The sequence below is a fragment of the Abrus precatorius genome, unplaced genomic scaffold (genome assembly GCF_003935025.1).
Source record: "Abrus precatorius isolate BTA unplaced genomic scaffold, Abrus_2018 Scaffold8, whole genome shotgun sequence".
Taxonomy (NCBI): Eukaryota; Viridiplantae; Streptophyta; class Magnoliopsida; order Fabales; family Fabaceae; genus Abrus; species Abrus precatorius.
This window is the reverse complement of record NW_020874428.1, coordinates 34576612-34627523: the sequence shown is the minus strand read 5'-3', so window position 1 is coordinate 34627523 and position 50912 is coordinate 34576612. Positions and strand designations below refer to the sequence as shown.

The 50912-nt window shown below is 33.3% G+C and overlaps 6 protein-coding genes across 17 annotated transcripts in view; 2 read left to right on the top strand and 4 right to left on the bottom strand.

The window, feature by feature from the left end:
- LOC113846041 (putative chloride channel-like protein CLC-g) overlaps window positions 1-3503 on the bottom strand; it is a 5984-nt gene extending 2481 nt beyond the window's left edge. The window contains exons 1-5 of one of the 3 annotated variants that reach the window (XM_027473853.1): window positions 3081-3503; window positions 2766-2966; window positions 2351-2528; window positions 740-1002; window positions 89-358 (exon numbers count right to left, since the gene is read on the bottom strand). In XM_027473853.1, the coding sequence (XP_027329654.1) occupies window positions 89-358; window positions 740-1002; window positions 2351-2528; window positions 2766-2966; window positions 3081-3226 (1058 nt within the window). In that variant the 5' untranslated portion in view covers window positions 3227-3503. The remainder of the gene's footprint in view (window positions 1-88; window positions 359-739; window positions 1003-2350; window positions 2529-2765; window positions 2967-3080) is intronic. The other 2 variants (XM_027473854.1, XM_027473856.1) reach the window with 2 other exon arrangements.
- Window positions 3504-10214: 6711 nt separating this feature from the next.
- LOC113874903 (synaptotagmin-5-like) lies at window positions 10215-22723 on the top strand. 3 transcript variants are annotated; one of them, XR_003506106.1, is made up of 12 exons: window positions 10215-10528; window positions 10613-10663; window positions 10758-10878; window positions 11572-11693; window positions 12330-12431; window positions 12930-13004; window positions 18542-18621; window positions 19265-19415; window positions 19518-19748; window positions 20144-20469; window positions 20716-20829; window positions 22253-22264. XR_003506106.1 is itself a non-coding variant. In XM_027513164.1 (12 exons), exons 1-12 carry the CDS (start codon window positions 10319-10321, stop codon window positions 22397-22399), a joined length of 1701 nt encoding a protein of 566 aa, XP_027368965.1. In that variant the 5' UTR covers window positions 10215-10318; the 3' UTR covers window positions 22400-22723. The 3 variants fall into 3 exon arrangements, 2 of the variants coding, with proteins under 2 accessions (XP_027368965.1, XP_027368963.1); XM_027513164.1 differs by having other exon boundaries at window positions 10215-10533; window positions 10618-10663; window positions 20144-20440; window positions 22253-22723; XM_027513162.1 differs by having other exon boundaries at window positions 20144-20440; window positions 22253-22722.
- Window positions 22724-23440: 717 nt separating this feature from the next.
- Window positions 23441-28371, bottom strand: LOC113874902 (bifunctional purple acid phosphatase 26). Its single transcript, XM_027513161.1, has 10 exons — window positions 28315-28371; window positions 27653-27881; window positions 27056-27256; window positions 26749-26860; window positions 26345-26571; window positions 25737-25875; window positions 25057-25277; window positions 24782-24903; window positions 24405-24566; window positions 23441-23835 (listed from the first exon to the last, which is right to left on the bottom strand). Exons 2-10 carry the CDS (start codon window positions 27842-27844, stop codon window positions 23763-23765), a joined length of 1449 nt encoding a protein of 482 aa, XP_027368962.1. The 5' UTR covers window positions 27845-27881; window positions 28315-28371; the 3' UTR covers window positions 23441-23762.
- A 1945-nt stretch (window positions 28372-30316) lies between these two features.
- On the top strand, window positions 30317-33457 carry LOC113847435. 3 transcript variants are annotated; one of them, XM_027476539.1, is made up of 2 exons: window positions 30317-30321; window positions 32131-33432. In XM_027476539.1, the coding sequence occupies exon 2, from the start codon at window positions 32142-32144 to the stop codon at window positions 33234-33236; it is 1095 nt and encodes a 364-aa protein (XP_027332340.1). In that variant the 5' UTR covers window positions 30317-30321; window positions 32131-32141; the 3' UTR covers window positions 33237-33432. The 3 variants fall into 3 exon arrangements, with proteins under 3 accessions (XP_027332340.1, XP_027332339.1, XP_027332341.1); XM_027476540.1 differs by lacking the exon at window positions 30317-30321 and having other exon boundaries at window positions 32092-32756; window positions 32856-33407; XM_027476538.1 differs by lacking the exon at window positions 30317-30321 and having other exon boundaries at window positions 32083-33457.
- Window positions 33458-37242: 3785 nt separating this feature from the next.
- Window positions 37243-43166, bottom strand: LOC113846677 (translocase of chloroplast 90, chloroplastic). Of its 5 annotated transcripts, none has more exons than XM_027475200.1 (4): window positions 42835-43166; window positions 42550-42727; window positions 42194-42327; window positions 38515-41217 (listed from the first exon to the last, which is right to left on the bottom strand). In XM_027475200.1, exons 3-4 carry the CDS (start codon window positions 42318-42320, stop codon window positions 38954-38956), a joined length of 2391 nt encoding a protein of 796 aa, XP_027331001.1. In that variant the 5' UTR covers window positions 42321-42327; window positions 42550-42727; window positions 42835-43166; the 3' UTR covers window positions 38515-38953. The 5 variants fall into 5 exon arrangements, with proteins under 5 accessions (XP_027331000.1, XP_027331001.1, XP_027330998.1 ...); XM_027475197.1 differs by having other exon boundaries at window positions 42194-42324; window positions 42559-42727; XM_027475198.1 differs by having other exon boundaries at window positions 42194-42324; window positions 42668-42727.
- A 2342-nt stretch (window positions 43167-45508) lies between these two features.
- LOC113846839 (ubiquitin carboxyl-terminal hydrolase 22-like) lies at window positions 45509-49933 on the bottom strand. Of its 2 annotated transcripts, none has more exons than XM_027475526.1 (3): window positions 48877-49933; window positions 48584-48708; window positions 45509-46715 (listed from the first exon to the last, which is right to left on the bottom strand). In XM_027475526.1, the coding sequence occupies exons 1-3, from the start codon at window positions 49740-49742 to the stop codon at window positions 45955-45957; spliced, it is 1752 nt and encodes a 583-aa protein (XP_027331327.1). In that variant the 5' UTR covers window positions 49743-49933; the 3' UTR covers window positions 45509-45954. The 2 variants fall into 2 exon arrangements, with proteins under 2 accessions (XP_027331327.1, XP_027331328.1); XM_027475527.1 differs by having other exon boundaries at window positions 45711-46715; window positions 48590-48708; window positions 48877-49913.
- Window positions 49934-50912: the final 979 nt, after the last annotated feature.

Sequence of the window (50912 nt, the reverse complement as noted above, 5' to 3'; positions counted from 1 at the left end):
GTGTAAATGGTGGGAAAAATGAGCTTGGCAAAAATGTTAGGAAAAGTTTAATTTTTGTCGTATCCACTTAACCAAAAGAGAAGCTTACTCGTAGATAAAATTGTATATGCGAAGAACTTTGCTCAACATCAAATTATATAAGCTGCCAAGTATCCCCCCTATAACACCAAGAATAAAAACAGGAGGAAGATCCACCAAATGATATGAAATACTTGCTGAATAAGCATCAAACATTATCAGTCCTCCTTTACCAAATAACCCACATTTACCACTTAAGCATACATCAATCATGGCACGAAGCAAAATTGCAACTACTGCTGTTGTGAAGAAAGCTCTCCAGAGAAGGGCAGTTCTCCACCTTCAGAACAGAAATTAAATATATATAAATTTATTTGAGACATTGAAGGGGAACAAAATTTTTACTTACGGAAGAGCCAACTCTATTGAGAAATTACTGAATATCAAACAAAATGGTTCAAAATAAAATTATGTTGAGTAAAGTTCAGACACAAATGAGCAGTTGAAAATCAAGAAATAACAAATGTAAAGGCAGGATCATATTTTTAATTTTTTTATTAAAATAAACATCAAGGGGAAGAGGAATTAAACCCCTTCACAACATCATTGACAAAAAAATTCATATGTCAAAAATATGATTCCAATTCTCAAGTTAAGCATCACGAAAAATTTAGAGTTTACAAGAGAAAATTTGTAATGTTTAGTAGATAGGCAAACAAACCAAGATGCCATCTCTTCAAGAACAAACAACACACCACCAACAGGGGCACGGAAGGCAGCAGCCATTCCAGCTGCTGATCCACATACTATGAGATCCCGTCGATCTCGGTCGTTCTTAAAATGATGTAACCATTTCCATGTTAACCCGTATCTCTTTGACCCACCCTGACCCAACAATGCTGCCACACATGCACCTGTATGTACCATAGGCCCTGCCTTCCCAATATTGAGAGATGATGATACTCCTGTAATGCTTCCAATAATCTGTAGATAGAACCAAAAATGAAAGTAAGTCTCTTTGTTTAGGAAGAACATTTCCTGTCTGACTGAATCTAGTAAGGGGATCCAGAGTTCTAGTTAAGAGACAATATTGTCAATGACATATTATGAGGCTGAACTCATATGTTATTGGAGAAACAGTTAATATGGTTTACAGAATTTCTACCAAGACAAGTGCTCTGTGCATTAAAGAGGAAAAAATATAGAATTGCTCATAAGTAGGCAAGACCACAAGACCCCATTGATATCAGGACTTTCTGTCACATATTTAGCATCTTTTAGATAATATGCGGATGGAATAGGTATATTTCTGCATATAGAATATCTTCTCCAATTAGACAAGCAATATACACCCTTAAGTTGATATTATCAGAACTAACATCATTTGTGTATTTGTAAACATCATTTTCACAACACAAAATTTGGGTAAATTTTACATTGCTTTGTGGCTGCTAGCACTTTATTGAATATGTTAATAAATTCTGAAATGTCTCACTATCCTGACTTCATGCAGAAATGAAAAAAAATGTCTAAACATTAAAAAAAAAAAAAAAAAGGTTATCAACATAGAATAACAAGTTAATCAGTACCACTAAATGTGGTAAGATTTACGCCACCTGTGTGGTGTGCCAATAACAATGTCAATGAATAATGATATGAACAGGAAGTAGATTCTGTTGGTTTAAACTGAAAAATGACTTCAACAATGTATTGACAATTAACAGATCAGTATAAAATGACCAATAATGGTAATCCCTTGTTCCACCTTTCATTACCAAATAGTGTTTATGTCACTAGCATGCTACACCTAGTACCTAAAAGTTTTAATATTATATATTTTTACATTGTCATTGACCTCAATCCTAAGAACTGATTTTAATATCTAAAAGGTTTTTATTAATAAAGAAAAGATTTATTACATTATAGATGTAAAGGTGTAATAAATGTTATCTTTTCCAATAAAATCCTATTATTATTAGTTATTTAAACTCCACACCAAGTGTTGAAGTCAACAGTTTTCTATATCTTAATACAAATGCTAACAATAAATTTTCTACCACATTCCTTATAATTGGTTGAAATTTAGTAGAACTTGTTCAATTATGAGAGTGCGTTGAAAAAAATATGTTGCTAACATTCCTCGATATTTTAATTGCTTTCATGGCTTATGATCAAAAGTGCTCTTGAAACACAAATCGTAGTGTCATTACTAAAGCTAGAACACGTCAACATCAAATGAAATATTTCCATCTTATGAGCAAACTTGTATCATTGTCTGTGTAAGAAGGGAAACCCCAGCACTAAATCTGCATTGAATTAATGTACTGCATACCTTAACAAACAGAGTTCGTAGAGTAAATATTCCTGGTGCATCCACGCCATTTAGGTAAGCCTTCACCTCTGGTATACCTGAACCAGTAGCAGTAGGAGCTATCAAAGCCGTGATTATAGAGGCAAAAAGCGTGAGACCCAAATTTGAAGCAAAAAATACTAGAAAGGCCAACAGAAACCTGCATGAAATTATGATCACTTGTCAGCAACTTCACATAAAAAGAGCGAACATATAACAATGCAACATACTATCACAAAACAAAAATCTAAACTTCGAAAAGTAATCATAAAGCTTTTGAATATGCATTAGCAAATTCACAAAATTCATTTGAATCCATCACACCAGAAAAGCATAGATAAATAATAAGTCAATTTTGAAACATCATGGGAACATGAAACAAATTCCTAGTGATTACTTATTTTCGAACATCATGTTGGAAGTGACGACAAACTTGATGCCAGCGAGATTCTCAACTGCGAGATTGTTGCAAAACCCAATGACAGCAACAATCACTCCAACTAGAAAGCACAAGAGCCACTTCATAACAACATACTGCAATATCTGAGCCTTCCCTCTGCTCCTCCAATCCTGCTTGAAGAACTCATTCTCGAAAATCCTACAGACCCACATAAAAAAGGGCGACATTTAATTTAGAACCGGGTAACCGAAAAGGTTTCACCTTTGAGCAAAAGCAGAAGACCCAGATGAAAAAAGAAAGAAAAAAACGAACTCGTAGTCGAGGCTCTCAATTGGGCAGACATTGGCGCCAATAATAGCAACCTGGGACGTGGAGTTGACAATGGATCTCTGCGAAGACAGCAAAGGTTGCCGAAGGAGGGACTCGGAGTCTCCATTAATTGAGTGGTTTGTGGACATGGCAGGTAGAGTGAGAACGGTGAAAAGATTCGAGCATGTGGGTTCTGACCTCGCCCAAGAAGAGCCAGTGAGTGAGAGGAGAGAGAATATGCCCCCAAATATTGTTGGGGGGAACCGAAGAGTAGTGTCTGGTTTTATTGTTTTTTTGTGCAATCGAGGTCAAATAAGGAAATTTACAATGACAACGTGGTACTCTGCCACCAAGTGTGGGGGTGGGACAACTTGCGGGCTGTGGCTTGGGGGGTGTTGGGGTCTCCCTTCGTGCCTTGTCTTTAATAATGTTCGTTACAGGAGTATGTTTCTTATTTATAGAAAAAACGGGTTAAAATTCATTTTAATAATTTTTGTGATTAAAAGAAATAAATTGTGACCGTGGATTAAAAAATATTCATTGTGTGAACAAATTATATGCATGTGATATATGCGAGCGAGGATACGGATAAAGTTTGGTTTATTAGAATACGATCCGATTCTAATTTGAATTGTTTACGAAACTATTCTAATGGCCTGGATTATATGTTTGAGGAATAAACTAAATCGATTGCCTTTTCTTTGGATGTTATTGGCATTGTATTCTGGGGGAATAGTTCATTGGCCTGTGGACTCTCTGCATTGTCACTGAACGTGGACGAGGCTAAGCTTGTATTTATGGGAAACTCCTCACGGTGTGGATTTGTCTTCTTCTTCTTTCATATTGGGGGTGTTCCTCTTCTAGTAAGGTGCTAATTTCGGTTGCCTTTTTGTCCTCTTTGCTTTAAAAGGATGAAGATACAGTATATATTAAACATGTTAGCATTTCTCTCTTTAAAATATCCTTTAATTAACAAATACAACTAATTATGTTGATATTGTTTCAACTACTATTAATATTATTATTAATTTTTTAATATAAATTAAGAAGATTTTAATTGTCATTACAGATGATTTTTTTAACTGATTACTCACATTTAATGTTAAAATAATACAAAAAGTATAAAAATATACACAAGGTAATGAGTTAAATTAAAATTATTTTTAATCATTAAACAATATTTCAGATAAAACATATTTAAAAAATCTTAAAATTCTAAAATAACAAAACTTTTGAAACAAATTTAAAAGGTTAAAACAACAAATATAAAATGAGGAAGAAATGCTAACACTAGTCTACTATTGTAATTGTTGTTATCCCTCTTCTTAGCACTTCAATAGATGAATAGTTGGAGAATTAATTAAATTTTAAAAAATGTTAAGAAACACATGAGTAGACGAGAAAGTGAAAAAAACATTTGTATGGCTTGAGTTTGATTTTTGACAATAAAATTTTAAACTAATAACTAGAAATTGTTTTAGTTTTTAAAAAAATTAAAATCCAGAGTTACGACCAATTTAAGCAAAGTTAGCTAACAGGTGTTTTATTTACTCACCGTCGTACTCATTAACGTTCGTTTATTTCAAAAAATGATACGTCAGCATCTTAGTCCGTACGATGTGCATCGATAGCTATTTGCTACCGTGACTTTGGGAACTAAAATAATAAATGATGATATGAGATTTTTCTTATTTGTAGATAATATTTAAAAATAATATATACTAAAATATATAATTTTTAGAAAATTTATCGAAATTTAATATTCAAAAGTTATAATAGTAATTTTTGGTGTATACGGAAAAAGATTTAAAAATAAAATAGGTTCAAATTATAAGGTATTAAAATGTAGCTAATTGCATTTTTTTAAAAACATTAAAAAGTTCTGAAATATAAAAAACCATCCATAATATTTTTATAAAAAATAATAAAAGTTTTTAGCAAAAAATTAACTAATGATAATTTTTTAAAAAATAATATAAAATTTAAAATGTAAAAATTGTCAATGATAGTTATTTCAGCCCAAATGTAATTTTTAAATTTTTTAAATATTTCTGTAATTTTGTCTACAATTTTATATTTTAATATTTTTTTAATAAAAAAGCCATCATATCATATATTTTAAGTTTTTATTATCATAATAATAGTTATATATATATATATATATATATATATATATAAGTTAGTTTGTTTTTTAAGCATTTTCTAATGTACGTAAATCAAAATTAAGCTATCATGTGTGAGTATTTTATTAAAGTAAAATATTAATTTCCATTTAAAAATACAAAATCTATTTAAATAATATTTGTTTATCCTAAATTTTTCAATGTAAGCGCGATAACTTTGTTTTAATGAAATGATGTTTTGCTTTGATTTTTTTTTACTTTTGTAATAGCTGTGCTTAGTTTGATTCAATCAAATTAATTGATAAGTGATGTATAGTTTTATCATAAATTTTATCTTAATTTTCAGTCTCTAAAATTTTGCAATATGACAAATTGTAAATTTAAATATCTATATATCTCTTGAGATAAAAAAAAAAAAAAAACTATTAAACTTTCATTTTAATTTGTATACAATTAGCGTTAGGTATTTTAGTTTATTGCATGTTAAAAATCTATTATTAATCTCTAATTTCTATTTATTGAACATTTTAGTTTCTAAAATTATACACCATTAGTTAACAATAAAAATTTCTTAACAATCACGTTAAGTGTCGTGCAAAAATAATGACGTGATAGATACAATAATAACTAGAGTAGTAAATATAAATAAAAAAAAACATTTTTCTCATGAATAATCTTATATTATTTTTTTCCAAATTAATTTGCCTAATTCATATTATATCATATGCGTCTCTAAAATTGATTTTGTCTTCTAACTAGAGTAAGTTAATGGCATATGGGTTATACACAAATTCAACGTGGTTGAAGTATTTTAGAACTTTATTAAATGACATGGTATAAGTGTTATTTCTCTAGTCAAAGTAATTAGATTTAGGACAGTATTTCACCGAAACTTTGATCCAAAAGAAATCATTATCATTTTAAGGGAAGAGATGTTGTGAAGGACATGACATACTAGACATGTAATACAAGTTATTATTTAATCAATTTGCCTAATTCGCACTTTATCATCTAACACCCTGCAATCCTTTGAGTATTTAGATAAATTAATCTTGGAATAAATTTTAGAGTTCTTCGTAAAAGAAATAAATAACTTTTATATTTACCACTCAACTTATTTACAATAATGTTAAATTTGTTATATCAACATTTTCACATGACATTTAATGTAATATGTTAACTATTACTTTGTGTTAATAGTATATGAGTCTATAATCTAAAATATCTGGTAAAGATATAAGTTAATAACTAACATAAATTTTTTAATATTTTAGGATTAAAATATTTAATAATAACTATCTTAGATACTAACATGAGAGTTTAGTATATAAAAAAATTTTACAATTACTTTTTACATGTAAGGATTTTCTTAATATTATACGAATAAATCATTCTCATCCTATTATGTATCATGATACACCATATTAAATTTGGCGGCACAGTTGATAGAAAGTCAAAGAAAAAAAATTAGCGACAGTAGAAAAGACAAATGACCTGATATACATTATGCATTTCAATAAAGTTATACGAGTTGTTATTTTCTTACATTTGATTTATTAATGTATGACGTGGTATTATTAATTCGATATTGTTTTTTAAAAAATGAAACACGTGTCATTATATTTAACTTTCAATGGGTCGAAATTTCAATTTAAATTATTTAAACTCACCTAGAACATTACTTCTTATTTTTCATTTAAACAAGCCATAAATGAATTTACGTTATAAAATACACAGAAAAAAAAAAACTACAATGTTCTCAGTTCTCACGACTATTGTCTTTGAAGATTTTTTTTTATAGCATGTTTTGGTCCAACTCTCTCTCTCTCTTTTAAGCAATCACCTTTTTTTAAAAAAAATATCTGTTAATTTTTTAAAAAAGTATTTACTTTTTGAAAAATAAAATTAAACCAGACACGTACTTAATCCAAATTACACTAATAACTACGAGACTAAAGTACAAAGGAAAAATATGTTAGTTTAAAAAAAAAAACAACTTAAAATAATTTTTGACATTATTTTTTTTAAAATTCCCCCCGTAAATTTAAAGTAAAACTAAAATCATTTAAATAAATTGTTACACAAGTGATGGAAACAAAGAGAAGGTCAAGGTTATGTTATATTTTAAAAAAAGACAATTTAAAGTGAAATATTTTGTTTGAAATATTTTATTTAATTTAATTTCATATCTGCTGTACTTTTTCTCCTTTAATTTGTTAAAACTATGATGGAATAAAAATCGTTCTTCATTCCATAGTCAAAATATTTAAACAAAAAGTTTAACCTACTTCATTTTATTTTACTGTACTCCAATTTATCTAATTTTACTCCACTCTGCTCTCTATTAAAAAACTAAACATATCAGTTTCCAAGCATAAATGATAAGATGCTTGACAAATAAAGTAAGAATAAAACAAACGACAGATGATTTGATAGAGCAGCACGGAAGGAGAATTTCCACTTGCCTCATTGCTCAAGTGCTTATAAATATAAGAATTTGTTAAATTTTTAAAAATATGTATATATTTATTTAAATTATACTATAAATAAATTAAATTGATTCTAATGGAGTTGTAAATTACTGTTTTAAATTTAATGATTAAATATTGACTTAAAATCTTATGAAACACATAATAAAACATATTACAATGAAGATATAATTTATATAAAAATAGATATGCATTATTAAGATAAACTGTAAAAATAATTATTATTTTAATCTGAAATAAACATTTATTAAATTCTTAAACTTCCTTTTTAACTATTTAAATCTTTTTTTTTTGGGATCAATGGGTCAAATGACCTTTTTTTTGGTCAATAAATGACCTTCTGCTTGACATAGGACCTTATCCCTTCCATCTAATTATGGGCCTCTCTAGAATTGAAACTCATACACAAAACCTCACATGTAAGAAAACGGGCCTAACCCATCTTTTGGGTTATTCCAATTCTCCCGTCTGGAAATACTGCAAAATTGTATACAATCTTAAAATTTTGCTCAAATATAGGTTAGGCTGAGCCATAATGAAAGGTCTTTTAAGGCGAGAGGAGAGTATGGCTCTCGTTTACACTTCTTGTGGGAACTGATATTTAAGATACATTATGATTTTAAATATAAATTAATTGATTTGATGTAAAAATAGTAATGTGTTTAAACGATAAGATTGTTTTCTAACTTGTGTAAATAAAATATACTTAAATGTTTCTCCATTTTGGATGAATTTACAATAGCAATTCACTGCGATGCATTATTGCTAGGGAGTGTGTGTTGCGTGTGAAAAATGAGGTGCAACCACTGTTATGGGGAGCACAACAATTTTTGTCAAGGGGTGAAAAAAACCACTTACCCGGGAGTGAAGAACAGTGTCGGTGCGTGGTGCATGAAGATAATAAGGACAAACAACCTTGCAGGGAAACAAATTTGTAACAAAGTAAGATACCAGATCTGTGAAGGTTGATTATTGCTTCACAAATAGAATATAGACATGTACTTGGGCCTACATTAATTTCATTTCCTTTTCTGTCTGCTTATGTCGTCTTCTTTATTTTTTTTAGTGGGCAATTGTAACATGAGTGAACTCTGGGTCAAGTGAGAAGTAAGCATTGGGTCTTGTCTTTAATAGTAAGCAAACATGTAAATCCATTTTATTTCTTTTTGAGATTTTAGTTTTTGTTCATTCCCTAAAACTTTAATTTACATTAAAATATTCTACATGATCATCATCTCTCATGAGAATGGAAGAACAATTTTTCAATTAAAAAAGAATGAGGGTAGATTTTAAGCTTTTATTTAAGAGATTGTATGGGAATATTTTTATTTTTTTGGGTGGGGAGTGTAAGTTTTTTATTTTAAATAAATACATTTAAAATTAATATTTTTAAAAAATATAAATTAATAAATTGACATAAATTTAATATACTAATTATGTGTTTATTATTATTATAAATAATAAATAATTTTTTAATTTAAAATTAAAAAACGTATTCTCATTTTTTTTCTTTAGAAGTTATCTATCAAACATACCCTTAAAAAAACATAATTTAATAAGATAAGGATTGATGTTAAGGAAAATGTTTATTTCTAAAGAAAGATGTCTAATGGACATTCCTCATGTCTCACAAATTTTCACATTTGCATACATGCTAGAATCACGGTGTAAGTATAAAAAGGTTTAAATGGAACCAACTATAATTAAACACCCGTGACAAATGCGTGTAAATAGCATTATTTTGTTTACTCTAGATAGTTGCAATCAACATGTATTGCTTTGAATGGAAACAATTCAACTCACTTTGTCTGAATTTTGAAGATTAGCTTGTAGCTATTGTAATTTTCTTTTCTACACCCAATAACATTGACAATGTGTAATCTGTATATAACTAGTTTCTTTTCTTGAGCCGTGTCAGATTAACAGAATAGATTATATTTATGACAAATAACAATATAAATTAATACAAAATAAAATATATTTTATTAATAATTTCGTTTTAAAGTATCTTTAATCAACGAGTTATATAGTGTTGACTTTTCAAAATTTTGATGAAATTAAACATACAGTACAAAAATACATTAAACATATGAAAGAAAAAATGTTTAAAGTATCGAAAAACTATTTCCTGTCCTGTACCGAAAATCTTAAAAAAATAATGATATTATAATATTTTATAATGCTATGATATATATCTTATATTTATCGTTTTAAAAAATTTGATATATTAATTTTAACATTAACTGTTACTATTTTGTATGAATCAGAGTGAAATGAAAGTCACCTTATCCGAACAGGCAAGACAGTGATAGGGCGATAAATGAGATTGGTGGGACGGCAGAGAAAAAGGGGGAAGAAAATAAAACAGAAAGAAAAAAGAAAGGTGAAGTCAATCCCGCAACTGAACAGTATTTACGAAGAAGAAGAACAAAGCAAAAACTCGTGTGATTTTGGGACAATTGAAAAAGGCGCGGTTACTCGCACACCGCTTCTGTCTCCCTCAACACCCAAATGAGTATTAACAATTAATAATTTTAATATTATCATAATTCAACGATTTGGATTCTCGTTGAGCTCTGAAACCCAAGCGCACAGCTCTCACGCTTTTCACACTATCGGAAAGAAAAGGATGGGTTTCGTGTTCGGAGTGGTGGTCGGAATAATAGTGGGCCTGGCCATCATTGTGGGCTTCGTTCGTGGCGAGAATGCGCGCTCGGCCCAACGATCGCAGTTGGCCACGACCATTGCCGCCTTCGCCAGAATGACGGTGGACGATTCTAGAAAGATCTTGCCTTCTCAGTTCTACCCTTCTTGGGTCGTCTTCTCTTCCAGGCAGAAGTTGAGTATTCTTCTCTTCAATCTTCGTTTCTTATTTCGTTTTTTTTTTAGTCTATGATTCACGTTTTTGTGTTATTGCTTTCAGTTAACTTGGCTTAACTCGCATCTTACCAAGATCTGGCCATATGTTAATGAGGTAACTTCGACTGTGGATTTGGTTGTGGCTTTCGCGGTAGTTGTTGTTGCTTCTTTTTTTTTTTTTTTATAATTTTTTGCATCGGTTTTATTAGGCTGCTTCTGAGCTCATTAAGACTTCGGTGGAACCTATTCTTGAAGAATATAGACCAGTGATTTTGGCTTCTCTTAAGTTCTCCAAGTTTACTCTTGGCACTGTAGCGCCACAGTTTACAGGTTGGTTTCGGTTCATTTCATTCGATCTGATTAATTTGGTCCTTTTTGTGCGATTGGTGTTTCTGTCATCGTCTGGCAATTTTCTTTCCTTTTTGGTTCAATAAAAGCTTAGATATACCTATTTAGTAGTGTTTGTCGATAGTCAGTCAACGGCTTGTTTGGTTTTTATTTTCTCTTCTTTTGTTTTCTTTCTTTGGGTTTGGATAGCAGGGGAACTGGCTTCTAGTGCGTGGTGAGAAGAGCGGAAACTGAGAAGGTGGAAAATGAAAATTAAATTATTGTACATTTGCCTTGTGAAACAAAAATGTGGATGGATTGTTGTGAGCCAAATATCCCAAAAGTTTAAGCTGAAGGCACATGCGTGGTTTTATACTTCTATATCATAAAATAGTTTTGAAAGTGGACGACAACATGATATCATCATTTTTCGCTTCAACCGGACATGTTTTGGCTTCTGCTTCCATTGCATTAAAATTATTTTTTAGCTTATCTTAGTGAGCGAATGGAAAATATTTACACAAGTGGTTCTTGTGAGTGGGGAAGGATGTTTCTCACGTTTGCTTAAAGTTTCCCCGTTTTATGCCATCTTGTTACGCTACTAACTTTAGTTTTTAAAGATCTCTACCCAAAGATTTTGCTGATCAATGTCATACATTTCTTTGGAGCTTCTAATTTGTTGATGTTCGTCTTTAGGAGTGTCTATAATTGAGGATGCAGGGGATGGTGTTACAATGGAGTTAGAAATGCAGTGGGATGGGAATCCCAGTATTATACTCGATATTAAAACTCTGCTTGGTGTTGCACTACCAGTGCAGGTATTTCTCTCAACCTTTTACTGCCACTGCATGTCCAGCTACTAGTCATTACTATTAGTTGGTTAGATGCTTTCAAATGGTCCAATTGTTTTAGTTTATCATATTTAATATTCTCTGTCCTTATCTTTGAGGGCTCCATGCCAAACAATTGTAAGACCATACTTTTCCAATCTAATTCATTTAGCTAAGAAAATGAAAGAAGTTTTAGACGTATTGGTTCTTTTATGTTTTAATGTTACCCTAACGCTGTTGATATGAGCATAGAACACCAATTAGGTGGGTGAAAGAAAAATTCTCCTCCTCCCTCGTTTGTTGTGATTGTCAGTATGCACAAAAATTACTGGAATGTTTGTTACTGAAAACTTTCTGATTGTCAGACTTCAGTCATTTGTGCATGTGTATATTAAGTCAGCAAAGGTTATTTGTTGAAAGATTATAGTTGATTTTGTGTTCTTATATTCTCCTCCTGTCTCCTTTGTCATGATTGTTAGTATGCACAAAAATTACAGGAATGTTTGTTACTGAAAGCTTTCTGATTGTCAGACTTCAGTCATTTGTGAATGTGTATATTAAATCAGCTAGGGTTATTTGTTGAAAGATTATAGTTGATTTTATGTTTTCGTATTCTCTGTTCAGGTAAAAAATATAGGATTTACAGGTGTTTTCAGGTTGATCTTTAAGCCTCTCGTTGACGAATTTCCTGGTTTTGGAGCTGTTAGCTATTCTTTAAGGCAGAAGGTATGGTATTTCTTAAATTCAGTCATTTCCCAGGTGTTTCAGTGCACCTACATTAGGACTAGGATTTCAATGGATTAGTTCATTTTTTCATGGTCAATGAGGCCAACCATCTTTTTGAGGTTCATTTTAATTAAGCTAAACTTAGGTTATATATTTTGCAAGATTTAGCCAGATAATTTATGAAAATAATTGTATTAGTCCTATGGATAGAATTCAATTGATTTTAGATTTGTATTCTCTTGCATAGTGGGTGAGCCTTTGTGCAACAGCAAGGTTGCCACCTTGTGATTTGGTGGTTACAATTAATACATGGAAACAGTCCCTCTTCTCATGGCATCTCTCTCTCGAGTGTGCTCTAATACACCCACACGCAATGTCTTCTTTTCATACATTTATATGCATGCCAGAAACATTTGCAAGCCATATTTCTACATTGAAATTAAACCTCGTGCACACACATAATATATTTTAATCATTTGAGAACATATTGACTTTCAGAAAAAGCTGGATTTTACACTAAAAGTCATTGGTGGCGACATATCAACAATCCCTGGATTACATGATGCAATTGAGGTTTGGACTACTGCCATTGTCTGTTAATGAGTCCCTTTTGCAGCTTTTCATGTTTCTTAACACCTCTCTGACAATGAAGATGTCATGTTATGTTAATCATCACAGAGTTCATTATGTTATTTGAAAGCCTTTCTGTTAGGGACCAGATATTAGACTGTAGAATTAATTAAAAAAAATCTGGGAATGGTATATTATTTAACGTAAAGGAAAGCAATACAGGAGGAAATAAACAACCCCACTGCCACAGAGCACTGCTCCTACAGAGAGATTATAGCTCCCTGCCAATAACAGAATTTCTCTATCCAAAAAAGTGATCTCTCTCTCCCCTCTTCATTCCCTAAATTCCCCCAAATCTTCATTCCCGCTTGTTTGGCAATTCTGTTACAACTTTTGCCACCTCATCTTTTCTATTCTTAGCCCATTTTCTCCTAACATACACCCTTCATGCCTTGGGCCTTTCCTCACGACCCAAGCCCACATGTCCACTCCTATCAATGCTTCCTTCTTCAAAATGAGACTTGTCCTCAAGTCTCAAATGAGGGAACTGACTTTTGATGTTGAACTCCTCTTCCCATGTTGCTTCTTCCATACCTTGTCCCTTCCACTGTATCAATTCTTGACTGACATTTGCTCCTTGTTTCTTAATAACACGTTTAGCAAGCACTGTCTCAGGTTCAGGCTGAATTTCATAATCTGTAGCCAAATCCAATGGAAGTGTCTTTTCAATATTGTAATCACCCACAGCCTTTTTGAGGAGTGAGACATGAAAAACAGGGTGTATCCTTGTTGACTCAGGTAACTGCAATTTGTATGCTACAGCTCCTATTCTTGTCAAAATCTTGAAAGGACCATAGTACCGAGGGGCTAATTTGGGATGAATCCTAGCTCCCAGAGTCAATTGACCATGAGGCCTCAATTTTAGGAAGACCTACTCTCCTACTTCAAACTGCTTGTCCTGCCTTTTATGATCTACTTGACCCTTCATGCGAGTTTGAGCTCTTTGTAATTGGTATTTCAATTGTTTGAGAGCTTCATATCTTTCTAAGAGCTCTCTGCGAACAACTTCCACTCGCACTTCTCCTGGTAAAAATCTGGTTAGCAGCGAAGGTTTCCTTCCATAAACCACCGCAAAAGGAGTGGTCCCAGTAGATGCATGAAAATTGGTATTATACTAATATTCTGCCCAAGATAGCCATTCTGCCCACAATTTTGGTTGATTAGCTATGAAGCATCTCAGAAATGTCTCCAGACAACGATTGACCACCTCCTTTTGGCCATCCGTTTGTGGATGATAGGCTGTACTCATCTTGAGGTGAGTCCCTTGCAACTTAAACAGTTCCTTCCAAAAAGTACTTACAAAAATAGGGTCCCTATCACTGATTATGGAGGCTGGAATACCATGCAAACGAACTACTTCACGTGTAAAAATTTCGGCCAGCACCCTTGCAGAATAAGGATGTTTCAAAGGTATGAAGTGGCTGTACTTGGACAGCCTGTCCACCACTACCAAGATAGCCTCATATCCCTTCGATTTAGGTAATCCCGTGATGAAATCCATAGAGATCTCTTCCCATATTTGTTCTAGAATGTTTAACGGTTGAAGCAGACCACCAAGGGCTGTAGCAAGGTATTTTTGACGTTGACACACATCACATCCCATAACAAATTGTTGAACAGTTCTCTTCATTCCGAACCAAAACAGATTGGCAGCCATCCTCCTATATGTCCTATAATACCCCAAATGTCCTCCTTGTGGAGTTTCATGAAATTCCTTTAACATCTTAGGCATATAAGCAGAGGTTGCTGACAGCACCAACCTTCCATCATAGAACAAAGTCCCTTGTTTATATATAAACCCTGGCCGAGTTTCCTGACCTTTTTGGAGGGTGGAAATAATAGACAGCAATTTCTCATCACGGTGGACCTCTTGCATAGCCTCTTGAATTTCTGTCCATCTTGGTTGATGAATCATTGATTGCAGTTCAGTATCCCCGTACATTTTGGATAGAGCATCAGCCCCGCGATTCTCCAACCCTGGTTTATACTCAATATCAAACCAATACCCCAATAACTTTGCTGCCCAATTTTGCTGATTCATATTAGTCACTCTCTGCAAGAGCAACTGCCTCAAATTCTTCTGATCAGTTCTCACTATAAACTTCCTCCCTAACAAGTAGGGTGTCCAATGCTGAATAGCCAGTACTACAGCCATTAATTCCTTTTCGTAGGCTGATTTAGTTCAGTTCCTATCCCCTAATGCTTCGCTATAGTAAGCTAAGGGTCTGCCATTCTGAGTGAGGATTGCTCCTATTCCTTGTCCGGAAGCATCACTCTCTATTACAAACTTCTGTTGAAAATTGGGAAGGGTCAACACAGGGGCAATGGTGAGTTGCTGTTTAAGCCACTCGAATGTTTCTTGTGCTTGAGGATTCCATGTGAAACCCTCTTTCTTGGTCAATTCAGTCAAAGGTCTATCCCTTTTCCCATAGTCTCGAATAAATTTGCGATAATATCCAATTAACCCGAGAAAACCCCTCACTACTTTAACATTCTTTGGGACAGGCCAGTCTTTTACACTCTTCACCTTTTTAGGGTCCACCATCACCTCATTCTTAGAAATGATATGCCCCAAATACTCCACCTCTGTTTGTCCAAAAGAGCACTTCTTTTGGTTTGCTACTAACTGATGCCGTTGCAGTGTCTCTAATACTTCACATAAATGTGTGACATGTTCCTCCCAACTGGTGCTATACACCAGTATATCATCAAAAAACACAAGCACAGTTTTTCTCAACATGGGTTTGAATATTTCATTCATTAATGATTGAAATGTAGAGGGAGCGTTCATCAAACCGAAAGGCATTACCATATATTCGTAGTGGCCTTCATGTGTGCGAAATGCTATCTTATGAATATCAGTCTCTTTGACTTGAACTTGGTGATATCCCGACTTGAGGTCAAGCTTGGAGAAAAATTGCGCCCCATACAATTCATCTAGCAATTCTTCAATTACTGGAATAGGGAACTTATCGGGAATCGTCACCTTATTCAAAGCCCGATAATCCACACACATTCGCCAAGTATTATCCTTCTTTTTACCAAAATGACAGGGCTGGAAAATGCACTTTGACTTCGCCTAATCATCCCCACTTGTAACAATTCCTTCACTTGATTCTCAATTTCGTCTTTATAGTGGTGTGGGTAATGGTATGGCCTCACATTTACTGGTCCTTGCCCTTCTATCAAGTTAATAGCGTGCTCCTTACTTCTCTTAGGGGGGAGTCTTGTGAGTTCCTTGAACACCTTATTGAAAACTTCTAGCAGCTCCTTCAGCTCCTCTTCGTGATCATACAAGTCTGTCTTATGTACTTTCACTCCAGTCGACAAAAGTACGCCCTCTATCTCACTTTTACAGCGGCCCAACAAGGTTTGTAGAGCTGTTTGTTTATCACCATGCCTCCCTTCACCTTGAATCAGTACCCATTTGTCATCTATGTGAAATTGCATAATCTGCTCACTCCAGTCTACCACCATTCGTCCTAAAGATGCTAACCAAGCCATCCCCAAAATCAAATCCACTCCCTCCAGTTCAAATACCACTGAATCTACAATGAAAGACAAAGCCCCAATCTTCAAATCTCCTCCTGAACACATACCTTGAGTTTGTGCCACGTAACCATCTCCAAGCCTAGTGTTTAGAGCTTTCGTAGTTGTAACTGGCCAGCCCATTGCATGCACCATCTTTCTAGAAACAAAATTGTGTGTGGCTCCACTGTCAATCAACACTAAAATAGGGACCCGTTGAGACGAGCTTGAACCTTCATAGTTTGGTGCCTCAGTTCCTTCACCACCACAGTGTTTCCCAACGATAGCATGCTACACTCTCCGCTCTCCTCCTCTGCCTCACCCTTGTCCGTTATAGTCACCATCTTTGCCTCCCCGTCGGCTTCCTCTTCTTCTTCTATTAGCAACACCCGCAACTGCCTATCGGGACATTGATGGTTGGGGTGGTAAGGCCCACTACACTTGTAGCATAACCCCTTTCGCCTATGCTCTGTTAGTTCTTGGTAGGATAGGTGCCGCATCCATGAACAAAGTATCCAAAATACTGATCATCGGATAAACGCGGAACCTGGACTGTGAGATGTTCAAATTCTGTGATATATTCCTCGACACTTCCATCTTGATGGATCGCAGCCAACCTTTCAAAAATATCCCCTTCACCTATGCCGCCATACCGCTCCAATAGTTCCCTCTTGAACTGCTCCCATGTAAGACTGTTTTGTTCATCCAAAAGGGACTTGAAAAAATGAATTGTAGACCCCTCCATACAAACTTGGGCTAGATTCACCTTCACTTCCGGTGGCGTACCTTGGACCTGAAAATACACTTCTACTCTGACAATCCACTCAGCAGGATCCTCCCCGTCAGACATTGGCAGTTCGACCTTCTTAATCGACTGACGAAATTCAGTCCATAGGTCATCGCAACGGTGTGAAGATTCTCGGTTAGAAGATCCTTCTCTGTTCAAAATGACACTAGAGTTAGAAAACATCTCTATTAGTTTGGCATGGTTTTTGTCGGACTTGAGCTGCATGGTTGGTAAAGCTGATTTGAGACTAGCGACTTCTGTTTCTAACGCTACAATCTTCGTTTTCATTTTCTTTGGTGGCATCCGCTTACACTACTCTCCTCACTTTCGTATCCGGCAGGTCGGACCAAATTGTTAGGGACCAGATATTAGACTGCAGAATTAATTAAAAAAAATCTGGAAATGGTATATTATTTAACTTAAAGGAAAGCAATACAGGAGGAAATAAACAACCCCACTGCCACAGAGCACCGCTCTTATAGAGAGACTCCAGCTCCCTGCCCATAACAAAATTTCTCTATCCAAAAAAGTGATCTCTCTCTCCCCTCTTCATTCCCTATATTCTCCCAAATCTTCATTCCCCCTTGTTTGGCAATTGTGTTACAACTTCTGCCACCTCATCTTTTCTATTCTTATAGCCCATTTTCTCTTAACATACACCCTCCATGCCTTGGGCCTTTCCTCACGACCCAAGCCCACATGTCCACTCCTATCACTTTCCAATATTAATGTGGAAACTTGCAACTTAATATCATTGATGTCTTCCAAGTAGATATTGGGTTTTGAACGCATTTTAATCATTATAGAAGCCATGCCACTCTTACACAGAACACCAATGTTGATCAAAGAATGAATTATATCAGCTTGAGTAGATTTTTTAATTCCATGTTATTTTATTTTTCTGATTTTCCATTTATTGAAATTTAATAGAAAATTGCTCTCAAGTAAAATGTTGTAACTGAGGTTTTGCTTTATTGACCAAATGTTTAATATATATATATTATACACAAGTTTTATCTGAATAGTTAGCTGAATTTTTATTCTTTTATATTTCCTATATCTGTTTCTGCTTCTTTCCTTTCCTCTCCTATTAGATGAATTAGCTAGTAGGTGTCTGAGATCCAGATGTTTTATAATAATTAGTATGCTTAGTAAATTATTATAGGCGGCAATTCGGGATGCTGTTGAAGATTCTATTACATGGCCCGTGAGAAAAGTCGTACCTATCTTGGCTGGAGATTACAGGTAAATCAATTAAATAAAGAAGGATCACACGAGCACACTTCAATTTCATCATTGTTGTTCTTTTTTGTTTATGCCAGCCTTTAAGTTCTTGGTCTTTCCTTTTAATTTTGGGGGAAGGGGGAGGATAGTCTGAAATTTCAATACAATATGGTTATAATTCTAACTAACTGTTATCTATGCAATATTTAAATGTGATACTGAGAAACATGTCTAGATTATAGAGAGCTAGACTGAGGTGGCCTTTGGAAATATGTACCTCCATGTTGCTTTATGTTCTGTCCACATGCCTAAACCTGTGGACCAGTCAATCTGGCAGTGTCAATTCATGTGCCTATATCAATTATAGGACAGCTTTTATTTTTCTAGTTATTACGCTAAAATTGGAGGGTATTGAGGGAGAAAAAAGAACAGTTAGAATCATAAAAATTTGTTGATATTGGTATGGAGGGCGTGGTGATTCATAATACAAATAACTACATAGAGACATCTAATATTACTCTATTCTTAAGTTACAATAACAATATTATGAGATATATTCTGCATATTCTAAAAACTTGTTGATCATGGGATTACTTTCACAATGGTCTTGACTAGTTAAATCAGAGGTTTGTCATTCTGAACCTCACTGTTTTTTCTGGTTCAGTGATCTGGAGTTGAAGCCTGTGGGGATATTAGAAGTAAAGCTTGTGCAAGCAAAGGAATTAACAAACAAGGATATCATTGGAAAATCAGATCCATATGCTGTAGTATATATACGGCCTTTACGCAACAGAATGAAGAAAAGCAAGACGATTGTAAGTTAGTTTCTTTTTCCTCTCTGTCTCTGCCTCTCTTTCTAGAACCTATATCTGATTTCAATTCTGGAAGAAATAATTAATTTTGTTTTCTCCCTCCAGAACAATGATTTGAATCCAATTTGGAACGAGCACTTTGAATTTATTGTTGAAGATGTGTCCACTCAGCACTTAACCGTCAAAGTTTATGATGCCGAAGGTTTACAGTCATCTGAATTGATTGGATGTGCTAGCATACAGCTTAGTGAACTTCAACCTGGTAAAGTAAAAGATGTGTGGTTGAAGCTGGTCAAGGATTTGGAGATTCAAAGGGATAACAAGAACAGAGGGCAGGTGAGAAATACATTTATGACTTGCTATATTAAAACTATTGATGTGTAGAAGATTCTTGGGTTAGGTGAGAATTAGGCCTTACAATAGAGTCAAAATACTCCTCTTACGAGTTAGTTTATGTCATTTATTATTGTTAAAATGTTCCACATTAGTTAAGAATAGAGTTAAAATACTCCTTATAAGGATTTGAGTAGTACTCCTCTTACGAGTTAGTTTTTTGGAGTGAATTAGGCCTAAATTTCTTAACAATTATGTTGTAAGCAATTGTTGTAAACATTTTTCTGTTGTATGTATGACATAATAAATATATTTGCTTCTTTGTTTAGTGTATTTGGAAAATTTCCCCACTAATTAAGTAAAAGCAAGCATGCTATAATTATTGTTCTTTCTGTTAGGTACATTTGGAGCTCTTGTACTGTCCCTTTGGCATGGAAAACAGCTTTACCAATCCATTTGCCCCCAACTACTCAATGACATCCTTGGAAAAGGTTCTTAAAAGTGCAACAAATGGAATAGACTCTAATGGAAACGAAAATGCTGTTACCCAGAAGAGAAAGGAGGTTATTATTAGGGGAGTCCTTTCTGTTACTGTGATATCTGCCGAAGACTTGCCTGCAACAGATTTCATGGGGAAATCTGATCCTTTTGTCATTCTTACCTTGAAGAAAGCAGAAACAAAAAACAAAACCAGGGTAAGATTTTGATGGACTAGGAACAAAAGGTAGCATATACTACTTTATAACCATTTGGAGAATCATAGAGATGGGTCTACAATTGATATTATTGATGAACTTTACTATCTCTAGTTAAGATATATTTTTCTTAATTCTTAGGGCTGGTTAAGGGCATTGGGAGAGGGTATCTATAATGTGCTTCAAAGTTTGTTAGTTGTTACCGCTTTCCCAATTTTATGGGTTAATTATCAAAATATTAGAAACTTGATCCTAAAATTCTGTTAATTTCTCAGGTTGTGAATGACAGCTTGAATCCTGTTTGGAATCAAACATTTGACTTTGTTGTCGAGGACGGATTACATGATATGCTAATTGTTGAAGTTTGGGATCACGACACATTTGGAAAGGTAAAAAATTTGCATTTTCTTGAATTATTTACTATGATTGCCTTTTTTGGCCTAATGCCTTGATGACAGTAAGTCAATCGGCTCTGAAGTTTAAATACAATTATCTGGAGTGGCAATTTTATATTTATAGCATTGAAACAACTGAATGGAGGTTCGAAATATATGGACGTGTCAATTTTATGGGCCGTCAACTATCACTTGAAATAGTGAAACTGTTAGGCACTCCTATGTTAGACAACATGAGAAATGAGTTAGGGGTAGAAGAAGAATTTAGGAGGGTAAGAAGGAAAGGGAAATATTTAGAAGCAAAGGTTGTGAATTTATGCACCCTTTTCTGCAGTGTCTTTCGGTCTTTTTTTTTTTTTGGGGGTAATTCTGTTTGCTGTGTTGGGGGTTTATCTCTTTTTCTCAGTAGTAATAAAATACCTAATTCTTATTAGCTGGTATTAAATCTTCCCATCTATGGAGCTATAGTACTGGTTATCGAATTACCTTTGAGTGTTGGAGGAATGAGCCACAAGAACAATGGAGGAGGAGATTTAGGCGTTAAGATGAAACGTGTTGGTGGTTGATCATGGTGTGCTAGGTAGGAACATTAGAGTACTTGGTGAATGAGCCAAAACTTGCGTTAAGGGTATTTTTATAATTCATTAAAAAAAAATAATAGTTTAGATTGTATGAGGGTGTTAATTTTAAAAATAATAAATTTGTTGACTTTAATTTATAGAATTGAGTTTAAGTATACAAAAGTAAAAAGTTTTTAATGAAAAAGAACATTTATTATAATAAATTTATAAAAATATATTAAATATTTCTTAATAAAATTTACTATTATTAATTATTTAAACTTAATTTTAAGAGTTGTGATTAACAATTTTTGTAACAAACATAAAATACAAGTTAAGCAATTTACTTTATTCATGTTGCAAATGTGCAAATAAACCGTCTTATTAAGGTTAGGTTGAGATAAATTTTTCAATAAATATCAGTAAAAGAAAAATATAAAGATAAAATAAAATAAATAAAATAAAATACTCTCTTAAGCTTAGTTTTTTGTACCACTAAGGCTTCTTATTCCACAACAACGAAAGCACTTTTTCACTCTTTCATGTACTAAGGGATTTCACTTGGAAAAAAAAATAAAATTCATACTAATGGATTTGGGTCCATAATCATAGTTATGGGTTCCAATGCATGAGATCTTGTGGCACTTACTGAAAAAGCCTTATTCTAATTTGTTAAAAACTTTTGTATTCAACTTTTTTTAAAAAATTGATTTATATAAATTGATTTTAATTTGTAGAAAAAGTTTAACTTATTTTATCTCTTTATTTATTTTTTAAGTAGTTGAAAAGTTTATGCAAACCTAGTTGAATTGATAAATTTTGGTATGTTCTGATATTTCTTTCCGTAACGTATGCAGGATTATATGGGCAGATGCATATTGACGCTTACAAGGGTAATATTAGAAGGGGAATATAAAGAGCGTTTTGAGCTTGATGGTGCCAAATCTGGCTATTTGAATTTGCATCTGAAGTGGATGCCACAACCAATTTACCGTGATTCTTAAGTTTACCTGCCACCTTCCTGCCCCTATATACAACTTTCTAGAGAATGTAGTTGTGGTCTTGGAAATTCCTTCCTTGATCTTCCACACACGCATCTTGTATCTTAATAGCAGTTACAGTTAGCAAATGTACATAATTGTCTCGTCAAACATGGTAAAGATATACGAATTTCGATCAGATTATCCTTATTCTATCATTTTGTCCGGTTATTGATTAGTATTAAATGCCTCATTGATGTTGGGATGTAAAATTATCGGTACATGGTTGGATAATTAATTGTCTTTTAGCTGTTCTTTTGATGCACTTATTTGTCTTAATCCGAACGAAATGCGTATCATTTATTAAAATTTCCCAATAAATATTAAAACTCTTTAAATATAGCAAGGAGTCAATCGCATCCTTGATGAATATTATCTCCAAAAATGTATATTCGGGAAATGTCATATTATTGTGTGAGTAAATGACAGTTATTTTGTTCTAATTAGAGTCTGAATACCGTTTCGTAGTTTAAAATTATGACTGACTCAAATTATACTCTCTTTTAAGAAATGCATATATTAGGTACTAACTCAAATTATACTTTCCTTCTCTTAAGAGAGACATATAATCTTGTCCTATTTTTAAAATAAATTTATTTAAATAAAAATAGAAAAATAACAAAATTTTAAGTTTTAATTGAATTTTAGAGTTAGTTAAACAAATTTCACATCTTCAATTTTCTATCCAACTTTTCTTTATGCTCAACACTTTATTTCTAACTTTCATATCCTCTTCTATATTCAACTTTCCTTTTTTCTCACTCACTATATATTCAACTCCTCTCATTCTCACCCCATAATAGAAGAGGCTCTGGATTGTTCTTTTTCTTATTTACTTTAAAATATAAAGATGGTTGTTTTTAATTTAAATAAACTCTGTCCTAATGAAATTTTATTATGTTCTATACTTTTTAAGGGTTGTTAATAGCTAATTTTTAACTTCATTATTGATTTTATATTTTAGAAGCCAAATACCTCTATTAATCGTGGGCTTCAGAATTTCATCTAAAAATTCCAATTGGAATGGAAGTTTATTTTCCATTCTTCCAAAATTTCTTCAAATAATAAAGCAGTAATTCAGAAATACAAAAAGATTGAGCTCGCAGTTTGGTCATCCCTCTACATAATGATAACGAATATCTTGGTCTCAAATTTTCTCCTGCTAAAATCATGCTTATTTATTAGCTTCGTAGAATACAAGCATACAAGCCACGTACATAGTACCTGCACTTCGCTCACTAGGAGAGTATTGAACGGTATATATTAATAGAGGGTACACTATTTATTTTTTCACGACCTCAAATATGAGTGCGCTTCAAGTACCCCATTATATGTCGACAACTTCGTCAATAACTTCCAATAGAAAGTGCTTCAGTTTTCTCCTTCTCCGATTGCTTCCCCTGCATAGCCAAAAAATGAACCATATTGCAATTATCCTTCGAATATAAACACCTGTATGATAGTATATGTGGATGCATATTTTGCACAAGCTATATAGTAATGTTAAGTAGTATAGGACATTCTTGATTCTTGTCAACCAAAATATAGTGCAGGTCACTATCATCTATTAGCGAGTTATTTGCCTTGTGCTAAACAAGCCCCAAGTTTTGACCTTCCGGGGTTTAGATTATCTATTAATCTCCAGGAGATATTTTTTCAGTGATGTCAGCTAAGGTTCGCTTATGGAGGTTTCTCTGCTACTTTCCCAACACGTGCAAAGAAGAAAATGTCACACAAACCAACCCTTAAAATTGATACCGGTAACGATTTTAAACTTCTACCATTGTTATCATCTAGAGTAAAACTCTAAGTAGCGGAGAATGTCTACTAATATTTTGTGCGTTGCCATTTGGGCAAATGCAACGACTACTTTCAATCATAGAGTTCATCACAACAGCAAGATGATGACATATTTTTCCCTGCCGCTTGAATCTTGATAGCTATGCCAAAAAAGATGAAGCGAACCTACCAGTACTGGTTATGCAATACGAAAGCGTCAGTTGGCACTTTCTTGCCGTCATCGTTGCGATTCCAGTGGTAGATAGCATGGGTCCTATTCTTTATCTCCAGTGTGGAGTGTCCATAGCTTGCTTCTCTAAATGCAGAATATTCTGGCTGTGGATCCCTAAACCTGCACGACCAAGGATGGAATTAAAAAACCTATTATGACATGACATCTTTGATCAATCATAACTACAGAAATTACCGTCCTACGAGGATTGAATCAAATTCATGAAGGATTAAATAGAAACCCAAAATAATAATAATAGGAAATAAGATAAAAATTCTGCTGTTAGATAATCCTTTTTAACGTTCTATACATGACAAATGATTTGATTAATTTACCTTGCAGCAAGACCTTCTTGATTTCCTCCATCTCCGACTGTTATGTAAACAGGTGCTGATTTGTCAGGTGTAGGATACCTCTTACCGCTTGTTATGTTGTAGTCTACATTGGAAAATCGATACTGAAAGCAGGACAAAAACATTCGACACATAAGAATCCACTAGGACATCATGATTAAACAATCATATTTCCTAAGCTAGTGATCTTAAGATACGGTGCAACTATCTGTGTTGTGCAAGGACCAAAACAAATGAGCAGAAAGCAAAAAACATACTGATCTTTCATAAGCATGGACATGACCAGCAAAGATCACGTCAACTTTGTATTCGATGAACCAGCTCTCAAAAACTGCTCGCATGCTTTCACCCTCCATAAAGTGAGCTTCATTACTGTTGTAAAGTGGCACGTGCATGATCACAATGAGCCAAGGTGTCTTCTCCCTATCAACTCGCGTCAGCTCTTCTTTAAGCCATATATATTGAGGTGTGTACTTCACTGTTATGAAAGATAACTATTAAAAATAAAAAAATAGTATACGCCTCTATCAATTGTTTTTTAATTGGAATTGGTAAATATTTGTTTTCTTCTTACATTGGTATCCTATTCCAACAGGACAATTTTGCTCGTATATAGGAAACTTTTTCTTCATATTTATTTCTTTTTTAGTAATCAATATTGTATCGACACTTTGAGCATGAAGGAGGAATATCATTTGCTATTTAGCGTGGTACTGAGGTAAGTCTTGCATAGTTTTGTCTAAAAAGGGAGAAAAAGATAAATAATATAGTTTCCAGGTTAAATATTGCGCAAAGCTTTTACAGCTATGAAACACTGGGAACCTGAAATTATGTAATAGAATATATAACTGTCAATCAACACTATGAACCTACTAACTAATTGTCTGATTCAAGATGTAAGGAAGATTACTAAGTAGATAAAGAGAAAATTAGTTACCAAATGGTGAATAGCTGGATAGCACAATTATATGAGCAGACGCGCGCCGGATTGCATACCAGAGTGGGCTGCTGCTGTTGGAGGCCAAATAAGGGGTAGTATATCGGTGAAGATAGTTCTTGAAAGGATCAACTTCACCCTGACCATGAAGATTTATTTGAGAACATTAGAGTCAAGTTTATAAATGAAACCGTTAATTCAAAGAGTATGACGTTTTCAACGTAGGCAACCAGAGAAAATTGAAGTCTTGAACTGAAACTTCAAACAGGTCAATTTAATTCTACAGTAAACCTTATGAATATTTACTTCAGCACATGCTATCAATTGGTACTCACCATTCACCAACATAGTAGGAAATGGTTTTCCTGTATGAAACAGGCATTTATTTGCCAGTTGAAATATGGGATATCTTGAACTACCCTCTTATCATCAAAATTCTAAAGAAATCGAGAGGAATTTGCTCCAAAACTAAAGAAAACGAAATGACAGCATGTAACAAAAGATATTTAGTCCAAACCATAGTTTGATGGAGCTAAATCATATTTGGTAAATGAGCGTGCATAATTCAAGAAAAGGAATAAACCAGTCCAGATGTAGTAGTACTCTACCATGTAGGGCATATACTCTACTTCGTGATTTCCAACAGACCACATCCATGGCTGATATGCTGTACTCTTTTCAACAAACCGGCCCCATGAATCCCACCGTATACCAACATCAGTGTACTTATACCTATCAGCATAAGAAAGATCTCCAAGATATAAGACAGCCTGGGCTCCACTCTGCATATAGTGCTCAAGTGTGGAAAGAGAATTAAACGTTTGGCCTAAATCACCTGCAATGCACACGCAATTATTCATTTATGAGAACCACAAAATTAAAAAAATATGGGAGTTCAAAGCAAGAGGAAATGCTGATAGACACACTGTGAAATAGAAATAGAAAGAGTCTACAATTGAGGATACAGAAATTATTTTTAAGTAGAATAAACGTCGGAAAACAGACAACTTACCAATGATTCCAAATTTGTAGGGTGTATCTGGATCAACTTTGGGAGGTGTTTCAAACCAAAATTCTCGAGAAGAATCACCACTTCCGATTCTATAGTAGTATTTAGTGTCATGCTGAAATGGGGAAATTGTTGAAACTAAATGAACACATTCTACATACAGAACGACGAGAATTATACAAGTATGTGTGATGATTTGAAAAATGAAAACATATATGTTTTGCTGTAGATTTCACTTCTCAATTTATTTTACTTTTAACATTGCAAATAGAATGCCAGTGATGGTGCTCCTAATTTGATCAACGATTACCTCAAGGCCTTCGATATGACAATGATGAATGTAGCCGGACTTGTATTCATAGAAGGTATAGTTTGTAACAGTGCCCTCTGCACTAGCTTGCAATTTATTCTCTGCTGTGCCATATTGTACAGTGCTGGACCCTGGTTTATCCATGGTCACCCATGAGATGATTACCGCTTTACCCTCATAGTCACCTTGCGTGATGTGCACCTGCAGTGGAATTAATCAATGCAGTAAATCATCCGTATAGCCTCTTTTCAGTTCAAGTAAAAAATTTCGACCACTGGAATGGTTTTAGCGTAGCCATAGGCATCGATACTTCCACCAGTGTATATCCTCAACATTAATATTTTAGTCTAAAAAGGAGACTTGATTATTCAAAAAGAAAAGAAGTTCTTCGATGGGCTGGAGAATATTTTTTAGTTCTGTGGGTTTCTTGTAACCAATGGATAAATAAAAGGAATAACTTCAGAATCTAAAACTGTTTCACATGTCCAATTTGATTGCTGAGGAGTAGAATCTCCTGCTCCTCAGGGTTTCATTAAATAACATCAGATAATAGATAATAGATAATACAATCATCCCAGTTATTTTTGTAAGTCTTACTTGTTGAGGTGCATTATAACCCTTGGGAGCTGCAAATGCTTCATGATCGAGGGGAATGTCAACAGCTGGCCACTCTGACCTAACAAAGGAGCTAGTGATTCCTGCACTCCCATCTCTGATAGAACTCAAAAAGACAAAGGAAGCAAGAACAAAATTCAGCAACATTCCGTGCATCCTTGTATCCAGCGACATAAGTGTTACCTTCAAAAGCCTACAGAGTCCTAACTATCTGCATCCAACAATCGAATGAATGTCATTCACACTATACAGTATCGTGCCATCACTCAGCAACAGAAACTACTTGAATCAACTAAAAATAAGCTAGCATTTTCCATTAACCAGTCCAATTGTAAAACAGGAGAAAATGCACAAGCCAATTACGAATTCGCGTTCGAAGATCAACTACACACTCTCTCCACCCACTCATAATGACGCGTTATGGTTTGAATTCACAGATTTATAATTATAACAAAAGCCCGAACTAGGCAACAGCATTAGCATTGACCTATTCGAATCAAAATTCGGTCATGAGAGCACAACGAGTGCAGAATAATTAATGCTATTAATTATTATTGTCGTTATTAATATTATTTGTATGTTGTTCCATTTCGGCATTGTAGTGAATCAGGGAGAAAGAAAGCGAGAAGAGAGCAACAGCTTACCTTAGAATGAAGCATTTGCAGAGGGAGAAGAGGTTGGTCATGGAAGAAATTGAAGCGCGGTGATTTGTTATAAAGAGAAGGGAAGAGGTTAGAGACAATGACTCGCGTCCAAACTGGGACTCACACGTGGCTCTATTCCATTGGTCCAAAATCTTCACCCTCGAAATCGCATGGACATCGCGAGGGGAAATATTATATTATTTTATTTTTGTTGTTATCCTGTTTCACTTTGTCCTCGTGATTTTATGTTAGAGCTAATTCTGTCCTTGTGAATTCCAACGTGATAAACAATTTTAAAAATATCAACCTCGCCCCTTTTTATTTTCCAATCAGAATTTACCTATTTATTGTAAAATTATACTTACTTTATCATATTGGACACATGTTTCAATGTTGGGCCAACCCTTATACTTGTATGGTGGTCTCATGCTATGGGCTATCGAGTAGGCTATGGACCGTGGCTTCGTGAATAATCTCATTTGGATCATTCCCATGCACAAACGAAAAAGGAAAGCATACAAAACTCAAACTTCACGTACAAGTTATTGCAAATTTTCATTCTAGTCATATGTTTTAGTCTCTTAGTTATTTTACAAGTTAAAAATATCAAATTACTAAATATTTATAATAAGTCTTTTGATTCAAGTATTTAAATTTTAAGCTTAATTATCCAAAATTTATGAAATTTTTAGTAAATATTTTTTGTTATTCAACTATTTACTTAAATTCATTCTATATCTTTCAAATTCCTTGTCTTGCCTGTGTTTTTCCAACAAAATTTCGCATAAACAAAACTCGTTGTAATACGTCTTAAATGTGAGCGTTAAGACACATTGACACCTTGGTAGTCCATCGAGCACGATGTGTTTAAGAAATTCAAAGACATTAAACAAACTTTAGTTTCACCGTGAATCTATAATTTATTCATAAGTTTTAATATTAGAGTGGAAATCAAACACACTGACATTTCCGATGATTTCTTAAATAATCCAAAATGAGACGTGTTCAGTGTACATCAGAGAAAAACTCTTATGGAAACCAAACTATAGCCATTAATTGACTTAACACTGAGGTGACTATCCCGTTTAAATCTAGATAATGGGTCATTTGGCAAATTACTTGGTAGGAAGTTCTCTCAAAATCATAAACACGTCATAAACACCAAGAGAAAATAATTTTGCCACATCTTTGAGCTGAAACAATTTGACGGGCATATGCTTAGAATATTAATATTATTAGGAAGAATGAACGAAAATGAAAGAGATTTTTTCAGGCTGAAACAATGTTTGACCATGCGTATATGTGTTCTTGGGATTTAAGGAATCCTCTGATATTGAAAAAATAAAAAATAAAGAATCTTCACATACAACTCTATCTTTTTCAAATATATAATAATTACGGTAGACTAACGTAAGTTAGCATGTGACTCATCCACAAATTAACAAAATAACTTGTTATAGAAGATTTTTAAAATTATCATATTTATGCTTTCATCCTTTAAATGTAATACTTAAACTTATTTTGACAACTTCTAACAAGTTTAAATCATGTTCTCTTCATCATACTGAATCTATAACTTTTTCATAGGCATTCCCTTATCTTCCTTGTAGGGGGAAGAAGGCCCCGTTGCATATAATACAAGCGACACTACAATGCTTCATTAGATGCAACGTAATTTAAAACATACAGACAAGAACAAAACGTCCTCGGAGGACAAAGATTTAAGAACATGATGAGAAAGTTTATGTGAAACTTTGCTAAAACGACCCGTCTTAATCCTTCTCGGCACCATCCCATTATTGACCCCAATGTTCTTTGACACAGGTGATGATCCAGAGTTTTGTTCAGCACTCTTAGCCTCCTATACATGCTTTCTCTTCGCTTTTGGTTCTTCTGTATTTTTCTTTTCCCTGTCAGATATCTCAGAGGACTTTTAATTCCAAAAATGAGTTAGGTTTTCGTCCTTATCCTCGAAAAAAATTTATGGTATCAGAGAATCGTTGGAAGGTAAGGATGTGATTGCAAACAGGAGATTTGACAAAGATCAGAGAGGTATTGTAAATTGACCAAGTAATATTAGAAATAATAAGTTGCAAATTGTTCAAAGCTGGTATAAATTATATTTGTTGATTAACTTTATTTTTTATCTTAACTGTTATAACGAGTTAACATGTAATTACGGAGAAAGAATAAATTTACATAAATATTAATTATATTGTTTAAGTTTGAAAAATTATAAGTAAGTTATATATAATGAATTTTTATTAAAAAAAATATAATATTTAATAATATCAATATATTAAATTGTATTAAATTTTATAAAATTTATTATACATAATTTTTTATTTTAGATTTAAGCTCTAATACTTTATTAAAATTTAATTTTAGTATAGGCTCAATCCAATATTAGGAAAGATTGAAGTCACATTCCCTTATATATCATTTTGTTGTTAGCTGAAACATGGGACTTGATATCTCAATACTTTTCCCTCTAACTCAACTAGTTTTGGACTAAAATATTTTTGTTAACTTTATGTTTTTGTTAGACTTATCTACTTTAAAACTTCAATATAAGTCTAATTCATAAAGGAATGAGTGTTTAGGCTTAACTGGTCTTTATCTACTATACTCACCTCTTAATTTATTGTGTTCTAAATTTTAGAAATTAAAATTTTTAATTTTTTTTATTATCTTCAATAAAAATTTCAATTATTCATAAATACTTATTTTTATATTTGTAGAATCTCCTCATCAAAATTTTTGTAAATACCTATATTTATACTTATATATTTTTTACATTCTATAAACTTAAAATTTATCATAGATACCTATGCTTGTATTTATAAAATTCATAATACTTAATCTATTATTTATAATACTCTCAAACAAAATTTTTACTAATTACATATTTTTTTGTTTCATTAGAAAATATTTTTTTTTCTAATAAAAATTACATGATTCGTTACTCCTATTTATTTATTTATTTTCAAAATTTGAATTGTCTTCAAATACTCTCTTCCACAATTTATTCTTTAACATTAAGATATCTTTTATTAAATTCTGTCTAATATATTATCATGTATATATGATATATGTATTTTTTTAATATATTTAATCTTTACTAGTATAATATATTTGATTGATTTATAAATATATAAAATTTTTAATTTTTATGTCTTCAATCTTTATGATATATTATAATATTTTATATTTATAAAACTTGGTCCTTTAAATGTTAAATCATATATATTAAAATAAAACACATGTGCATTAGGTCACTTATCCTTTACTTTAAATGTTAAAGTAAAGGATGAGTGACAAAAGGAAAAAGCTTGAAGAGAAAAACAATAACATAAATACAATAAGTTAAATAATTAGTTGAACTCTTGAAATCATTTTGATTTGTTTGAAAAAAAACACAATAACGCAATAAATAATAAATTAAAAATAAACTAATTTAAGGTTTAATAAAATTATAAGGTGAAGGGTGAAGGCGTGGAGAGTATTCCACGGATTAGTTAGAGTAGTTGGCAATTGGGAAGTGGAAGAGCAAATAATGTGAATAAAGTAACATTGTTTTATTAGAAGTTATACTATTTAATACGTTTAATAAGTTATGTTATTTGATATATAGTAATTTTTAATAAAAACTAATACAAAATTATTAGTCTAATTTTTAAGTATACATTCAAAATTACTTGTAAAATTGGAATAATAGATTAGTAGGTGGCATAGATATATATGTAAGGCGTGTAAGAAGAGGGTGGAGTTATCAGACACAAACAAAAAGGGCGATGGAAGAGGCAACAAAAGAAGAGAGTGAGAAAATGCCACAAATTGTAGAAGTGCTGGAAGCATTGAAACAAGCCTCACACGACATACAACAACACCACTCCTCTGATTCTCCCTCCGTAAAAGCTCTTCTCGAACTTCAAACCATTCTTGCATCAGACCCTAACCTCTCTGCTCTCTCCAACCACCTTAACCGTCTCAAAACCCTAGTTCACACGCTTAACCGCTCCAACGGTCTCCGATCCTTTCTCACGCGCCCTCTCTCAACTCACTCACTCGCCCGAGTCGCCGCTTCGATCGAATCGGAAATCCAAGCCTGGATCGACCGCGAAACGCTCCACACGCTCTCCGCTTCGCTTAATAACCCTCTTGACGACGAGGACGAGTTGGTCTCGCTGTTGACTCAATTCCAGGACCGAGTCTCCCAAGGCTTCAATCGCGAGTTGCAAGACCTGGTTCTCAAGCTGAAGCTTTTCCCCTCGCTCCAATCGGTTCTTTTGGATGCCAAGTGTTCGAACCGGGTTCGCGAGCGAACCGGTTTGGCCGTGGCGGCGTTGATCCGGTTCAACAAGGACGTGTTCGTGGGTGAGGTTCTGATGGGTCCCACTGTTCGAGCCTTGCTTTCTATGGCTTCCCCTCTCTCTCTGGAGGTCTTGTGTTCCCTCATCAGGTCCATTAGGTCACCTCTTGTTGACGAGATTGAGTCCAATGGCGAAATCCTCAATGTAATTGAATTGTTGAATTCTCAGGATCTGCAATTGCGCGTGCTGGGATTCGAATGCTTGCTTGAAATTGGGTACTTTGGACGCAAGGAAGCGGTGGAAGCTATGTTGAAAGAGGGTGTGGTGAAGAAGCTGATGGAGTTGCAGAGATCGGAGAAGGGTGGGGATTTGATTGGGTTGGATCGTGCGGTTGAGAAGAAAGAAAGGGTTAGTGGGTTTTTGGAAAAACACCCTTTTGCGAGCTGTGTGGCGAGATTTGCAGTGCAATTGGAAGTGGGTGAGGGGCTGCGACAGAGAGAGAAAAGGGCTTTCAAGCCTGAGATTTTGGTGAGAGTTAAAGAGGCTTCTAGTTCTGATGCTGAAGCTGCTACCATTGTTGCTGAGGTTTTGTGGGGTTCTTCGCCTTAAGTTTGTTTTTGATTCTGTACAAATTGGATTTTAGGAACAAATAATTCAATTGGATTAATATTAGTGTAATAATTTTTTATTCTTTCTTCACTGACATTTGTATAATGTGTTGTTGTAATTTGGGTACGTGAAGAAATTAAAGGTTAAGGAGAAATACAATATTGATTTAGGGAAATGATTACTATTATTTTGTTTGTTTCGTAATGATAATCGAATCGAGAGTTTGTGGAAATGAGAAAATAAATTATGATGATACACAGTATGCCGACGATGCTTCTATGAGAATCTTGTATGTAAACAATAACTACTTTTTAAGACGCCCTTTGAGATTTGAGTAATGTCTAGTTATGTAAAATTTCGGGTCTCAACTCATCCATTTTGTTCAGAAAAGAATATGCTGAGGACAAATGGGTTAATCCAAGAGTGGCTGGGGAATGAGGATTACGAAGGGAATCGTTTATGGGATATGCGATTCTTGTGGTGGAATGGTGGGGAATGGAAATAAATAATCAGAATACGTCAGGTTGCTTGTTGAATAATCTGAATGATTAATCAGGATTTTTAATCATCTTGCCTTCCATAGGGGCCGTGTGGTAATACATAGGACAGTGTTTAGGTATGTTATTGCTGATTTTTTCTTGGTAAAATATTAGAGGTTAATGTATATTATGCAGGTGAAATTTTAATTTTGATTGGAAAATAATAATGTTATTATATCTAAATTTTTTCTTGGTAGATATATTTTTTTTTGAAATAATCTCTCAATCAAAGAGTAAAGTTCCTTAAAATGATGATTGAAATGCAGAAATGTAGTATGTTCTAGCAGTGGGGGGTAATAGATTCAGGGTGCATCTTTTTTTTGGCCCTGAGGGTACTTCTTACGACTTCGAATTCAACACATTTACACTCATAGTTACTAGTATTCTTCATCCACAAAATTATGTATTTTAAATGAGGTCTTATTTATGTTTTCGTTAGCTAAATATAAGAGTTTAGAAACTTAAAAGCAACGCTGAGCACGAAGTACAAATTAATTTTCACAGCTTCAAGTTGTTTCAATTCTTACAAAATCGATTCTCATAACTGTGAACAGAAAATCATTCACACGAGATTCTCCTTTGTTTTCCGTGGCGCCAATGTGTCCTTATTTTTACGAGTTTGCCACATTCATTCATATTTGTTACTCCTAAATTCCTAATTAAACCATTAATATGAATTAGAGTTGCGTGGAGAAATTGGCCTTTTGGGAGCCTCTAGGAATCGCTATCTTTCAAAATTGTAATGTCAAGAGCATAGAGCACGGTTCCCACTTTCATATTCATATATTAGTTGCATTCTATACAACCACATGTTGTCAAAGGCAGGTCACCATCAACCAAGTTACTTGTTCAACCTGATCTTTCTTTACTCCATTTATTCTTAAATAATGAGGCGATAAAAACACATACAACGATAAGAAATTATTTTTCATGGAGAAAGGAATTTTCAGAGAGACTTTTAAATTTTTATATTAATTAGGACTTGCTTTTTTAAGGCATACATTAGGATATCATAATAGGATAAGACGTTGATAATTTGATACAACTAAATGAAGAGAATTCCTTACTTCGAAAGTCATTTTGTAGATAGAGAAAATTAGAAAATTCATAGCCAAGTGGAAAAAGTTTAATTATTTTAATTATAAATTTTAAATGTAATATATATCAAGATATGATATTTTTAAAAAATTAAAAAAATATAAAGTTCAAAAATTGTTAATAACATTTTTTGATGCAGACGTACGAAATTTAGGGATAAAATAATGAAAATTTATAAAATATAAAAAAAATTGCTAAAAATATAGAGAAAACTAGAAAATTCGTAGTCAAGTGAAAAAAGGTTAATTATTTTAAATATAATATATACTAAAATATGATATTTTTAAAAAATACAAAAATATAAGGTTCTAAAATTGTTAATAGCATTTTTTTGGTGAAGGTTTAAGAAATTTAGAGATGAAATAATGAAAAGTTATAAAATATAAAAAATTTGCTTAAAAATAAAATATTATAAAAAGTCAAAACTTAGCCAATAATAAACTTTTAAAATACTAAAAAATATAATAATGTTTTTTTATAAAAATTGTCATTAACAAAATTTGAAAATTTTCTATATTTTCATAATTTTTTTTCATATTAGCATTTTTTTTTCGTATAAAGAAAAAGGAGCCAGTGGGGGAAAAAAAGGAGAAATTGAAGAAAGGATATTGGTGATTGGCTTTCATAAGAGGGGACCTTTGATATTGTATTTTAGAATTATTGGCAGCATCGAATATGTATTTCTGATCAGATTGCAAAACATTGCATGTCCTTCATTACACATTCTGTATGCATCCCCATGTTTGATATTTTTTTATGGCTATTGGTAAGAGTACAGCTGATTACTAAAATTAATAAAAACTATTTTTTTATTCACATTATATTAAAAATATGTTTTTATGTTTTTAATAAATGTCTTCACAATAATTATTTTAATTTTTTTATTAGAGTGGTTAAAAATATGACATACTCTACATTCACTGTTTGAATAAAAATGAGATCAACAAAGTCAGTCCTCTTAAAATAGTTAATTTATAGTTTGAGGGATTGTATATCCCCCATCCATTGCGACATTCCCTTCAACTTTGGCCATTAAAAATAGTTACTTAGGTCTATTAGTTTAGTAGATGAATGTGAAAACTCAATTAACAATAAGCATTTAAGATCCCAAGTTTTCATATCAAGTATGATAACAATATGAGTTTTTTAATACATTTATTATATTAAAATTATACAATTATAATAAATACTTTCTTTTTTAATAAAACTTTATTAGTGTAAATCTGTTTACATTATTAAAATATATCATCAGCGTAATTTTTTATATTAATTATTATTGAAATCAATAATTTTTGCTGGTTAATATACTTTTTTATAATATTAATATATTTAGATTATTTTTAAAATATTATTAAAGCATACTATTTAATCTTAAAATAAAAATTTATTATTATTTTATTTAAAAATTAATTAATTTAAATTATAATATAAAAATATCATATATATTCATACTTTTGAAAATAACATTATAAAATAAAAGATTCATATATCAGAAGTATGGATCTTCTGCGATAAAAGATAGAAGAAAGATAAATTTCTATCATTTATTTCAGATTTAAAATTAATAAATATAAAAATAATAAATCATTGAATGATAAATAAAGAAATAAATTCTGAAAATTTAAATGTAGGTGATTAAAGTCCATACATCAACAATATTTTGATGTGATTAGATGATATTCAGGAAGCTTCACCGCACTATAAATGGCGTTGGCACATCGGCTTACGTCATTGATGACTACATAAGACAAAGCGCGTTTGAATTAATCGAAAATAATCTGTGTTTGAGTATATTAAATGAAAAATTTTAAAATTATTTATCATGTTCGAATTATATAAACTGACTTTTAAGTTAAATAAAAAAATAAGATATAATTTTATGCATAATAGTTTATTTTAAATTTGAAATAATTAAACATTAAAAATAAAATAGAAAAAGTCAACTAAAAAATAAGTTGATAATATTTAATCATAAATATTAAAAAATTATCTTAAATAATATATTTATTTTATAAATAATATAATAATAAGTATAATTATTTTTAAAAAATTGTCAAATAAGAAGGGATGGATTTTTTTTCAGCTTTTTTCATATTATCAACAAAAATAATCTCATTCAAACAAACACAAAAGCAGAACATAATAAAAAAGCATGTGCTTGGATTAATTATAAAATAAATTATATTAATAATTAATTCTTAAAGATAAAATAAAAACTTAACTTAAAATAAATTGATAGCTTTTAATTAAAAATTCGAAAGCTTTACTTAAATAAGTTATTTCTTTTATAAAATATAAATGAAAATCGCAATTTTTTAAAAATAAATAAATAAGATTAAACAAAATCTTTAGCAACTTTGTACATAATTAGAAAAAGAAGAGTCAATTCAAAGTCAATCTTAGTTTCACAACCACATGAGGCCAGCCGATTGATTACAAATCCCCAACTACAATTTTGGCGCATCTGGATATTTTTCCACATGAAAAACTCACATGATAAAGCATTCTAATAATGGTTAAACCCAGTACAATTTTTGGAGTGATTCTAACAAGTAACTTATATGAGAATTTAAAATAATATAAACCTTTAAAAGAACGGAATACATTACCTTGATTTGAAATGTGAAATAAAAACAATGCAATTAAAATATAAAAAAATTCATAATAGTCCTAATAAAAATGTATTTAAAGATTTTTAACAAGAATAAAATTGGGACAGCAATAATGATTTCAGTGATTCATCTCATTTCAGGGCAACCTAGGTAAGGAAATCTACAGTAGGGGCTTCAACAAAATTAAACAATTTCATCTCTCTTTTTTTCAGCTCAACCACACTGTTGAAGTGGATTGAAATAAAACAATTTCACTCCACTAAATTTGAATCTATCATATTTCAATGATAACAAACAATTATTTTTTGGGGAGGGGAATTAAAACACATTTTAGAAGTTGAATCTTTCACACACAATATTTCACAGGCATTATTCAAACGGAATCACGTCTTCAAATTTGTGAGATCAATAGTTTACTGTGCACTCTTACCAGGTTACGGAAAGCTAGGCAATTCCCAAGTTAGACTAGCATCTCAAGGAAATGTATTCGTGAACAAAAATGATAGTTACAACTGAAAGACGTCCAATGTGTTCCTTCTGAAAATAAATAAATAAATGATTTAGAAAATAAGTAAATGTATAAAATAAAATTGCAAGTGTGTGGATCATTAATTTTTCACCTTCAATGGTAGATACAGTTCATACTTTCTTACTTTACATATTTACTTGGACAAAAATACAACTTATTCCCCTCCCACACAGCACCCTTCCACTTTCCTCTGTTCTCTCCTCCTCCCACGATAGACTAGGGAATCCCTTCAAATGTTCAAAGACTTCCAAGATATTTTGCTTCCTTCACTTTTTAATGTTATTTTCTTGTACACTTTGACCTTCTATTGGTAATTATAAATATGCAAGTAAATTTTAATTTGTTAGCATTATGGTATGTAAATTGAGCAATAGTATTATATATTATATATAACAAAATTTTAAAATTTCAATCATCCCTTCATGAGTTATACCGCTGCAGCATTTTTGGAATCGAGGGTTGTGTGCTGCAATCCAAGATTAATAATTATGTTTACAATGTAGCCAAAGCTTCATTAACATTTTCCACGTTGCCATAATTCCGGGTAGACAACGGCGAGCAATACAATCACAGGATAAAAAAAAGCCAGACATTTTTCTGTGCTTTACTGTACAGTTATGATTTCATTTTACTAGAAATGAATATCAAAGGCTGTTGAAGATCGCTGATAATAATTATTGAACTACAATCTGTAGACAAATAGGTTCACGATGCCAGCCTTACCTAAGAGATTATCGAAAACAGGCATCTGAAGTATCACGGAAAAGAAAACTCCAGCTAACCTCTTCATTAAAAAACAATTCCAATTCTAACTTTCTGTCTTGCTTTTGCAGGGTAAAAGCGGAAAATAACTATGTTCAGTATGTAGAATGCCTCACCGCATTCACGTCTTCCTTGAACAAAAAAGATATGGTTGCCAGTAAACAGCCAGAACCAACCTCAGTCAATTACTTCTTTCACCACGTTCTTATTGGCCTTTCTACGTGATAGGGCTTTGACAATCGAGAAAACTGCAACCAGGGCAATTTGCAAATGCTCAGAGCTACTCGTCTTTATACATATTTGCCCCATTTTACGACTATTTATATTAGCACTAACGGATGCCCTCAAGCTTCGACTTATCCTGAGCTCCGATTGTAAACTTCCACTCAACACAGTTTCTTTATTGAAAGAGAGAACTGTCATTGTCAAACTTAAATTGTCATTTCTTACAGGATAATCTTCCCCTCGTAAACTAGCTCCAAAACTCCCCCCATATGCCGCTTGTCCTGAACCCTCCATGCGGCCAGCATTCAAGACAAATTTTAATCTCTTCCCAACTAAAACAGTATCCTCAAGTTTTGCACCCACGTAGTACTTCTTAGCAAAAGATGTCAAAGAAACACCACAATCAGTAATATTGTGCTTTATGTTTTTCAACTTTGTGTTGCTGTGAACGGTATACACCAGATCTTTTTCAGTGGATTGCACATCAATACCCAAAGAATAAGTAGGGCCCCATGGATCAAAATATGCTGCAGCACACTCAGATTGAATACTGAAATCCTGCTTGTTCTTGTTCATCTGTCCCACAACTGAGGCATATACATTCTTCTTTACTTCTGTAGTCGTCTCCAAGTTTATACCTTCAAAGCCCACATCATGATCCCATCCTTGGGGATCAAGAACAGGTCTTACAAGCCATTCATCATTAGAAACAAGGCAACGATATCTATGGATGGGGCAATCTGAGTCAAAACTTGGCGGAACAGCCATATCCGGTAACATAACAGGTTCGGCAGGGGCCTGTTGATCATCAGGGTTATCACTCTCCAAAAACTTTTGCTTTGTTAAGAGTAGTTTCTCTCTGCGCCTACGATAGTCTTCTTTCAACTGTTTCTTTAAGTAAAGTGTCTCCCTGTAATCCATTTCATCCAGATAATCTTTTTTCAGTGGCTTGGGCAATTTTTCAAATTGAGATTTTGTCAAGATTCGTATGGATGGAAGTTGATCATACTCATTTTCTTCTTCCTTATCTGAGAGTAAAATATCCTCAATTTCATCATCAATTCCATTTAGATTGGATACGGGGCGATTGCGTAAAAGGGATGAAAGGAGATGGGGCAGAGAAGGAATTCGGGCATTGTTTGCTGGTCCCAATTCCACACTGTTCTGAAACTTCAGAAGAGAATTGACATCACCCAGAACTTTGGTACAAATGCAAAATAGCAAGAGTTGAGATCTCCAAACCTGTCCATTTGGAAGAATTTTCTCTCCCATAATATTTTTTGGGCATTGAGGATGATTCTCAACCAAAAGTACGGGGTTTTCAAGTCTAGAATCTAACACCGCCTGATGTATATGCTGCTGAATTATATTAGTACACTGAGAAATATATGACTCATAATTAATAGTATACCCATCAGGTCCTTCTGCAATAACTGAAGAAGAATGAGTCATGACAATGATGGTGTTGAACCAAATTGCTGCACCAAATACTTCAGTTACAAGTTTCAATAGTGAGAAGTCACTGTAACCAGCATTGATAAGATCAAGCCGTTCGAAGTACAAAACAATATCTGGAGGGGACTTTCTAATGAATCTCTTTACAGAAAGCATGATCCTCTTATTTCTCTTCAAATTGCCAGAGGAGGAAGGCAGGAAACCTGGGGTATCAATAAACGTTATCTTAAGCCCATTGACAGTTCCCACAATTTCTTGGATGCAATTAGTAGCAGGTTGAAAAGCATCAGTGATGGTTTTTGCTTGATCAAATATAGAATTTATGGTGGCACTTTTACCAACTCCTGTTTTACCAAGGACAAGTATTCTGCAGGAGAAATCCAATTGGGGCATACCAGAAGGCTCCTGTTGGCTTGCTATTGCTCGGGCTCTACTGCTACCATGGTTAACTCTTTTCAGATCAGATTCCTTGGCACGAATCAAAGTTGCCAGGTGCAACCGATAAAGAACCTTAGCGACCAAGAGATTTTCTTGTGATTGACCAAGGCGTTGGAGTACGCGGAAGAATCTAACTTGAAGATCCTCAACCTTTGCCAAAGTATCCTTCCGTCTTCTGTTGGCATTATGTTGATACTGACAAATTTCTGTGTCTGGCACTTGCTGAAAGGTGGAACCATGCTGATTACTCTGATTACCGTAAGAAGAGTTTGATGTGTAAGAAAGAACAGGTGATGCTACCGGACTAGTTGAGCGAGCCAAACCTAACAAAAAGCACATGCATCAGTTCAATCTATATTATACTGATGATAGACATTGTAGTCAGAAAAATCATAATTAGCACAAACATTGATTTAGAATTGATATTACACATGGAATGTGATATCATTCACTTTAGTGTTCCTTAACCATGAAAGTGTAAGAAATAAAACCCCTAGATCAACATCAGAACACCTCATCTACTTAGTGGGGAATCTTGCATCCCTAGATCTGTAGGCAAACATAATCTTTAAATATAATTGTTCACTGGACTACACATGAAGAAGAAACTGTCTAATTTTCCCAACATCAAAGAACTAAGATACAGCAAAAATCTAATAAATACATCACAACAACAATTCCAGCACAAAATAGAGGGGCATATATCAGCCCCACAGAGGCCAGAAGCCCCAACCAACTTACCTTAATATGCAATTTTTAAGTTATAGAATAAAATGGTTATTAAGAATTTAATTTTATTACTAAGATAAGAACAAGATTTTTCTTTTATACCCTGAAAGTAATCTGTTTGATGATAGAGGGGCCTTTCACTTCTCACATCATGAATTTGAATCCCACCCTTAGTCTTCTGGGATATTAGTATATATCTCTGTCTTCAAATTACCATATGTAAAGGCACTCCATTATCAACTCCACACGACTTCTATAGTTCCTTATTTCCTCCATATGCATGATGGCGGTAATCATGGCACAATGTTCCCTGCTGGATCTAAGAATTGTGATACCTACTATTAACCTCAAATGATGGCCTACACAGAAGTATGTATAGCATTATCAAATTTGAAGGTGTTACTTTTTTACTGAATAACTAATTATCTGCGGTGCAGGTCGCCATATAATATCATCTTATTTCACCGTCCACCATTTTGGTGAGGAGAAATCTGCTATGAATTAAGACTTGCAGCGAGAAGTTATCTAAGTGCATTTTCAGCGACACAAACAGCAAAATCAGGGTTGTACCTTGCTCATTAAAATCTTCATCCTGATGCTCTTCATCATAGAAACTATTACTGCCAGATAATGGTGTAGGCGAGACCAGTGATTTGGACAGCATTTGAGAGAAAATCCAATCTCTAACACCTTTCATCCTACTGCAAAACATGAAATCAAAAGTCCATAACTCCATACAACTAGAAAATGATAATTTAAAACGGTGAACCAAAGAGATAGTTTGGTTTTTCTAATAGTGGAAATAACCCCTCAAAGCATATCACAAACCCAAGTCAAAATATTTATCGCATGCAATGGGATCATCAATTGAACATCCATTTAGGAAAGGATTAGATCAATATGCATAAACACAAAAATGGGACTTAGCTAATTACTAGTCAATTTTGATAACAAAAACCCTTTTCAAACAATTCACTATTTCAGTGATGCAACTAAGGAACATGATCAGACAGCACTTGATTGGTTAATTCTGATACAACATACACAAAATTGGCACGCATAAGCAAACCGAGTTATATAGCAGAGGAAGAACAACGACTAAACCTACGGACCAAATGTCATAAAAAAATATAACATTTATTCTAATCCAACAAAAAAATAATGATTAAAAAATGCAATGAAAACGCCCTCAGATTATTGGAGGCGCTTACTTTAATATTCGGGCATCAAACACAAGGAACCGTAATACGAAAAGCGAAGACCGCAGAACAAATATTGGAACATTCAAATCCCAAGGAGCATTTTATGGTCCAGTGGCGAACCCAAGCAACAAAGAGCAAAACATTAAGAAAAGCAGATTCTCCAAAAATCGGTGAAGAAAAGGGGCGTGAGAAAACCCTAATTTACGAGAATGGGAAAGAGAGTTGAAAAGAGGATGGGGAATGAACGAAGGTGAGGGGTGTAGGAAGGAGTATGCGAAGAGAGGAAAGAAGAAAATTGGAAAATTGAGATTATGAGATAAGACAGACAGAGACTACACCCACCACCCTATTTTATTTCATTTTATTTTTAATTTCTGTGTAAACTCAGATCGAAACAAAATTGGCGCTACTCCAAGCGTCCCACTCTCACGGGTCAACAGGTGCGCTCCACCTTCTCACCAACCCATCGTTGTAATCGAAACTGTGATTAACCTAAACTTTTCAGATTTACTGTTGATGAAGACAAGCGAAATCATATATGTACAACAATAATTGTCTGCATATCCTTCCCCCACGATTGGAAATTCATCAATTCAATAAAAAACCAGAAAATTTAGAAATGTGGTAATGATTGTAGTTTGTCAAAATTTCGCAAAAGTTTTTTTTTAACTAGTTTCTTCCATCGATAAAACCACACGACATTTTAACCACTCCTAATTGTAAATTATTCTAATTTTGATTATTAAAATAAAGTAAATTACTAGTTTATCGAATGTGTTTTGAATTACTCCTTTTATTTTTCGAGATTAAGTTAATGTAATTTTTTTAAATATTCCAAAAAAAAAAACTATCACTTATAATCGTTTTATCCGAATCAATAATATTGTATAGGATACTTGTGGTTTAAATTAATTTTTTTTATTATTTTTGTACACTTTAATATTTTTAGTTTTTTTTTTTTGTTGCTGTCAGTTTACAAAATCAGTAAAAATTAATTTTTTTACAATTTTATGTTAAATAATTATAGTTTATTTAGTAGAACATATTACTATCTCTACTTTTTTACCTTGACGTTTAAGATTTTGCAAAAGAATAAAAAAAATTAATAAATAATTTTTATTAAGATTAATAAAATATAATTATATGTTATAAATGCATATTATATTTTAAAAATATTTATAATATTAAATGGTCAAATTATTGACATATATTTATTAATTAAATAAATATACCTACTTATAACAATAATGGATAAGTGTTTTGTTAACATAAATCTCATAATAAATAAGAATAAAAAAATTAATAAGTAAGGCGTATAAAAATTGAAGTTTATTATAATTAAATAAAACAAAACATTAATAATTATTTCTTATAAATAAAACAAAAATAATATTAATTATCTCATTTATCGTCTATTGTCAAACAAATGAAAAGTAAAGTTGTAAAAAATTGTAATTGTTAATTGATTTTATAAAATGGTAATGAAAAGTAATATAATAAAATTGTTAAATTATCAGCAAAATAAATGGGAGAATAATAAATAAGCAAAATAAGTTATATAATATATGAATGGTATGATAAAACGTTGAGAAATAATTTTTTATAAAATTTAAATACCAATCATCTTCTTAATTATTGTTAAAATCTTAAACATAAATGAATTTTTTTTCTATGTCATTCAACTTTTATTGTTCTTGTCACATTAATGCAGTCACCATTGTTCCATGTAAGAAGACTACTGACATGTATTTTTTTTTTAATCAAATTCTGTTATATTTTTTTTTACAAATCTTATATTTCTCTAGCAAAATATGTATTAAGCAAAAAAAAAATACATGCATTTGTTATATTGAAAACGTAAAAAATATTTAACATTTTATTCATCCAGTAACAAATAGGATTTGTAAGTATAAAAGAAAAGAAGATTTAGAATTATTTTTTTTTATCTCCATGTTTTAATACCTATACCTATGTAATTGGTAAGGCCAAACTTAAATTTTATTATTTAAATGAGTCAAACTTAAACTTTATAAGATTAACATTAATAGATCATGTGTATATATGTATTTAGATATTTATAATTTTATTTATAATATTTATTTAAAAATATAATCTAATTTTTTATGATTAAAGTGCATAAATTTATATTTTTAAAGATTTCATCTATAATCTGAAGTCATCTTCATGTATATAAATTTATATAGGTTATTATTTTATTTTACTTTTTAGTATAAAAGTATCAATGAAATACTAAATTAATTTAAAAAATTCATTAAACATTAAAGAAAATAAATAAATAAATAAAGTGATAATTAGGTTAATGAACCAAATTCGTTTGTAGGTCTTGAAACAACGGATAATTATATCCCCAAATTTTCAGTTTGTCAATAACAATTGGATTACTCAATTATTTTGCCAATGAATGTGGACTTTCAGGTTCTGATTGGCTAGGTAAGAGATTGAGAAACTTACCTATTATACGTTTTATATTTATTAGGAAGTAATTGGTGATAATATGCTATTGCATGATATGATTATCGTTATTTTAGCCGATTCCATGCGTTTGAAACTGTTATGTTGCGGGTAGCAAGATATTTGGATTCAGATGCCGTTTAATATTTACACAAGAACATTTAACCTATGATTTGTTTGATTAGCAAGCCATCTACATCTACTGGTTTCCCAAATTTGTGAATTAGTGATTCAAGTATGAAGCAAGATGTTAAAAGCTCCATAGCACTGGCTTTCAAAGCATCGCTGGGGAGAGGGAGTGGGGGACCGCAACTATCTAATATAAAGAGAAGAACTGCAAGAAAAGCAGAAGTTAGGAGGGAAAGAAGCAAACAACTTTTAAGGAATCCATACCCTCAAGTTTCCAGAACGTTGGAGTGCCTCAAAAATTCTGGCTTGTTTCTTGCTCCAACTTGAAAGTATAAATTAACTCTCATCTCCTTAAGAAATTATAGATTCGCTGGTTGTGATGCGAATAAATTATATTTTCCTTTGTTTTTGTTTCCTCATGTATAAATGGAAAAGCCATGGCATATCATTGGAATGAAAATTGATATTAACCATGGCATACCAATGATTTGGACCATCTCTTATGCCAACCATGAGTCGACCTGTTTATCAACCCGCTTTATAGTAAAGCATCTTCTGTACATAGAACATCATGTAACACTGTGCAGCCCTCACAATGTTCTCGTCAACTTGAGTAACCCAAGCATCATCACACTTGAACCATCGATTGCTTAATCGCAGATAAGTAACATAATGGCCAGCATCTAACTTACCGGAGTGAGTGACGACAGCGAACAACTCAAATTCTGAACACAACTCATTTGACGCATCAGGCTCATCCCCATCAAAAGGAAAGATTCTGTTCCCAAACCGACTCCTTAAGATTGTTGATGAGAGATACGGTGACATGTCCAGTGAAAAGGGGAACTGCAGGTAGCGATCTACCTTCCTTGACATCTTTCTTGTTGAAGAATGCTCAAATCTTTTTATATGGAAGCAAGAAACAAGGGGAAGCTTCCTTATGGACATCTGTTTCAGAGTTTCCTGCCTCACCTGACACTGCTGACAGAAAAATTTTTGATCTGATCCCAATCTCTCTGCCCTGGTAAATCTCTTCAAGCATCCCATCAGGGTAGACGTCCCACTGCCACAGTTTTGGCTTGAATTCATGCAATCAGGCTCACCATTGCAAGAATGATTGGGTGTTGCAGTGGCCGACTTGGTAGAACCCCCTTGATTTGGTTCCAAGTCCAGTGAGATGTCTATGCAAGGGTCATAAGTAGTTGATGTGAAACCACATGCCATACACATAACATCGGATCGCAAGATACCGGAGAACACCCTATGAGCAATACAACAGTCACCATTGCCTGCTCCGTCAGAGAAAATGTGGTCATTCAAAATGTTAAAATAATAAAATGATGGAAGTTTAAGAGCAGAGCTTGCATTGAAGATCTTTTACATTTCTGCAATTTCGTTTAAATTCTTCAGCATGAAAAGAAGGCAAAAGATAAATTCCTTGTAGATGGATAATTAAAATTATGAAACATGGTGGTGGGCCCTGATATTAAAAAAGAGGTGTTTTAAAGAAAATGACCATAAGATTCCTAATTGCACAACCACTTTCCTGATGTAAAAATAAACGTGTAGACATGCACAAGAGAAACAACTCATTTCCTATGCAATTTAAATTACTGAGAAATTTAGTGCGCAAAAAAATGATACACAAAATTAGTTTGGCATTCTTTTTCTTTTTTTAATATTTTCAGAAATATGGAAAATGAAATGGTAGAGAGTTGAGGCTCATAATTTGAACACACAACTGATTCTTGCACAGACGAACTCCTAAATTTGAACATGTCTAATTGAGAATAAGAACATAGAACTTATGAAACCAATGAGGCATAGCTGCAGTAGAAATGTCAGAAGAAAGAAAATGGTTGTTTTTATGAGAGACATAACACACACCAAAGTAGAAAGAACTACATCTTTCAAGGCTCAATTATTTGCCAACCTATAAGAAAACTCTGTTCTGACACATCCATGGTGGCTGGAAAACTAATGCAACCTTCTCTCAAGGATTGGACAAGCTTTGTTTAATTAAAGACTAAAACATGGCAAAAGGGGGAGTCAACATTAGCATCATTTGGTCTAGAACCTCCTATATGATGAAACGAATAGGCTAAGCATAAATTGACTTACTGGGACTCACTGGAGAGTAGCAGATAACACCATCACGACAGCAGGTTGTGGTTGAGAATTAGCCCTAAGTTTTTGAGCAATTGTCAACTCCTAGAGCAACAAGCAAGAGACCTAAACCCTCACCCTGCAGTTAAATATTATGGTAACTCTGTTACCTTAAATAGTATTTTAAATCATTTTGAAAACAGAAAGCATCAAAAGACATTGAAGACAGCAAGAAAACGGGATTTGTGTTGAAGACAACAAGAATGATCATCTTCTATAATAAGTTTGGTAGCAACTATGATTAATCTGAGCTATTCATTCACTAGTCACCTGTTGAAATGGGAACAGATTAATCTCTTACACTGTCTAAAGGATTTCCGTTCTTAACAATCTAGTTCTACTGCTCAGTACCATAGAGATCAGCATCCTATGACTTTTGAAGTTTCAAATTTTTTTCATAACAATTATGGCTAACAGTGAAATGGGATTGAGGTACGCTAACATAGATTGTGGTCATTAAAGAAGCCCTCTAGACATAGCAATGAGAGAGGATAAGAAGACACACATTGCAATAATCCCTAGATTACTTTTTACAAGATGGTATCCTCACCCTATGAATCACGACATGAATACAATGAAACAAACATGTCTTAAAGATTTGCGTAAAAACTCCAAAGAAACCAGATCTTCTCCAAAAGCTACAAACCAGTGTTATACAAGGTAGGTCTGGCAGAGTTGATTTTGTCAAGTAATTTGTTGTAGAAACCAAAGGAAACCAGTTTACAGATTCTAGTAGCTCTAGTTCAGAAATTTCAACATATCTCACAAGTTTTAATTTTATTTTGATATTTGATTTAGATTGAATATTACAGAAGATTATAGAATAAGGGACTCCATACACGAAATCCCCATCATGCCACATAATTCAAAACAAATCCCTCTCTGTCCCAACCAAAACATATTATAATAATAGTAGCAAAAACAGCAGAGAGTAATAACCACTTCAAAGAAGATGAAAAAGAACAAATGTGTCACTGTCAGAACACGTTACCTTCACTATGTGGCTTACGCCGATCCCTCTCCACCTTTTCATGGATTCCATCGAGCATGGAAATGAAAAATTCATGTGCATCCTGTTGTTCATAACTAGCAAGGTTCGCAGCATGCTGCCACCAACTGCAACGTAACACGACAACAAATCAAACAGATAAACTTTGTACAACAAAGTGGCCTTAATGAAACTGAAAATCCAAATCAGGATTTAGAAAACCATAACTACATTATTCAATTACAAGATACACGCCATCATCATAAACCTAAAAAAATCCACCACTCTGCACGCACCTGTATAAGAACCTTGCGGGGCTATAGGGTGAACGATCTCCCGAAAACACAGAAGAGAACATAGCATCCATATCACAAGCTAAGCATATTCGCCCACTCTTGTTCCCATTGTTGCCGCCACTTCTCTTCCCAGCACCGCCACCGTCACCGTCACCATTGTTCCTTTTCTGACAAAAATACCGGTTATGTCTATCACTCAAGAAGTAATTCCTCAACGGCGGCGTGTGAAGAAGCGCTTGCAACACCGAGTTCATGAAGCACGTGTTACCTAAATTGTTCAACCCGCGCAATCCGCGCGGCAAATCCAGAGGATCGGCGCCGGCGCCGTCGATCGGGCTAGAGCGACTTCCGATCAGAGCGCGTTCGCGCAGATCCGGCGCCCAAGGCCGGTAATCCACCCTACGCCGCTTCCGGAGATTCTCCGGCTGCGGCGATGGGATCGCCGGCGATCCTCCACCGCCGAGGGTTGATGCGGCGGTCTGCGCGATCACGACGGCGGCGTCAAAGTCGCGATCGTAAACCTGGTCGCGGCAGGCGCAGCAGAAGAGCTCGGCACGGTCGACATCGACGGCGATCTGGTGACCGGGCGGCATTGATGCGGCGTGCGCGGCGGCATGGGAGGAGTCGCCGGAGGCGACAGAGTGACAGGAGACGGCGGCACAGGTGATGCAAGCGTAGAGGCGGGAAGGAGCGGTGAGGCCGCAGGCGGCACAGCGAGGGACCTCGGCGGGATCGCGACGGAGGGCGGCACGACCACCGGGAGGCTTGATCCGGAGGCAGCTGTGGAGAGCGAGAAATGGCTTGGTGGAGTTGCGGCGGAACTCGGCCAAGTGGGGACAGGGTTGGGCGTTGATGTTGGAGGACATGGCTTTGCTAGGTTTGAAGATGGGATAATCAACGGCTGCGATTGGAGCAATGGGAATGAGAGAGCATATATTTGAGGTTGATGAGGTTTCCCTTTGGCTTCCCTACTCCATTCCCTATGGTTTTGTGTTCTCCTTCTTTATCCTCACTCTATTCTTTCTCCCTTCTCCCTCTCCTTTCTCGTTACTGCCACTTCTCTCTGTCTCTCTCTCCCTCTTTTTTATTTTCTTTTACATTTTTATTTTTTAGCAAATAATTTTAAAAATATAAGCTTTCCGTTACCGTAAAATATAATATTTTAAAAGTCTCCAATAAATGTAAGCTTGTTTTTATAATAAATTATGTTTTTATTTGAAAAATATCGTGAATGAAAACTAGTTATATTAATAATAATTTGCATATATTTCGTCATGTCTAATGTTGATTTAAAAATAATGTATATATTTATATTAATATGATTTAAAGCTTAGTTGATATGTGAGCTGGTGGACAACTATTTTAAAGTTAAGTTTGATTTCATGTGTGATATGTACAAATATCTAAAGTAATATATGTTAAATTTGATAAAATAAAATAAAAATGGCGACGGTTGTGGGAGGGGCATCCATGTATTTTCGAAAACATGGGAGTTATGAGGACTGCCATGTTCAGTGTTCAGATAACTCATTATTTTCCAGAGGCCGATTGGATGGCAACTTATTCCCATACATTCACTATTGGCCTCTTATTACTTTCTCCACCTGCATTAAAAAAAATTATAATATTAAATTATAATTATTTAAGTTAAAATTAAATAATTATAAAAATAATAAAAGTGTCTTATTTGTATACATAATTTTAAAATATACAATATTAAATTAATATAAAATATTATTAGTAGTTAAAATTTATTTAAAACAATGTAAATTTTGTTATTTTTTATTTATAATTTAATATATTTTTTTGTATGTTTTAATTTTTAATAAAATTTAATCAATAATTATAAATACGTTATATTAAAATGAGAAAGTGACACACGAATGGAACTCGAATCGCCTGTAGCTCTGGCTTTTGCGTTCGCTTAAGCCAATTTTGGTAAAAAATAATTTTGATTTAAGCTAAAAAAAAATTAGCTTAAGCTAATATCTCTTAAACCAAAAAAATTCGCTTAAACAAATTTAAAAAATATACTG

What these genes read in the sequence shown, in the direction of transcription:
- LOC113874902 (XM_027513161.1), bottom strand. Translation starts at nt 27,844, where the DNA reads ATGTCGCTGGATACAAGGATGCACGGAATGTTGCTGAATTTTGTTCTT. An exon ending in ATCCAGCTATTCACCATTTG is followed by an intron (nt 25,278 to 25,736) that starts GTAACTAATTTT and finishes CTTTCATAACAG; the next exon opens with TGAAGTACACACCTCAATAT. An exon ending in TCCATGCTTATGAAAGATCA is followed by an intron (nt 24,904 to 25,056) that starts GTATGTTTTTTG and finishes TCCTGCTTTCAG; the next exon opens with TATCGATTTTCCAATGTAGA.
- LOC113874903 (XM_027513164.1), top strand. Translation starts at nt 10,319, where the DNA reads ATGGGTTTCGTGTTCGGAGTGGTGGTCGGAATAATAGTGGGCCTGGCC. An exon ending in GTGTTGCACTACCAGTGCAG is followed by an intron (nt 11,694 to 12,329) that starts GTATTTCTCTCA and finishes TTCTCTGTTCAG; the next exon opens with GTAAAAAATATAGGATTTAC. An exon ending in GATTACATGATGCAATTGAG is followed by an intron (nt 13,005 to 18,541) that starts GTTTGGACTACT and finishes AAATTATTATAG; the next exon opens with GCGGCAATTCGGGATGCTGT.
- LOC113846677 (XM_027475197.1), bottom strand. Translation starts at nt 42,626, where the DNA reads ATGTTCCTTAGTTGCATCACTGAAATAGTGAATTGTTTGAAAAGGGTT. An exon ending in TTTGTTATCAAAATTGACTA is followed by an intron (nt 42,325 to 42,558) that starts GTAATTAGCTAA and finishes CATGTTTTGCAG; the next exon opens with TAGGATGAAAGGTGTTAGAG. An exon ending in TGAAGATTTTAATGAGCAAG is followed by an intron (nt 41,218 to 42,193) that starts GTACAACCCTGA and finishes GCTTTTTGTTAG; the next exon opens with GTTTGGCTCGCTCAACTAGT.
- LOC113846839 (XM_027475526.1), bottom strand. Translation starts at nt 49,742, where the DNA reads ATGTCCTCCAACATCAACGCCCAACCCTGTCCCCACTTGGCCGAGTTC. An exon ending in CCCGCAAGGTTCTTATACAG is followed by an intron (nt 48,709 to 48,876) that starts GTGCGTGCAGAG and finishes GTTACGTTGCAG; the next exon opens with TTGGTGGCAGCATGCTGCGA. An exon ending in GCGTAAGCCACATAGTGAAG is followed by an intron (nt 46,716 to 48,583) that starts GTAACGTGTTCT and finishes CTGACGGAGCAG; the next exon opens with GCAATGGTGACTGTTGTATT.
- LOC113847435 (XM_027476538.1), top strand. Translation starts at nt 32,109, where the DNA reads ATGGAAGAGGCAACAAAAGAAGAGAGTGAGAAAATGCCACAAATTGTA.